The following is a 72,089-nucleotide window of genomic DNA, read 5'->3' as shown; positions in this document are numbered from 1 at the left end:
TCTTCCATTGGCATCTTTTATAAATCTGTGTTGATGGTATGTCCCTCCTTTAAAACTTTTCACTTTTCTATAAAGTTCTTTATATCTGTTTCCATGAAAGTCTTGTTCAGCTTCCTCCATGATACTTTTAACATATTTTCTCTTTGCTCTCCTCAATGTGGCTTCAAACTTCGATTTTTGCTTTGTATCCACAGTAGTTTGGCCCATTGTCTCTCCCTGATAGCTCCCTCACACTCCTCATTGAACCACACTTTTTTTCCCCTAGTTCGCTTTGGGATTACTTCTTGGGCTGTTTCTGTAATGGTCTCTGCAATCGCCTTCCAGTTCTGATCTACCACAGTATCTCCTTCATTCGAAGCCTCAAAACGGTTTGTTAGTGCTATCTTGAAAGTTCTTTTTATATTATCTTCAGTCAGACTCTCATGGTCATATCGAGTGACTCTTTGCATTCTTTTGTGCTTCCTGGCTCTCCATATTGTTTTCATTTCCTCTGACAAGGAAGTGGTCTGATCCACATTCCGCACCTCTTGCCGTTCTAACATTTTGTATCCACTTCTTTATTCTCTTTTCTACAATTAGATGGTCAATTTGGTTCACTGTTTTCCCATCTGGAGACACCCAGGTTCCTTTATATATTCTCTTCCTGTCGAAATCAGTACTACTTATAAACAAGCCTTTTGCAGTCACAAAGCTAACCATCCTAGTGCCGTTATCACTGCTCACATCATGTAAACTGTGCTTTCCGATGGTCCCCATGAAGGCTGCTTCATTCCCTATTTTCGCATTAAAATCTCCAAAGATAATTTTGTAATGTTCACTTGGTACATTGTCTAAAACCGTTTCTAATTCCTCGTAGAAAATATCTTTTTTTGATGTCATTGCTTTCTTCGGTTGGGGCATGACAATTTATATATGTGAGTTTGTGTTTTCCCGTGTCTATGGTTAGGAGTGAGATTCTGGGGTTGATTGATTTAAAATCTATGAGAGTGGTACAGAGTGATTTCTTCACTGCAAAACCAGTTCCTTGTGAGTGGTTTGTTTCTGAGGCTCCATGGAATATGACATAGTTTTCCATTTCTGTAGCTCCGGTTTCTGTCCACCTTGTTTCTTGCAGGGCCAATAGATCAATTTGATACTTATCTGCCTCCCTTACTACACATTTTGCTGCCCCAGGTTGGTATAGGCTTCTGACATTCCAGGTCCCTAGTTGTATTTCCTTCCGTAGTCCTTGTTCTTGCTTAGGTCGTTTTACAGAGGTCAGTCCTATCCGAGGCTCTTCTGTGATGCTAGTACCGGTGATTATTTTTTCCAGGACGGGTTGGTAGCCCGTCGCCAACCCCCAACCTGGAGGACCAGGATTTTTCATTCGGGGTTTTCTCACGTAGAAAGATTGGCTTCTCCACGCCTATAGAGGTCTTTCTGCCCTTTTGTACATACACTCCTGGAAATGGAAAAAAGAACACACTGACACCAGTGTGTCAGACCCACCATACTTGCTCCGAACACTGCGAGAGGGCTGTACAAGCAATGATCACACGCACGGCACAGCGGACACACCAGGAACCGCGGTGTTGGCCGTCGAATGGCGCTAGCTGCGCAGCATTTGTGCACCGCCGCCGTCAGTGTCAGCCAGTTTGCCGTGGCATACGGAGCTCCATCGCAGTCTTTAACACTGGTAGCATGCCGCGACAGCGTGGACGTGAACCGTATGTGCAGTTGACGGACTTTGAGCGAGGGTGTATAGTGGGCATGCGGGAGGCCGGGTGGACGTACCGCCGAATTGCTCAACACGTGAGGCGTGAGGTCTCCACAGTACATCGATGTTGTCGCGAGTGGTCGGCGGAAGGTGCACGTGCCCGTCGACCTGGGACCGGACCGCAGCGACGCACGGATGCACGCCAAGACCGTAGGATCGTACGCAGTGCCGTAGGGGACCGCACCGCCACTTCCCAGCAAATTAGGGACACTGTTGCTCCTGGGGTATCGGCGAGGACCATTCGCAACCGTCTCCATGAAGCTGGGCTACGGTCCCGCACACCGTTAGGCCGTCTTCCGCTCACGCCCCAACATCGTGCAGCCCGCCTCCAGTGGTGTCGCGACAGGCGTGAATGGAGGGACGAATGGAGACGTGTCGTCTTCAGCGATGAGAGTCGCTTCTGCCTTGGTGCCAATGATGGTCGTATGCGTGTTTGGCGCCGTGAAGGTGAGCGCCACAATCAGGACTGCATACGACCGAGGCACACAGGGCCAACACCCGGCATCATGGTGTGGGGAGCGATCTCCTACACTGGCCGTACACCACTGGTGATCGTCGAGGGGACACTGAATAGTGCACGGTACATCCAAACCGTCATCGAACCCATCGTTCGACCATTCCTAGACCGGCAAGGGAACTTGCTGTTCCAACAGGACAATGCACGTCCGCATGTATCCCGTGCCACCCAACGTGCTCTAGAAGGTGTAAGTCAACTACCCTGGCCAGCAAGATCTCCGGATCTGTCCCCCATTGAGCATGTTTGGGACTGGATGAAGCGTCGTCTCACGCGGTCTGCACGTCCAGCACGAACGCTGGTCCAACTGAGGCGCCAGGTGGAAATGGCATGGCAAGCCGTTCCACAGGACTACATCCAGCATCTCTACGATCGTCTCCATGGGAGAATAGCAGCCTGCATTGCTGCGAAAGGTGGATATACACTGTACTAGTGCCGACATTGTGCATGCTCTGTTGCCTGTGTCTATGTGCCTGTGGTTCTGTCAGTGTGATCATGTGATGTATCTGACCCCAGGAATGTGTCAATAAAGTTTCCCTTTCCTGGGACAATGAATTCACGGTGTTCTTATTTCAATTTCCAGGAGTGTATACCAGGGAATGACAGGAAAAAGAAATGGTGAGGACAGGTTTGGGATAGGAAAGGGGAGCGATAGATCGTTGTGGGACACACTTTGTCTGGCTCCTCCCCTTTGGCCTGTCCGGCATGGGTGACCCTGCTGGTAGCTACGCTACCGCCGGCATAGCCCTCCGGATCCGGAGCATGCAAACCTCCTCGCCCGCACGGACAGTGCTACGTTAAGGCGGTGTCCCCTGAGGAGGGTTCAGGTAAGGTAAGGTAAGTACTTTATTAGCACAAGTGTAATATCTTTCATTCATGCCATGAGCACTGTAAACATCATTCCTGTGATCCCTACTGGCAGCATCTTGAAGTGTCTCAAGTGATGCCCATACTACAGGAAGCGTTTCTGCAAATCTTTCGACGGTCACATGCTTTTCGGTCCACCGCGTCTCACATAGTGAGATAAGAATCGAATGGGAATAGTTAATTTGTCCCGCAATTTTCTGCAAAAGGTTGTCCCGACGAGGAGATTGTCGAAAAAAGTTTGATACGCTCTTTATAGTTCCGATACAGTTAAGTATTATAGACATCTGGCGTGAATGCGCCAGAACTAAATTAAGAACGTGCGCCACACAGTGTACGAATTGCGCTCTTGGGTATCGTTCGGCAGTGGTTTATCTTACGCCTCACAATCGGCTGCTCTTCACTGCAGCACCATCAAAGCCTCGACCAATAAATTTATCCATATCCAAGTTATAAGATACGCGATGCGATACAATCGTCGTTGAGCTGTAACATCTTCTACGTAGATAAATTCAAGGAAATTCTCCCTGATGGTCGAACCCCGAAAGAGATTTCTGACTTGTCTGTTTCACAGTATTTACAAACTATCATCGTTAATTGTTGACTGCCCAGAGTGAAGCTACACATCCGACTGGCTTCAGTCTGTGGAGCGCATAGCGTTGGGTGTGGGCGGGGGAGAGGTGCTGGAGAGGTGAGCGGAGGACAAACTCGTATCGTTTATTGCATCGCAACTCCATGTATTGTTGCTATCTCAACCAACTGCGTTGCGTAACTACTAAATTGTGGCATGGGATTTCACAAATCGGATATCTGGGTAATATTGGCGTTTTCTGCGTAAGATAGGGGGGTGGTGGTGGTCCGGAGCCCCTGAACCCCCAACTCCCCTTACATACATCCATGGTACGGTCGTATGGAGTATCAATTGAAATTTGTGACTGGAATGAGAATTTTTTGTAGGAGGGACACAGTTTGTTATCTTGGATGGAGAGCCATCGTCGTATGTAGAAGAAACTTTGCTCGTGCCCCAGTGAAGTGTGTTGGGATCCTTGCTGTTCATATTGTACACACATCAAAAAAAGTTTTGCATCACCCCAGTTCCCAGAACTTCTGAAGATAGATGTTGACTGTGAATATTATATCACAGACACAGTCCCTTTGACTATTAGAGATACACTACACCCGCCCAAAGATGTAAACAACCATGCATGAGCAGCGCCTATTAGACAGAGGGGGTCCGACAGCCGATCAGTTCCAGTCATCCCACCAGGAAGGAGGTACACGGCCCATGTTGTCTGTAGTTCAACCATGCCTAGACATTGAATAGTGCGGTTCGATCGCGTCCGAATTGTTACTTTGTGCCAGGAAGGGCTCTCAACAAGGGAAGTGTCCAGGCGTCTGGGCGTGAACTAAAGCGATGTTTTTCGGACATGGAGAAGATACAGAGGGACAGGAACTGTCGATGACATGTCTCTCTCAGGGCGCTCAGAGGCTACAACTGCAGTGGATGGCCGCTACCTACGGATTATGGCTCGGAGGAACCCTGACAGCGACGCCACCATGTTAAATAATGCTTTTCGTGCAGCCACAGGATGTCGTGTTACCACTCAAAACTATGGTTAATAGGCTGCATGATGCTCAACTTCACTCCTGACGTCTATGGCCAGGTCCATCTTTGCAACCATGACACCATGCAGCGCGGTACAGATGGGCCAACAACATGCCGAATGGACCGCTTAGGACTGGCATCACGTTCTCTTCCCCGATGAGTGTCGCATATGCCTTCAACCAGACAATGATCAGTGACGTGTTTGGAGGCACCCCAGTCAGGCTGAACGCCAAAGACACACTATCCAGCGAGTGCAGCAAGGTGGGGTGGCATTATGTGCCGCTGGTGGTCACGGAAGGCGCCGTAATGGCTGTACGGTATGTGAATGCCATCCTGCAACCATAACGGCTGCATACTGAAGAGGCATTCGTCTTCATGGACGATAATTCGCGCCCCATCGTGCACATATTGTGAATGACTTCCTTCAGGATAACGACATAGCTCGCCTACAGTGGCCAGCGTGTTCTCCAGACATGAACCCTATTGAACATGCCTGGGATATATTGAAAAGGGCTGTTTATAGTCAATGTGACCCACCACCCGCCAGCCTCTGTGGCCGAGGGGTTCTAGGCGCTCTAGTCGGGAACCGCGCTACTGTTACGGTCGCAGGTTCGAATCCTGCCTCGGGCATGGGTGTGTGTGATGTCCTTAGGTTAGTTAGGTTTAAGTACTTCTAAGTGTAGGGGACTTATGACCTCAGATGTTACGTCCGATAGTGCTTAGAGTCATTTGAACCATTTTCTGACCCACAAACCACTCTGAGGGATCTACGCCGAATCGCCGTTGAGGAGTGGGGGAGTGGGACAATCTGGACCAACAGTGCCTTGATGAACTTGTGGATATTATGCCACGACGAATACAGGCACGCATCAGTGCAAGAGGACGTGCTACTGGCTATTAGAGGTACCGGTGTGTACAGCAATCTGGACCACCACCTCTGAAGGTCTCGTTGTATGGTGGTACAACATGCTATGTGTGGTTTTCATGAGCAATAAAAAGTTTGGAAATGGTGTTTATGTTATCTCTAATGTCTAGTCAAGTTTTCTGTACAGATTACGGAACTCTCGGAACCGGGGTGACGCAAAACTTTTTCTGATGTGTGTATGTTAATGTCCTTGCAGACAATATTAATAATAACAGCAAGCTTTTTGCTGATGAGACAGTTATTTATAATGAAGTACTATCTGGAAGAAGCTGCATAAATATTCAGTCAGATCGTGATAAGATTTCAAACGGGTGGAGAGACTGACAACTTGCTCTAAATTTTCAGAACTGTGAAATTTTGCACTTCAAAAACAACGGAAAAACATAGTATCCTATGACTGAAATATCAGTGAGTCGTTGTTGGACTCGAACAAATCGTAGAAATACCTGGGTGTAACACTCTGTAAGGATATGAAATGGAATGATCCCACAGGTTCAGTAGTGGGTAAAGTAGGTGGTAGACTTCGGTTTATTGGTAGGATACTGCGGAAGTGCAATCAGTCTGGAAAGGAGATTGCTTGCAAATCACTCGTGCGACTGATTCTAGAATATTGCTCAAGTGTGTGGGACCCGCACCAGATAGGACTAACAGAGAATATTGAACGTAAGCAGAGTACGGCAGCGCGAATGGTCACAGGTTTGTTTAATCCATGGGGGAGTGTCACAAAGATACTGAATGAACTCAAGTGGAAGACTGTTGAAAATAGACGTAAACTATCCCGAGAAATCTATTAATAAAATTTAAATAACCGGATTTAAATGATGACTCCAGGAATACACTACAATCAGGCAATCATTCTTCCCGCGCTCCATACGTGAGTGGAACGGGAAGAACCCTAATAACTGGTACAATGGGACGTTCCCTCTGCCATGCAGCTCACGGTGGTTTGGAGATGTAGATGTAGAATTGTGTTTACTCATGGCAGAACCATGTTTTCCATGCTACATGTTAGGAAGCAAATCCTGGCAAAAAGAAAGAGCTTCAACCACAAGATGATTAGCTGCCACTTTAAAAGAACACATTAATCACTTTGGAGGCATGTAGGTAGTGTGCAACTGATAACAGGCGGTCAAGTGATTTTCTACTGACCTGAGTCACGACAGGAGACTTGTGTAACTAGCATGAACGTTTCTCCCTCACCTAATCGCGTCTTATCAAATAAACAGAAATAACTGTCAACTCTGTACTAACTCTTCACAATATCTCACTGAATCAATAACCGCCGTTCCGTGTTGTTTGTCCGACTCCCACAAAAAACTCTTTATCGCTTTCCTTATGTTTGTTCTACTGATAGCCACATGCACTGATAATGCAAACTTTACTGTTACTGCGCTGTGTCATGTGATCCTTTTGACAGCCATTAGTATTATATAACAAAACCATAAATACAAAAAATAAACTACAGTAACAATATTTATATGAGTAAGTGCCGAAATTTATGATAATTACTGGACAGTGTCTGTGATTAATTTAAGATAGAAGCACAAAACATTGATGTTACTATGTGAATAACCTAACATGAAGTTTCTGCGCCTTATTTGTTATTAATTTTCTAAAATTTTCGTAAGTAACCTGAGCTTAACTAATTGTATATGCTCAGGAGTTGCATGTTCAATAACAGTGAAACTGCTATGACGGACTACACAATGACAAGTTATGTTGTTTACTAATAACTTGAATCTATTTCCTGCACCTTCAGAATGGAAGTTGGAGTAATATTTGTTATTTAAGTTCGCCTTATAAAGAATTGTATCTGATGTTTTATTAGGTCACTGAACTCTACAGAAGTATTAGAGTTTGAATCATACGATATTGAGGTAAATACATATTCTTATTATTTTTTATAATGTGAGAAAATGTAAACCTGGAACTCTCCTCCTGGACACTGTGCATCAATATCTGTAGTCGAAAGTGTGCTCATTGAGTAACGTTCACAACGTCAAAAGGAAGTGCAAAATGGCTCTGAGCACTATGCGACTTAACTTCTGAGGCCATCAGTCGCCTAGAACTTAGAACTAATTAAACTTAACTAACCTAAGGACATCACACACATCCATGCTCGAGGCAGGATTCGAACCTGCGACCGTAGTGGTCGCTCGGTTCCAGACTGGAGCGCCTAGAACCGCACGGTCACAACGGCCGGCTCTAAAGGAAGGCATCTGAGTTTGTAACGAATGTGGTCAGGTGACATTAGTCCATAACTTGTCGTTTGACACAAGTGACGTGACTCACCTGTCAGCGTAAGCTTTGTAAACAGTTAGAAGAACTATCAGTAATCAATAGTGTGCAGCATGGAGCTTCGGCTATATGTAACTAAAATATGTTAAAAAGAAGGTACAAGTGTGATAACCTCAAATGCGGTCACAGGCTGATACACTGTGCAGTTATAAATTTGACTGGATGGTAAAAGTCTCAAGCATATGAATGTAACTATGAATTATTAGATGAATGATGCGGTGATTTGTTGCATGTACCATGGTCTAGGTCATTAGGTTAATCAGAAAACTCATGAGCAAACTGTCTTTATCTCCATTTCCTCAGAGATCAGAGTGACTTATGAATACTTTGTTTTAGAAAAGTGCCTAGTTATCATCATACTATATTGGTTTAGGCACACATTCTTTAGAATCTGTTAACTGGTAATATGGACAATACATGGTCAGATGATCATTAAAATTAGCTCTATGCTGTTATGCTTTAATTATACACTGTCTCCACCTGTCTGGCTAACACAGTTGTACAAATTATACTCACAAGTTCTTCCATCGGTTTTTAATCGGACATAAGTTACAAAATTGAAGAATCTCATTCCTGAGAGAGCATACCATTACACAAATAAAACGAGTATTGTAGAAATAATTAAAATAATAGTGATTCTAGTGCTGCATTGTGGGCTGTATACAATGCAGGATGCTGAAACATCATAGGTTTGGTCACTTCTTGATGCACTCGCGGAGTGTGCTTAAGAAATAATAGTTCCACTTTCTGCCACCAGGTGAACATATGGCGCTGTAGGCAGTCAGAATGTGGTGTGGGTGCAGGAAGAGAGGAGGAACAATGAAATACATGGCAATGGTGGTTCTGGCACATTTATTAGGATAAGGTCACAAGCTATAACATGTGTTCAATATGGTCTACCTTTGATATCAGGAAGAGTCTGGATACATACCTGAAAGACACGATATTTTGTACAAAATGACAATTATTGAACTATATGAAATAAAATCGCGATAACTTGTGAACAGTTTGCGTTAGGACGTTCAAACTGCACAGTTGACTGCGGGGTGAGGTGCGTGCAAGTACACGCACCTTGTTGTTATCAGCCATTTGCACGTGAAAATGTCACGGTACAGCGTGTCTGAGTGAGTAGCGTTTGTGATGGCCTACTATGCGAGCAGCACCAGCCCAACTGGAGCTCAAAGGAAGTTTGCGAGCGAATTCAAGCTGAAGACAACCGGTGCTAACAATCAAGAATTTGATTTGAAAGTTTTAGAAATTGGGTAGCGTTTGTGATGACAGTCTCGGTCATCCAAAAAGGGTGAAAACATACGAAAACATCGAGGAGACACGCGCTGTGTTTCAAACCAGTCCAAGGAAATCGGTCAGACGAGCTGCACAACATGTGGGAATCAACCAGGAGACTTTTTGACAAATTGTTGTTGAAGATCTGCATCTCTTCCCATACATAATTCAAACCGATCAGCCATTAAGACCCAGGGACATGCAACAGCGGTTGTGTTCTGCTAACACTATTGTCCACAGAATTGACGAACAGAACTTTCATGTGAATAAGGCTTGGTTTAGCGACCAACCCCAATTTCATTTGGATGAGTTCGTCAATAAGCAAAATTGGCACTTTTTTTTTGGGGGGGGGGGGGGACTGAGAATCCGCATTTCGCGATCAAGAAGTTTCTTCACCCTCAATGGGTGACAGTGTGGTGTGCAACGTCCATTCACAGAATAATCAGTGCGATATTCCTTAATAATGACTATCAAATGGCACGTGAAGGTTTTGGAAGAGGATTTCGTTCCCATTACCCAAATTGACCCTGATTTCGGCAAGACGTGGTTCATGCAAGACGGAGCTCGACCCCACCGAAGCAGGGGAGGGTTTGATGTGCTGGAGGAGCACTTTGGGCACTAAATTCTGGTCCTGGAGTGCCCAGAGGGCACAAGCTCTACAGAAATAACCCCAAAACCATCGCTGGGCTGAAAACAACCATTCCTGGGGTCATCGACAGCATCGAGGTTCCGATACTTCAGCGGGTCATACAGAATTTCGCTATTCGTCTGCGCCACGTTATCGACAAGGATGGCAGGCGTGCCGGCCGAAGTGGCCGTGCGGTTAAAGGCGCTGCAGTCTGGAACCGCAAGACCGCTACGGTCGCAGGTTCGAATCCTGCCTCGATCATGGATGTTTGTGATGTCGTAAGGTTAGTTAGGTTTAAGTAGTTCTAAGTTATAGGGGACTAATGACCTCATCAGTTGAGTCCCATAGTCCTCAGAGCCATTTGAACCATTTTTGATGGCAGGCGTATTGAACATGTCATAACCTAAATCCGAATATCTGCAGTGTCGTCTATATGTTGAATACACCGTGAGCACGCTGTAGTTTGTAAATAATTTGCGTTTTTTCATATAGTTCAATGACTCACCCTTTCAATCCCCACAATCAAAAGTTACATGGATTTAGGTCGGATGATCTGGAAGGCCACACATCTTGAAGTTGCCTCGAGATGATTTGGTTGCTACCGAAGATCTCTGAAACCAAATCTTTCACCTGTTAAGTTACATGTGGTGTCACCCCACCTCGCATGGAAATAGTGGTGTGGACATAGTTGTGTTCTTGCATAGCTGGAATCAAGTGTTACACAAGAAGGATCTTATAATGTGCAGATGTCACTGTACACCTGACAGAGCCGTGAAGTATCATCCCAAAGAAAAATGGACTGAGAAGGAAGGAGCTTGTGAAACCACACCATACACTCGCATGATCTGAGTGCAGTGGATGTTCCTGCACAATATGTGATGGAGTACAACCCTTCACGCGACAGTTCTGTGCATTCACAGCACCATGCAGAGTAAAATGCGGGTCTAGCGTCCTAAGAATATTCCCTGGCCACATGTCATCTATTTCCATGAGTGCCAAAAAATAAAGGACAAAGTAACGCATTGTAGCTTATCTTGGTGCTTCATTTGGTGCACATGCTGAATGTAGTGTGTATGCTAGTGTAAAATGCGCCACAAAATCTTTTGAACTGTTTACCAGGAGAGAGAGACAATTCCCGTGTCATAGCTTGACTGCTGGCTGCAAAATTTGATGATGTGCTGCAAGGTTAGTTCCAGGAACGGCAGCTACATCATCAACAACTGCACATGAATGGTCTGTCTCCGTCTCTCTGCTACACCGTCTAATTCATCTGCTTTCTCAAATTTCTTGTTCATGTAATTTATCCCATTTATTGACAATAGCCCCCTTTGCAGCCATTTCTGTCGGCAATATTCCCACAGTGGCAAGCAGCTGCTTTTACCCAACACACTGGTGTCAAATCTAGAAAGATTTCACGTTCTGATTGCTTACAGCGCCATATTTTCAGCTGGTGGCAGGAAGTGGAACTATTGTTTTTTTCTTCATGCTTCGCTAACGCAGCGATTAATGAACATACCTATGATGTTTCAGTGCTCTATGATGTATACAACCCACACTGCCGAGCATAATGCCGTCAGTTTAATTTTAAACACCCAGTACTTCTACTACATTAATAAGGAAGTTCTAGAATCTGTCATATATATATATATATATATATAGCAAGACTCTAACCTATTTCCTTCAGCCATCTAACTTGATATCTCTTACCAGAAGACCACACTGAACACATGCTACCTTGTACAATATTACTATCCATTTTAGGATTTCTGAAGGCTTTCACCACCATAACGTCATTAACTGAGATTTAATAATAAGAAATCGTACCAATGGTGACATGTTTGTGGTGAATTTTCAATGTCCCGTTGTCTTGAAATGGCATACTGCCATGACAGGAAAGTTACAAAGCAAAATATACATAATGGATGTAAGAGTGGAGGTTGAAGACATATGGTTCACGACATACAGAAGTTTGGATCTGGCTGGGGGTCCTACTTGGATAGTCAAATGGTAAGGTGAAATCTGGGTTCGAGTCCCAGTCTAGCACAAATTTTCATTTTTATCATTCCATTATACAGTTCATGATTGTCATTATTCGCGACTACGAATATATTTTATGCATTTTATAATGGCTGTAGTCGTTGCAGACCCTGTTTACAGTCCCTGTTTGCAGTCCCTGTTCCTTCGGTTTTGCACTCATGTCAGAAGGAACATTGCATCATACTTGCGAATAACTCACGCACTGCAGTATCATATTTATTTGCCGACACCAGGCTAGTGACTTTTACATAAAATGTCTCCTCTGTACAGAAGTACACATAACGAATCTACGAGTGCAGGTTGTAGACACACGGTTAATGACATAAGAAAATTTGAGTTTGGTCGTGGAGCATGCTCGCATAGCCTAATTGTAAGATGACCACTCTCATAAGTGGGTAATCCAGGTTCAAGTCCTGATCTGGCACAAATTTTCATTGCCATCATTCAATTATGCAGCTGATGGTTGTCCACATTCGCAACAGCATATACATTTCATGTATTTAATGACAGCTGCAGTCACTGCAGCGCCTCTTCCTTCGGACAGGCATGCATGTCCGAGGAACGTTGGATTGTACTTCTGAACAACACAGGCATTGCAATATCTTATCATAATGTGAGCTCTAGTCTAGGCGTTAGCCTATGAGACACGATAAAATGCTCATATCTACTCCTACTATCCTGCTTGTTTTTCGAAAGTGTCTCAACTCTTCCCACGTTTTTGGGAAACACCTTTGGTGTCAGTACGTATGTGAGAGGTGTAAATTCCTACTTAATCAGTACTGGTGCCAGTATGTCTCCTGGGTGCGTAAATGGTCATCAGTTTCTCAGCTATCGTTTTTGGTTCAAATGGCTCTGAGCACTATGGGACTTAACATCTGTGGTCATCAGTCCCCTAGAACTTAGCACTACTTAAACCTAACTAACCTAAGGACATCACACACATCCATGCCCGAGGCAGGATTCGAACCTGCGACCGTAGCAGACGCGCGGTTCCGGACTGCGCGCCTAGAACCGCTAGACCACCGCGGCCGGCTATCGTTTTTGGGCTGAAGCCATCGAGTCAAAATTTTTAAAAATTCGATTTTTCAAAAATATGCCTATTTTGTAGTGAACATGTTCCTGAATAGTTTGATGTATAAAACATATATTTTGAGAGAGTATAAGGCACGTTATTTGGTCTTACATGTACCAAGATGCAGCGCCACACCCCTTTGTACAGCATCCTTCTGTCATAATACGTAAGTGTATTTCGCTGTGTAGAATTTGAATGTTTATATCTGCACCAGAGATTTTCCCACGTGAAATGAAGGACTATTGATATCGATACTTTCTCTGCTCCATTGTTTTGATCGCTGATTTGGTTTGCTCTCTGTTTTGAAGGCCTTGCAATGTGGTGTTGCGAATCTCGAAACCATTTTCATTTGGCTGTGTTGTTTTGTGTTCGTTTATGGCTCCATGGCAGTAAGCCAATAAACCCAAATGAAAGTTTCAACCAATGTGTATGGGAAAGATTGCCAAAAACCATTTTTGTGGGAAGAAACACACTTGATATTGGTGTTTACGATGCAGTTTCATGTTTTAATGATGGCGTGGAAGGAAGGAAATACATTTTAGAGAAAATGGGGATTAAGTCCGGAGTGAACTGTATCAAAGGTTTGTATGTGATAAATAGAGAGCATGTAGTGAAAGCAGATGAATCATTTTTGGAGGTGATAAAATCAAGAAGAGTGCATCAAAGGAATGTGAAAAGGAAGAAAACTGATTTAGAAGATGAAGAAGAACCTGTTTATGGTGCTGGACGGTTCTATAGGAATGCCAAATACAAGTAGAAACTTTAACAGCCGTTTTACACAAAACACAAATTTCTGTACTTCATTACATATAACATCCAAAATAAATATCCTGTTATTTTCAAACTTGGTATGATTATTAAACACAAAGTCCTTAATGCAAAACTCTAGAATTTTCCAGATCTATTAAAAACTGTGGTAAAAATTAAGATAATTAACTATAAAATTTGAGTTTTTTTTAAACATGAAGTTTAAAATGTAACAGCTCATTCAGTTTTTCATAAATTAAACATGTTGTAGAGTTTTATGCATCTGTAAGTATGTTTTGTGTGCTGTACAAAATTCATCGAAAAATCACTCTTACTTATGCAGGAAAGTGTACCTAAAGCAACAAATGCAGCCACTAGTAAGTGAAAAAATGATGAAACTTCACATTTAAAAAAATTATTTTGTTATGTTTTTGAACTTCCACTGCTATGAGTGTGAATCCCGAATCCTTCCTGGTCATGCTGAAAAAAGTTTTATGAATTTATTTGTAAAAGCATAGACAGTGGAAATTAAAATGTCCTGTGGTGCCTCTCCTGCTTGAAGTCAGCAAGTCAGCCCATTTGACACCCCCCCCCCCCCCTTAAACAGAGAACAGACCACAAAGAACCCCTACAGGACTTGTAAAGTGACTGCTGTGGGCAAGTCTCCACCGAATGCATTATGCAAAGGTTCTGGATTGTCTGAGGACACAAAGAGGGCCATCCTGCCCTAAGTGGCTCACGACTCATATGCGACATTTGGCTATCGAAACATCACCACATTCACATGAAAAACTACGAGGGGTGTTCAATAAGTAATGCAACACATTTTTTCCTAAAAGCAGGTTGGTTTTATTCAAGATTCCAATACACCATATTATTCCCCGCTCGTTTGGCTGCAAAACAATATTTTTCAATGTAATTTTACGCCACCTTACCGGGGGGGGGGGGGGGGGGGGGCTGTATGCCCACATGGAACCACTGTTCTGGTCGGCGTCAGAACCAACGTCTTGCTGCGTCAGTAACCTCCTCATCCACGAACTGATTCTCGTGGTGTGTGTCCTTGATGAAGGTTAGAAGGTACGTGATCCATGCTGTAGGGTTGATGTGGAAGAACTGTGCAACAAAGTTATGTGAGCTCCTCTAAGATGTGGAGACTTGTCTGACACCTTGCGTTGTCATGAAGAAGGAAAAGTTCATCTGCATTTTTGTGTTGACAAACAGAGTGAAGTAGTTTCTTCGATTTCCTGACGGTAGCACAGTACACTCCAGAGTTGATCTTTGCACCATGAGGGAGGAAATCAAATAGAACAACCCCATTCACAGTTACAGGAGACTATCACTGTGACTTTACCAGCTGAGGGCGCGGCTTTGAACTTTTTCTTCGGAGGAGAGGTGGTGTGGCAACATTCCAGGACTGCCGTTTTGTTTCCAATTCAAAGTAATGGACCTGTGTTTCATCACCCGTCACAATGTTCGACAAAAAATTGTCACGATCAGCTTCGTGACGTGCAAACAATTACTGACAGGTGGTCGTTCGTTGTTCTTTATGGTCTTCTGGCAGGCGGCGACGGACGCATTTGGCACACACTTCTGAGTAGCCCAACTGGTGGATGAGCGATGATGATGATAGGTTTCTGGGGCACTCAACTGCACAGTCATCAGCACCTGTACAAAGTCTCAATTTTTACACTGTCCAATTTTTACCCAGTCCAATCTAGCCAATGTCGCGAATGATGATGATGGTGATGAAGAGGACAACACAAACAACCACTCCCCGGGCAGAGAAAATCTGCAATCAAACCCGGGCCCCCGTGATCCAGAGGCAGCAATGCTAGCCACTAGCCCACAGACTGCGGACATGGACGAGAGTGTCAGTACTACCGATAAAGACGTCCAGCTGTGCAGTAAACGGTTTGATTGTGATCGCTCGATCACCGCGAATGAGAGTGTCCGCACGTTCCAACACTGCAGGAGTCACAGCTCTGTGCGGACTGCTGGCACGCTGAAGACCGGACAGGTTCGGGTGCCCTATTCTCGCGCAGTTTGTCTGCTACTGATGTGCGGATTAGCCGCGACAGCAGCTAAAACACCTACTTGGGCATCATAATTTGTTGCAGGTCGTGGTTGACGTTTCACATCTGGCTGCACACTTCCTGTTTCCTTAAATAACGTAACTGTCCGGCGAACGGTCCGGACACTTGGATGATGTCGTCCAGGATACCGAGCAGCATACATAGCACACGCCCGTTGGGCATTTTGATCACAATGGCCATACATCAACACGATATCGGCCTTTTCCGCAGTTGGTAAACCGACCATTTTAACAGGGGTAATGTATCACGAAGCAAATGCCGTCCGCACTGGCGGAATGTTACGTGATACCACGTACTTATACGTTTGTGACTATTACAGCGCCATCTATCACAAAGCGAAAAAAGTGGTCCAGCTAAAACATTCATATTTCTTTACGTACTACACGAATAAGTAATAAAAGATGGGGGCTCCTATTTAAAAAAAAAACGCAGTTGATACCCGTTTGAGCAATGGCAGCGCCATCTAGTGGGCCAACCATAGCGCCATCTGGTTTTCCCCTTCAAGCTAGACAACTTTCGTTCTTTGTCGTTTTTTCGTTTGACGCTTATTTCATATTTGGCCCGGTCACGATAAATGGACCACCCTGTATAAAGCAAAAATAGCTATGGTGGAATATCGAGAAGACGTGCTTTTGACTTTGATTTATGGCTCAAAACAAGCAGTTTCGGAAGCACTTTCCTTTATTGTACCGAAAAGAAACAATTAAATGCCAAAGTTGTTGAAACGCCAAAGAAACTAGTATAGGTATGTGTATTGAAATACAGAGATATGTATACAGGCAGAATACGGCGCTGCGGTCGACAACGCCTATATAAGACAAGTATCTGGCGCAGTTGTTAGATCGGTTACTGCTGCTACAATGGCAGCTTCTCAAGATTTAAATGAGTCTGAACGTGGTCTTACAGTCGGCGCACGAGCAATGGGACACAGTATCTCAGAGGTAGCGAAGAAGTGGGGATTTTCCCATACCACCATTTCACGAGTGTACCTTGAATATCCGGAATCCGGTAAAACATCAAATTTCCGACTTCGCTGCGGGCGGGAAAAGATCCTGCAAGAACGGGTCCACGACGACTGAAGAGAATCGTTCAACATGACAGAAGTGCAGCCCTTCCGCAAATTGCTGCAGCTGTCAATGCTGGACCATCAAAAAGTGTCAGCGTGCGAAGCATTCAACGAAACATCATCGATATGGTCTTTCGGAGGTGAAGGCCCACTTGTGTATCCTTGATGACTGCACGACACAAAGCTTTACGCTTCGCCTGGGCCCGTCAACACCGAAATCGGACTGTTGATGAGTGGAAACATGTTGCCTGGTGGGACGAGTCACGTTTCAAATTGTATCGAGCGGATGGACATGTACAGGTATGGAGACAACCTCATGGTCCCCGCATGTAAACAGGGGACTGTTCAAGGTGGTGAAGGCTTTGTAATGGTGTGGGGCTTGTGCAGTTTGAGTGATATGGGACCCCTAACACGTCTAGATATGACACTGAGAGGCGACACGTAAGTAAGCATCCTGTCTGATCACCTGTATTCATGTCCATTGTGCATTCCGACGCATTTAGGCAATTCCAGCAGGACAATGCGACACCTCACATGTCCAGAATTGCTATAAAGTGGCCCTAGGAACACTCTTCTGAGCTTAAGAACTTCCACTGACTACCAAATTCCCCAGACATGAACATTATTAAGCATATCTGGGACGCCTTGCAGCGTGCTGTTCAGGAGAGATCTCCACCCGCTCGTATTCTTACGGATTTGTGGACAGCCCTGAAGGATTCACGGTGTCAGTTCCCCCCACCACTACTTTAGACATTACTCGAGTCCATGCCACGTCGTGTTGCGGCACTTCTGCGCATTCGCGGGAGCCCTACACCATGTTAGGCAGGTGTACCAGTTTCTTTGGCTCTTCAGTGTAGGTACTGAAGGAATCCAGTTCTGTGGGGGCCTTCAGGCTGACTTGGTTAGGCCTACAGTTCAAGTGTTGCGGAGGCACATGGTAGAAACAGAGCTCTCAACACTGCCAGTGGCGATCTTTGCTATTTTGAAAGACGCAACCAAGGCGACCAATTCCAAAAGCTTCTCTTGTTATCTGTTTCACAATACCGTAGTTTGCAGTGAGGCGCTAGATTTGATGAGTAATATGTATTTACAACTTTTTCTCACACTTCTTCATGTATACGAAACTTTCATTGTCTTTTTTCATTCGTTATTTTGGATCCATGTTGAAATTCAAGAATTTGTCAGCCGCAACGCATCCTGCCCTGAGCGATAGCACAATTGGTCGGTCCCCCGGCCGGTAGAGAGCTAGTCCTGGTTGATATCCTGGAGACGTTATCGTTACTAATACCAGTCTACAGCGTCGGTTGTTTTTTTTATTTCTGTCAGTAGACGGTAGAAACGAGTTTTAGAGTTGCGTATTTCACTGCTGTCCTTGTTAATACACAAGTGCGTATCATTCTTCCTTCAGCTCTTAATAGGGTTTGAAACATTACGATACCTAATTCAGTGTCCTTATCTCAAAAAGGTGGGTAGATCACGTAACTAATGAGGAGATATTGAATAGGATTGGGGAGAAGAGAAGTTTGTGGCACAACTTGACTAGAAGAAGGGATCGGTTGGTAGGACATGTCCTGAGGCATCAAGGGATCACAAATTTAGCATTGGAGGGCAGCGTGGAGGGTAAAAATCGTAGAGGGAGACCAAGAGATGAACAAACTAAGCAGATTCAGAAGGATGTAGGTTGCAGTAGGTACTGGGAGATGAAGGAACTTGCACAGGATAGATTAGCATGGAGAGCTGCATCAAACCAGTCACAGGACTGAAGACCACAACAACAACAACATCTCAAAAAGCATGTCAGAAAAAATTGGTATTTTTGAGACAACCTGACATATGGCTCAACATATTACTTCTTTTCAAATGTTCTCTTACGAAATCCATCGCTGCATCGACTTCACCATAATATTAAAAAAAGCTACAGTGACAAAAAATTGACCTTTACTGGATAATCTGCGTGCAAGCTCTCTCCATCGTTCAGCTGACTGACATGACGGTTTCTGTGTAGTGACGTCATCGTTGGTCTGTCTCATCTGTGGTAACACAACCACTTCGCAAACAGTGTGCGCATTCATGCACACTTACACATTCAAAGGATGTGTGTCGGTAGTTTCCAAAGAACGAACATTTGCATTTGAAGAAGAGTGTTCCACATTAAATAACAACAATGCTTTATTGTATTACTAGCTATATTCTCAGAGTTGCCCAGGTATGTATTCATTCCACTCTTCTACTAGTCTATCTCCTACTTCCCTCTCTCATTGTCCATCTCTTCTCCCTTCTCTCTGTCCATCCCCTCGGCTTCTCTTTCTCTGTTCATTTTCTCCTCTCCATATCTCTGTTCAATTCCTCTTTTCTCCTCTCTCTGTCAATCTTTTCCTCCTCCCTGTCTATGTCCGTCTCTTCGTTTCTCTGTCCATGCCTCCCCCCCCCCCCCCCCCGTCACTCCTCGCTCTGTCCATTTGCCACTTCCCCTCTCTCTTCTCCTCTCTCCTATCTGTGTCCATCTCCCCCTGTCCCCTCGCTGTTTGTCAACTCCTTCAACCCTCTTCTCTCACCGTGTTAGCACCTCAATAGGAAGTTGGTGGCTCTTACCCACACACAATTTCTTTAATATCGAAAGGAATATGTGTTCCAAATTTGGAACACATATCACTAACGATCTGAAAGAAATTTGGATGAAATCATTCCAGGGATTTAGGATGAGTTTTTTAGAATTGGCTTTGCCTATGTACACAAATATCAAACATATTTCACACATATTTAATATATTTTAGACGCATTTATACAAATATTTCACCTTTATATTCAGCCAATTTCGCCCTGCAGTTTCATTTTCAGGCAGCTGAATGTTTATGAACTATGTCCTGTACTATGTCCTGTACGTAATTTTGCAGGTACGTAAGGTGGCGTTGCTACTACTGCCTGCGAAATGCGTTGTGAACTGAGTTGGTAGCAATAAGGGAATAAAATAAAAAGTCATGAATGATGCGGCAGTTTTTCACGGATCTCAGTTTTCATGACGTCGTATTTCCTGAATTCGTAAAATGAAATATTTTTTACCTCGTACATTGAGTGGTATATGCGAGTAGTCTGAAAACTTTGTCGTGAGTACAGTTAGTAGTAAAGAAGAAATAAGTTAAAAAGTGATGCTTCATGCCGCAATTTTACTGCATAAACGGGGAAAATATAGTAAGCTATTAACTTTTTTCCTTTCATCATTTTGTGGGGGTTGCGAACGATGAAAGGTTTCATAAGTATTTGAAATTATGTGTAAAATTTGTTGCAGCTCGGTAAGTGCTCTCATTCTCAAATATTGGATGGTAAAGTCTGGCTATACGCTCGTCATAGGCTGCACTTATTCTCCACCGAGCGAGGTGGCGCAGTGGTTAGGCACTGGACTCTCATTCGGGAGGACGACGGTTCAATCCCTCGTCCGGCCATCCTGATTTAGGTTTTCCGTGATTTCCCTAAATCGCTCCAGGCAAATGCCGGGATGGTTCCTTTCAAAGGGCACGGCCGACTTCCGTCCCCGTTCTTCCCTAATCCGATGAGACCGATGACCTCGCTGTCTGGTCTCCTTCCCCAAAAACAACCAACCAACCAACTTATTCTCCCCCCCCATTTGATAGGAAGGTGGTTCTTACCACAACAGCGATGATTTTCAACAGTAAGTGATATGTGTACCAAGTTTGGTTCAAATAGGTCCAGTGGCTTAGGGGAACATGTGGAAGATAGATACATACTTATGTTCAAATAGTTCAAATGGCTCTGAGCACTATGGGACTTAACTGCTGAGGTCATCAGTCCCCGCCGGTCGGAGTGGCCGTGCGGTTCTAGGCGCTTCAGTCTGGAGCCGAGCGACCGGTAAGGTCGCAGGTTCGAATCCTGCCTCGGGCATGGATGTGTGTGATGTCCTTAGGTTAGTTAGGTTTAATTAGTTCTAAGTTCTAGGCGAATGATGACCTCAGAAGTTAAGTCGCATAGTGGTCAGAGCCATTTGAACCATTTTGAACCATCAGGCCCCTAGAACTTAGAACTACTTAAACCTAACTAACCTAAGGACATCACACACATCCATGCCTGAGGCAGGATTCGAACCTGCGACCGTAGCGGTTGTGCGGTTCCAGACTGTAGCGTCTAGAACCGCTCGGCCACTCCGGCCGGCCATGCTTATGTACATACATACAGTGTGGTAACAAAAATCATGCAATAGAGATCTGCACAAACACTGGTGCCAGTAGTATCGCAAACTCAAGATATAAAAGGGAAGTGCATCGTCGGATCTGTCGTTTGTACTAAGGCGATTTATGTGAAAAGATTCCAACTTTGGTCAAACGGCGGGAATTAAAAGACTTTGGACGCGGAATGGTACCTGTAGCTAGAGCACAGGGCATTCCATTTCGGAAATCGTTAAGGAGTTCCTTATTCCGAGACCCACAGTGTCAAGAGTGTGCTGAGAATACCTCTCGCCACGGACAATGCAGTGGCCTTCGGCCTTCACTTAACAGACGAGTAATGTGGCGCAGAGGTTAGCACACTGGACTCGCATTCGGGAGGACGACGGTTCAATCCCGCGTCCAGCCATCCTGATTTAGGTTTTCCGTGGTTTCCCTAAATCGCTTCAGGCAAATGCCGGGATGGTTTCTTTGAAGGGACACGGGCGACTTCACTTCCCCATCCTTTCCTAATCTGGTGAGACCTATGACTTCGCAGTTTGTGTAGAGTTGTCAGTGCTAACAAAAATGGCTCTGAGTACTATGGGACATAACTTCTTGGTCATCAGTCCCCTAGAACTTAGAACTACTTAAACCTAACTAACCTAAGGACATCACACACATCCATGCCCGAGGCAGGATTCGAACCAGCGGCCGTAGCGGTCACGCGGTTCCAGAGTGTAGCGACTAGAACCGCACGGCCACTCCGGCCGGCTCAGTGCTAACAGACAAGCAACACTGCGTGAAACATTCGCTAGAACAGTGGGGGGAAATTAGGCGTTAATGGGCGATGGCAGCAGACGACCGACGTGAATGTCTTCGCAGGAGGTCGCCTGCAAGAGAAATATTAATTTCACTGCGTTTCGTCTGTATCAGTTGGCGAACCGTTTTATTTCCTCGTCTTATCTAGCGGGATTTGTCTGGAATATTTGAGAGAGCAGGGTGTGGTCTCTAAAGGAGATAAGCGGAAACGATAAGATTAGGCCATCTTGAATAAAATAGGCCGAACTTGCGCTGTGATGACTGAATCTAGCATCTCGACGTGAACAGGTGAACAGTAGCAGGTTGAGTATGGGGTACGTATATTATGCTAATCTTGCGTGTCCAATTTGTTGTCTTAATCGTACTGCAATTTGAGAGAGTTTTACATCACATGCAGTTCACCTTCATTTATAAGAACATGTTGCGTGCCTCTGTAGCTGAGGTTGATAACGCACATCTGTGGGCTGGCTCCTAACTCCCCGGTAGGAAAGTCCGAATCCTTGTTGTGAATAAAATTTTCACTGTCAGTATTTGGCCAGCAAGGGCAGGAGTAGTGTCGTAAGGTTTCTCATCACCGGTCCTTGCGCCAATATGTTGTTGTTGTGGTCTTCAGTCCTGAGACTGCTTTGATGCAGCTCTCCATGCTACTCTATCTTCTGCAAGCTTCTTCATCTCCCAGTACTTACTGCAACCTACATCCTTCTGAATCTGTTTAGTGTATTCATCTCTTGGTCTCCCTCTACGACTTTTACCCTCCACGCTGCCTTCCAATACTAAACTTGAGATCCCTTGATGCTTCAGAATATGCTCTACCAGCCGATCCCTTCTTCTAGTCAAGTTGTGCCACAAATTTCTCTAATCTCCAATTCTATTCAGTACCTCCTCATTAGTTACGTGATCTACCCATCTAATCTTCAGCATTCTTCTGTAGCACCACATTTCGAAAGCTTCTATTCTCTTCTTGTCCAAACTATTTATCATTCACGTTTCACTTCCATACATGCCTACACTCCATACAAATACTTTCAGAAACGACTTCCTGGCAATTGAATCTATACTCGATGTTAACAAATTTCTCTTCTTTCAGAAACGCTTTCCTTGCCATTGCCAGTCTACATTTTATATCCTCTCTACTTCGACCATCATCAGTTATTTTGCTCTCCAAATAGCAAAACTAATTTACTACTTTAAGCGTCTCATATCCTAATCTAATTCCCTCAGCGTCACCCGATTTAATTCGACTACATTCCATTATCCTCGTTTTGCTTTTGTTGATGTTCATCTTATATCCCCCTTTCACTCTTCCAAGTCCTTTGCTGTCTCTGACAGAATTACAATGTCATCGGCGAACCTCAAAGTTTTTACATCTTCTCCATGGATTTTAATACCTACTCCGAATTTTTCTTTTATTTCTTTTACTGTTTGCTCAATATACAGATTGAATAACATCGAGGATAGGCCACAACCCTGTCTCACTCCCTTCCCAACCACTGCTTCCCTTTCATGCCCCACGACTCTTATAACTGCCATCTGGTTTCTGTATAAATTGTAAATAGCGTTTCGCTCCCTGTATTTTACTCCAGCCAACTTCAGAATTTGAAAGAGAGTACTCCAGTCAATATTGTCAAAAGCTTTCTCAAAGTCTACAAATGCTAGAAACGTAGGTTTGCCTTTCCTTAATCTATTTTCTAAGATAAGCCGTAGGGTCAGTATTGGCTCACGTGTTCCAACATTTCTACGGAATCCAAACTGGTCTTCCCCGAGGTCGGCTTCTACCAGTTTTTCCATTCGTCTGTAAAGAATTCGTGTTAGTATTTTGCAGCTGTGACTTATTAAACTGATAGTTCGGTAATTTTCACATCTGTCAACACCTGCTTTCTTTGGGATTGGAATTATTATATTCTTGTTGAAGTCTGAGTGTATTTCGCCTGTCTCACACATCTTGCTCACCAGATGGTAGAGTTTTGTCAGGACTGGCTCTCCCAAGGCTGTCAGTAGTTCCAATGGAATGTTGTCTACTCCTGGGGCCTTGTTTCGACTCAGGTCTTTCAGCGCTCTGTCAAACTCTTCACGCAGTATTATATTTCCTGTTTCATCTTCATGTACATTCTCCTCCATTTCTATAATATTGTCCTCAAGAACATCGCCCTTGTATAGACCCTCTATATACTAATTCCACCTTTCTGCTTTCCCTTCTTTGCTTAGAACTGAATTTCCATCTGAGCTCTTGATATTGATGCAAGTGGTTCTCTTTTCTCCAAAGGTCTCTTTAATTTTACTGTAGGCAGTATATCTTAATCCTAGTGATATGGGCCTCTACATCCTTACACTTGTCCTCTAGCCATCCCTGCTTAGCCATTTTGCAGTTCCTGTCGAGCTCATTTTTGTGACGTTTGTATTCCTTTTTGTCTGCTTCATTTACTGCATTTTAATATTTTCCCCTTTTACCAATTAAATTCAATATCTCCTCTGTTACGCAACGATTTCTATTTGCCCTCTTCTTTTAACCTACTTGATCCTCTGCTACCCTCACTATTTCATCTCTCAAAGCTACCCATTCTTCTTCTACTGTATTTCTTTCCCCTATTCTTGTCAATCGTTCCCTAATACTCTCCCTGAAGCTCTCTACAACCTCCGGTTCTTTCAGTTTATCGAGGTCCCATATCCTCAAATTCCAATATATTTGATTAAATTCCAAAAACTCGGAGCAGCGTGTCACGAAGTGAGGGCATGTGATGGTCATCCGTCCATTGGATGGGGACGTTAAGCTCAGTGGCGCCCTTGATGATTTACAAGCAGGCCAGGAGCACACTGTGTGCCAGCACAAGATTTCACCCTCTCCCATCTCTCATCATTTCCAACACGAACCTTAGACGATCAGAGTTGTAAAACTACTGTAGGTTTCCATAGACTACTGTAGCGTTACTAGTAGCTCCAGTCAGTTAAGGTAGTACTTACATTACCTGTATGTCGGGTGTGTTGCATACCTATTGGGCGCTAAGCTCATAATGATCACTTTCTTTATGTATGCAATCAGAGTCTTATTAGATTCCGGCAAAGAACAAAAGCAGTGAACCAACCTACAGAACAATTACATTCTACATAGTTGTCGCCCTGTCTGTTACAAAACAAGAAACAGTAGTTACATAAAAACTGAAATAGTCAATGTTCAGTTAAGGTTTTATTCTAAAATTGTTCATTTGTAATATGAAGCAGTGATGTCGTAGTAAAACCAAAGAAAAGAATACGATTTATCATTTAACGCTAGAAAACGTAATTTCGTCAACAAAAAGGTACAATAAAAAAAAAACACACACAAAAGAAAAATCGCTTCAATTCCTCGTCGAATGTGAATGAAACATGTTTTTGTTACTCATAAAGAACTTTGGCATTTATCGATAATAACTCTTGCCCTTGATCATGGTGGAGAATTTGCTACTGAGTACAAAATAACAAGCAATAATAACACATATTTTTTGTGTCTATGGATGTGAACTGTACTTGCATCGAAAGAAATTGCTTTGGTTACACAAAATCGCAGAATTTACGTTGTCAACTAATTTGCATTACGTATAAAAGGCAATTTTTAGCCTTTAAGGATATGAAATACGCAACAAAAAGAGCGTACGGCATTGTTGGCCGGGAGGCCCCATTCGGGAAAGTTCAGCCGCGAAGTGATAGTCTTATTTCAGTCGACGCCACATTGGGCGACTTGCGCGCCGGTGATGAGGATGAAATGATGATGAGGACAGCACAACATCCAGTCCACGAGCGGAGAAAATGTCCAACCCGGCCGGGAATCGAACCCGGACCCACTGCACGGGAGGCAAGCACATTACCACCTTTTTTTTTTTTTTTTAAAAAAAATCATTTTGTTCTCTATATTGTTCGTTGAATTTGTTCAGGGCAGACGTCCGATGGCACCCGTTCAGTTTGTTCGTTGATTCGTTCGCTCAGTTTTTTTATTACAAAGTACCCAGCTAAGCAGGCGGACGAGAAATACACAATGGACTGACACTGAGTAATGTGCGGTATCAATTATCTTCAAGACAAACAACCAAGCAAACAACAACACAAAGAGAAGCATTGTCTTCCATTTTCTCTCTTACACATTCATTTGTATTTCTTTCCCTGCTAATTCTAACATTTATTACGTCATCTATGTATTGTACGAAAATGACCGAACCATGGTTTTGGCAGAGCCCAACTTTAGACGCAACACTAAACACCCACACATTACAGTCACCTACAAGTAACAGATACACTTACTCACACAACTGTCTCACTTCGCGTCCGAGAGGCGCCAGCGGGAATAACGAAAACCTTTCTGCCGGCCGGAGTGGCCGAACGGTTCTAGGCGCTGCAGTCTGGAACCGCGCGACCACTACGGTGATGCCTCTGGCATGGATGTGTGTGGTGTCCTTAGCTTAGTTAGGTTTAAGTAGTTCTAAGTTCTAGGGGACTGATGACCTCAGAAGTCCCATAGTGCTCAGAATCATTTGAACCATTTTTGAAAAACTTTCCAATTAGGCGGCTGAACCTACACTTCGAGGTCTCCCAGCCATTCGTGCCATACGACTTTACGTACTTCACCAGAAAATGTCGAGTTGAGGCGAAGATGCGCTGGCTTTACCGGCCGTTTTGCTTGTATTACGAAAAACGATGAAACGCGATACATGGAGTAAAGAGTCGTTAAAGAAACGGAAATATCAGTCGCATATTAAGTATTCACAGTAAACACGTTACGGAACCTGTTTCACACTATCCCTATTTTTCTTCTTTGTTTCCCTATATAATATTGTTTTCTTTGACTTTTCCTGCATTACACTGCAACCTTTGTACATAATGCAATCTAACCGGACAAAATAAAAATTAAATCGGGTCAGATCTCTGGCGAAAGCTTGCTCAAGCCTCCTTACTCTTGGTATACACGCTGAATCATGCACACTCCGAAAGTTGTCTTTAAATAATAAAAATATGACTGAACTACTCTGTTTCTGATTGCAAGCCAGTGCTGTGATAGTAATTGAACTGTCGTAATGAAACTTGTACTGTCGCAATGTGAAAGACAAGTTGCACTGTAAAACTAATTAACTGTCGTAATGGAAAAGGAAGTCTTTCATACTGTAAAAATTAGCACTCTGACTATAAGAATTTTCTTTATTTTTATTTTATTTATTTTCGAGTTCCGTGGATCCTTGACGCGAATGTATCGCTAGGATGTAGAACGTGTCTGGTTATTACGGAAATAGCCACATGTAGATGATCATGAAGCAACCAATTTAACATATATAAGCAGATACATGAAAAAGGACATCCACGTGTCAAATAATTACACACAAAAATTCAGATAACAACACAAATAATAGTACAGTAATGACATAGATGATTGCATAAGTAATAGTGCAGTAATGACATAGATGATTGCATAAACAAATTTAAAGTAATTCATCTAAAAAAATATTCTGCCAACAAGTGAAATGCTAATCTACATAATCAGTTCTATTAGAAATGCATGAAAATAAACACAAATTCGAGAAGTATTACACATTATCAAAGAATTCCTGTAAAGAATAGAAAGAATTATCCAAAAGATAAAGTTTTAGCTCTGTTTTGAATTTAGTAAGATCCCCAATGACTGATTTGACATGAACAGGAAGTTTATTGAACACTTTTGTACTTGAATAATGAATTCTTTTCTGTATCATGCTGAGATTTTTTAAATCTTTGTGAAGATCATGTTTTCTTCTTGTATTGTGATCGTGGTACGCACTATTCATCTTGTAAATTGCATAACTTTTGTTCACGAAGCACATTAGTGACGAGATGTGTTGACAAGGCATGGTGAGGATCCCCAGCTGTTTGAATAAAGTTCTGCAAGAAGATCTAGGATGCACTCTACTCATAATTCTGATAACTCTCTTCTCTGCAACAAAGACTTTATTTGCTTGTGGTTGATTTCTCCAGAATATGATGCCATATGTCATACGTGAATAGAAATAACTAAAATATGTAGTTTTGATTGTTTCCATGTCACAAACAAATGCAATTGAGCGAATGGCAAATGCTGCTGAAATCAGTCTTTTACATAGGTCAGTGATGTGGACAGACCAGTTTAGTTTGTTATAAATATGAAAACCCAGAAATTTGGAAGATACAACTTTCACTATTTCTTTGTCACCACATTGTATTGCAACATTTTCCATTTTTTTGTTTACTGTTTGAAACCGAATGAAATGAGTCTTATTAACATTGAGGGACAGACCATTTGCAGTGAACCAATATAGAACTTCTTGGAATATAGTGGTCGCAGTGTTCTCTAGATTGCAGTTGGGTACCTTGTCAATCATTATGGTTGTGTCATCTGCAAATAGGGTGAAATGTGCTTTTTGGGTCAACACTATGAGAGGTCATTTACAAAGATTAAGAAAAGTAAAGTACCAATCACCGAGCCCTGCGGCACTCCACATTTTAATGCACCCCAATCAGAGCTGGCAGGCGCCTTTGCACAATTTTTTAATACTACCTTCTGATTTCTGTCATCTAGATACGACTCAAGCCACTTTCCTACTTTATCTTTTAAGCCATAATGTTCAGCCTTTCTTAGTAGATTCTTGTGACCTACACAGTCAAATGCTTTGACAGATCACAAAAGGATCCAACTGGTGAAATTTTCTTGTTTATTGATCAATGGTATAAACTGCCTGAATAATTAACTTCGACATGAAACCTAGAGTAATTGGCATTGCAAATATTGATCACAAAAATTGTCACTAAATAACGTAAGTTGGCCCTGGTTGAATAAATAAAAAAATTAATAATCTTTTCTCTGCGCAAATCTGGATAAAGCGTTGCAATACTGCTCTATCTTGCGCGCCGCAATGCTTAAGCTGCGAATTACTTTATCTACACAGAGACACTCGGGAGGTGCAATGAGTTCTTTGTTAATTGCAAATCGGACGGTTTATCGAACATACTTGGTTGGATGAGCCATTAAAAAGAATTGTAAGAGAAAGATTGGTAAGAAAATGAAATATGCGCAAAGATGACAACACCATGTTTCTTTGTATATTGCGAAAAAGTGCTCAAGGCAGATTTTTTTCCTATCTCTCAAATCTAACAACTTTCAGTACAGTAAACAAGTTAGTTCAATGGGGCAGCAATAGTGAAATAAATGTAATATCATTATTGTATTTACCTGACATTCAATTAGATTTCTTCCTTCACAAATTAGTTTCATAATTATCTTGATTTAACAAAATGATAAATTGAGACCTTAAATTTGAATGATAATATTGCCATAGCTTCCTTACTCTAACAGTGTTTTACGTTATCAATCTAACACAGTAGAACTTCGACTGCTTTAACAACGCTAAAAATTGACCGCTCCACACTACCCTCGCGCATCTCAAAGATACTCACTTAACTTTTGAATTCAGCTTACAACATCGCTGCTTGCTCACAATCGATTCAGATACCAAATACACTACTGGCCATTAAAATTTCTACACCAAGAAGAAATGCAGATGATAGACAGGTATTCATTGGACAAATATATTATACTAGAACTGACATGTGATTACATTTGCACGCAATTTGGGTGCATAGATCCTGAGAAATCAGTACCCAGAACAACCACCTCTGGCCGTAATAACGGCCTTGATACGCCTGGGCATTGAGTCAAACAGAGCTTGGATGGCGTGTACATGTACAGTTGCCCATGCAGCTTCAACACGATACCACAGTTCATCGAGAGTAGTGACTGGCGTATTGTGACAAGCCAGTTGCTCGGCCACCATTGACCAGCTCTTTTCAATTGGTGAGAGATTTAGAGAATGTGCTGGCCAGGGCAGCAGTCGAACATTTTCCGTATCCAGAAAGGCCCATACAGGACCTGCAACATGCAATCGTGCATTATCCTGCTGAAATGTAGGGTTTCGCATGGATCGAATGAAGGGTAGAGCCACGGGTCGTAATACATGTGAAATGTAACGTCCACTGTTCAAAGTGCCGTCAATGCGAACAAGAGGTGACCGAGACGTGTAACCAATGGCACCCCATACCATCACGCCGGGTGATGACGAATACACGCTTCCAATGTGCGTTCACCGCGATGTCGCCAAACGCGGATGCGACCATCATGATGCTGTAAATAGAACCTGGATTCATCCGAAAAAATGACGTTTTGCCATTCGTAAACCCAGGTTCGTCGTTGAGTACACCATCGTAGGCGCTTCTGTCTGTGATGCAGCGTCAAGGGTGACCGCAGCCATGGTCTCCAAGCTGATAGTCCATGATGCTGCATACGTCGTCCAACTGTTCGTGCAGATGGTTGTTGTCTTGCAAACGTCCCCATCTGTTCACTCAGGGGTCGAGACGTGGCTGCACGATCCGTTACAGCCATGTGGATAAGATGCCTGTCATCTCGACTGCTAGTGATACGAGGCCGTTGGGATCCAGTACGGCGTTCCGCACTACCCTACTGAACCCACCGATTTCATATTCTGCTAACAGTTATTGGATCTCGACCAACGCGAGCAGCAGTATCGCGATACGATAAACCGTAATCGCGATAGGCTACAATCCGACCTTTATCAGTCGGAAACGTGATGGTACGCATTTCTCCTCCTTACACGAGGCAGCACAACAACGTTTCACCAGGCAACGCCGGTCAACTGCTGTTTGTGTATGACAAATCGGTTGGAAACTTTCCCCATGTCAGCACGTTGTAGGTGTCGCCACCGGCGCCAACTTTGTGTGAATGCTCTGAAAAGCTAATCATTTGGATATCACAGCATCTTCTTCCTGTCGGTTAAATTTCGCGTCTGTAGCCTGTCATCTTCATGGTGTAGCAATTTTAATGGCTAGTAGTGTATTTAGATACAAAAATTATGCATGACAGCTAGCAACTCTTATGCAAGCAAGCATAATTGAAATTTGATCAATCATCAAGCTACTTGTACAGTTCTTACACTTGTGCAAATTTATCCCACACACGGTCAAGCAAGCTTGTGCAAGCACAGTCGTCAAGCACGCAGTTACGTGTGTGGACACCTTCACACAGATGGCAGTAGAGTCGACGCACAAGAGGGGGTGGGGGGTGGGGGTGGGGAGGGCGTTATTTACCACAGAGAAGATTACTGTGGAAATTTCGAGAGATACGTTCGAAGAAGAGTCGGATAACGTATTACTTTGTCCCACATACCTCTTGTGAAATGTCCACGACAAAAAAATCAGAGAAATGAGAGATCATGTCAAAGTCGTACTTCCTATGCGCCATCTTTGAACAGAACCGACAAGGGGAAAAATGATAGTGATACACGAAGTACCCTCTGCCACATACTGCAAGGTGGCTAGTAGAGTACGGATGCAGATGTCTATCTGTACTATGTGGGATGTGACAGGTGTAAGTGCAGTCTTTTTTAAAAGTGGTACCTCACTATGTGTTTTCTCTGCGTCGAAGTCTTCCCACAAACATGCTGCAAACTGTACGACATGAAGTTTTCTGCATGGTCATAACAGCAACACAAAGTGGATCGCAGCTGTCGGTGTAGACAACATGTTTCGCATCTGTGCCTCCACACTTCAACAGCTGACATATTGCCCAGAGAAAAATAACCATTAATGGCCTGCTCTTGCCACCCAGAAGTACTAACCAACCTAGAAACATACGACTTGTAACAACTATAATTCTTAGTCTGCAAATAACTCGAACACTGATATTGTGTTGTTCAGTTCACTGACCTCTCACCGACAGATGTAAATTCACACTGTATTTACAAACCAGCCACTTAAGATGCTTTTTAAAATAAAAAGCCAGCGAATCTTCGTCTCAAAACGAAAGGAAAAAGATTTATAGCTTACTGCATTTTCGCTGATCGTGGAGTAAAACTGCTGCACGCTGCATGACACTGAAATTTATTACTTCTATGCTACTAACTCCATTCGCAATATATTTTCCACTCAGTATCCATATATGCCACTGAATATACTGAATTTCCGAAACAGCTAAGTTTGCAAACTATTTGCATGCCGTCATTTTTAAGGTACGGGGTGTTCAAAAAATCTCTCTGCAGGGTCGTATGATTGTTAGCTGCGCGTGCCGTATGCCGCAGTGAATATACCGAAATGAAACTCAATGAAATACAAGTTATTAATTTATTGAATATTCATCTTTACTTACAAATTTTCACATTAAATGTTGAAAGTGTCCCCCCTGTTGTTGAACACATAATTCGTCTAATTATGTTTCCAAACACAAGCTGTAACATTACTTCTGTAACAGAAGCAGTGAAAGTGGATTTTGGACGGTTTTTGTAGACAGTTGCTCTCGCTGCAGCCCAGAAGAAAAAGTCGAGTGGTGTTAGGTCAGGCGATCGTGGAGGCCCAAGTCCCTGTGAAATTATGCGAGCCGGCCGGGGTGGCCGAGCGGTTCTAGGCGCTACAGTCTGGAACCGTGCGACCTCTACGGTCGCAGGTTCGAATCCTGCCTCGGGCATGGATGTGTGTGATGTCCTTAGGTTAGTTAGGTTTAAGTTCTAGGGGACTGATGACCTCAGCAGTTAAGTCCCATAGTGCTCAGAGCCATTTGAACCATTTTTTGAAACGTTCACGTTAACATGTAACAACACACACCAACGATACTACTGACGCTGGCTGAGATCAACGAAACAGTAGAATGTTGGGAGAGTCCACTTGAAGGGAAGTAACCCAGGCAGGCGAACAATCATTCGGCATTGTGGAGAGAATTTCTGAACACCCTGTACCTCTCAATGAGTCGATTATGATAGCATTTTAAAGTTTTAGATTAGGTCGGAAATTGTATGAAGTGCCGTGCTGAAAATAAAATTTTTTGTTGCCCTGGATGGTCTTACATAGTAAACCTTCCTATCTGGCACACAGAGTCTCTCTCAAACCAAAATGCCTACGGTAGCTCATACATATGTAAATAAATCTGGAAAAGGCACAGATTTTGTGATAGCTTCTACACGAGTGTGCCAGAGATGGTCACTGCAGTGTCATAATGCTTCCGCGGCTCAATGATTTATCCATTAGATTCCGGTCGTACAGCCTCAGAAACTCCGATTTTATCCATACTGGATGAGAGGTCGTGGTTGTGAGTGCCAATGTTAAAAAATATATCGGCTCAACCACTTGTTTACAGTGTAAAACACTAAGATTGACGCGTTTCGGAAGTCACGCTTCCGTCTTCAGAATAATAAAAAGTAAAACAACCTGTTAAAACTCGCTAAAATGGAACATGCACCAGGCACAATAAAAATGATGATAAAATTAAAACATCGTGGCTACTTCCCTTGTTGCAGCCGTGTCTTCCAAGGTGCATCTCCACATAGTCGTCAAAATATAAAAAACTCTAAAATGGTGTCGCCTATGGTGTTCAACATCTAACCAAATGGCTCTCTCCCCTATCGTCGTAAACCGCCCGTGCGTCTTCGTTGATACCACACACCACGTAGCCAAACACGACACTGAAACGCGAGTGAGCTCACGCGCAAGTAAACAAGGAAGTCACAGAGATGTCTGTACAAACAGATAACGTATACATGTTCAAAGGACCTCATGAAATGATGGTGTCCTGCCAATTGCTAAAAATGTAGTTACTAAAAGAAACCAGTGAAATGTTTGAAAAAGTTATTTGTATCACCAGTTAGCTGTTCATTCAGTGTGTTCTGATTATCCACGCTATGTATCGTAATTTCCAGCTGTTCTAGTAGATCCAGCTTTTTGCCTTTGTCCTGTCTATGTAAAGTAACGAGATCCTGATCTATTCCCAACACAGGGTGTCCCGTTTCCCAAATATGCGTGGCTACAGCTGACTTTTCGAAATTATTAAGCCGGAAAGCATCGCTATGTTCTTTGTAACGTACTTTAAAGGACCTACCAGTTTGGCCTACATAGCTTGCCTTGCACGTGTTACGCTTCAAAAGGTTTGGACATTACGATACATAGCGTGGATAATCAGAACACACTGAATGAACAGCTAACTGGTGATACAAATAACTTTTTCAAACATTTCACTGGTTTCTTTTAGTAACTATATTTTTAGCAATTGGCAGGATACCATCATTTCATGAGGTCCTTGGAACATGTATACGTTATCTGTTTGTATAGACATCTCTGTGACTTCCTTGTTTACTTGCGCGTGAGCTCACTCGGGTTTCAGTGTCGTGTTTGGCTACGTGGTGTGTGGTATCAACGAAGACGCACGGGCGGTTTACGACGATAGAGGAGAGAGCCATGTGGTTAGATGTTGAACACCATAGGCGACACCATTTTAAAGTTTTTGTATTTTGACGACTATGTAGAGATGCACCTTGGAAGACACGGCTGCAACAAGGGAAGTAGCCACGATGTTTTAATTTTATTATCATTTTTATTGTGCCTGGTGCATGTTCCATTTTAGCGAGTTTTAACAGGTTGTTTTACTTTTTATTATTCTGAAGACGGAAGCGTGACTTCCGAAACGCGTCAATCTTAGTGTTTTACACTATAAACAAGTGGTTGAGCCGATATATATGTTTTAACACTCAGAAACTCTGTTTCTTCAACTTGGTTCACAGATCACATACGGGGTCCGTTCAAAAAATTCCGGAACTTTGTCCACAAAATTTTTCTACACTTACCTTTTACTTACTGTACATGGTCTCCTTAGAAATACTATACACCGCTCCCAGCGGCGTTCCCACTACCAGAAGCAGACTAGATACGCCTGTTGCTGGATAGCTCGAAGCGCCGTCTGCGAAGTTTCTTTTATCTCGTCTATCTTTGCAATCTTCGTCCTTTCAGCGGGGTTTTCAACTCTGGAAATAGAGAGTCCGCAGTGGCTAGGTATGGAGAGTACGGAAGCTGAGGTAGCATAGTGATTTCGTTGTGCAATAATCACGCACCAACAGGGATGAATGAACGGGTTGCGTCATTGTGATGCAAGTCCCATAATTGTCTCGCCTCATTTCAGGACGTTTTCTTCTCACATTTTCTCGCGCGCGTCGTCACTTCCCGACAGTACCATCGATTAACCGTTTGTCCCTGTGGCACGCATTAATGATGAACTAATCTATCGAAGTCAAATAAAACTACTAACATGGCTTTGATATTTGACCTGACCTGACGAGTTTGGTCTTGGAGCAGCCTTGTCGACCCGTTATGAGGACCGAACCTTGGTCTCGACATCATAACCATAGACTCACATCTCGTTACCGGTTGCGATTCATACATACATACATACATACATATATTTATCCTTGTTCCATAAATCATGAATAAGAAATTTCGTAATGATGTGGAACTTGAACGTAAGTTTTCTTTACACAAAATAATTAATTACTTAATTATTTTTTCTTTACAGTTATGAAGTAGTAACTGCAAATTCATCTATTGAGTAGGAGGAGTTATTATTAAGAAATTCTTTTAATTTGCTTTTAAATGTTGGTTGGCTATCTGTAAGATTTTTAATACTATCTGGCAAATGACCGAAGATTTTTGTGGCAGCATAATTCACCCCTTTCTGTGCCAAAGTGAGTTTTAATCCAGAATAGTGAATATCATCCTTTCTTGTAGTGTTTGTAGCTATACACTTCGCTTTTATTTTTGAATTGGGATGGGTTATTAATGACAAATTACATAAGTGGATATACCGGGTGATCAAAAAGTCAGTATAAATTTGAAAACTGAATAAATCACGGAATAATGTAGATAGAGAGGTACAAATTGACACACATGCTTGGAATGACATGGCGTTTTATTAGAACCAAAAAAATACAAACGTTCAAAAAATGTCCGACAGATGGCGCTTCATCTGATCAGAATAGCAATAATTAGCATAACAAAGTAAGACAAAGCAAAGATGATATCTTTACAGGGAATGCTCAATATGTCCACCATCATTCCTCAACAATAGCTGTAGTCAAAAATGGTTCAAATGGCTCTGAGCGCTATGGGACTCAACATCTTAGGTCATAAGTCCCCTAGAACTTAGAACTACTTAAACCTAACTAACCTAAGGACATCACACACACCCATGCCCGAGGCAGGATTCGAACCTGCGACCGTAGCAGTCCCGCGGTTCTGGACTGCAGCGCCAGAACCGCTAGACCACCGCGGCCGGCCAATAGCTGTAGTCGAGGAATAATGTTGTGAACAGCACTGTGAAGCATGTCCGGAGATATGGTGAGGCATTGGCGTCGGATGTTGTCTTTCAGCATCCCTAGAGATGTCGGTCGATCACGATACACTTGCGACTTCAGGTAACCCCAAACCCAGTAATCGCACGGTCTGAGGTCTGGGGACCTGGGAGGCCAAGCATGACTTAAGTGGCGGCTGAGCACACGATCAGCACCAAACGACGCGCGCAAGAGATCTTTCACGCGTCTAGCAATATGGGGTGTTTTCTTTTTTTTTTTTTTTTTTTTTTTTTGTTCTAATAAAAACCCCATGTCATTCCAAGCATGTGTGTCAATTTTTACCTCTCTATCTACATTATTCCGTGGTTTATTAAATTTTCAAATTTATACTGACTTTTTGATCACCCGGTATGTATTGCGAAGGTACTGTGAATATCCCGAGTTCCTCAAATAAATGTCTGCAAGGTGATCTCGGGTGGGCACCAGCTATTATTCTGATTACACGCTTTTGTGCAATTAATACTTTCTCTCTTAATGACGAATTGCCCCAAAATATGATGCCGTATGAAAGCATCTGATATGTTTATCACCAAAATTTCTCTTCAAGAACATGTCGTCCTCATTTGCGCGATGCAAAATCTCTTCACAGATTGCAAGATGAAGATGTTTCTGGTCTTGACCCATGAGCCGTGGGACGAACTTGGCTGCATCACGATGCATTCCGAGACGCTGTGTCACGATTTCATGACATGATCCAACTGAAATATCACATTCTTCTGCAATATCTCGGACAGTCTGTCTTCGATTGGCAAGCACAATTTCGTGGACGATGCTGCTTGAGCGTCGTCGGTAGGCGTCCTGGACGAGGGTCATTTTTAACTTCCATCCGGTCATTTTAAAACCGCATGAACCAAATAACACCGAGCACGGCTTAAAAAGTACTCGTCACCGTAGGCTTCATGCATTATTTGATGTGTTTCTGTAAAGGTTTTCTCGAGTTTCACTCTAAATTTAATGAGAAAGCATTGCTCCTCTAACTCCGCCATCTCGAAATTCGTAAACTGTGCGACACAACGTTCTATTCCATACAGCACTGAACAATAACTGACAGACATACAACAATGAAACTTCTGGCAGTTACACATTAAACACAGGCATGTGGAGGGATGGCAACCGCATTTCGCTCCAACACATCACTGGCGCCAAATTACTAATGTTTCGGAATTTTTTAAAGAGACCTCAGTCGCTGTCACTCGGACCATACAACGATGAACCAAAACATTATTGTCACCTGCTTAAGGGGGGGGGGGGTGTTAGGATGTCAAACGGGCCGACTTGGAGCAGGAGAGGCACCACAGGACATTTTAATTTACACTGTCTATACTTTTACAAATAAATTCATAAAACTTTAACAGCATGACCGGGAAGGATTCAGGATTCATACTCATAGCAGTGGAAGCTCAAAAATGTAACAAAACACATTTTTTTACATGTGAAATTCCATCATTTTTTCACTTACTGCTGGCTGCATTTGTTGCTATAGGTACACTTTTTTTCCTAAGTAAGAGAGATTCTTCGATGACTTTTGCACAGCATACAAACCATAGTTACAGGTGTATGAAACGCTAGAAGTTATTTAACTTATGAAAAAATGAATGAACTGTTACATTCTAAACTTCATTTTTAGAAAAAACTCATGTTTTATAGTTAATTATGTCCATTTTTTCCACAGTTTTTAATAGATTTGGAAAATTGTAGAGTTTCATACATCCGTAACTACTGTTTGTATGCTATGAAAAATTCATCGGAGAATCTCTCTTACTTAGGAAGAAAAGTGTACCTATAGCAACAAATGCAGCCAGTAATCAGTGAAAAAATGATGAAATTTCACATGTAAAAAAAGGTATTTTGCTACGTTTTTGAACTTCCACTGTGATGAATGTGAGTCCTCAATCCTTCCTGGCCACGGTGACAAAGTTTTATGAATTTATTTGTAAAAGTATAGACAGTAGAAATTAAAATCTCCTATGGTGACTCTCCTGCTCCAAGTCGGCCCGTTTGATGTCCTACCCCCCTTAACACTTTGTTGCTCCAGTTTTGGAACGAAATACAGCAGAGGTTCTGCGTGCCATGGATTCGAAAAGCACTCGGTAGTTTTCGGAGATTCGTGGCCCCAGATGCCACGCAGTCCCTGTAAATGTCGGACTGGCGGTTTGCGGGAGCTGACTCCATTGTGTCCCAGGAGCGTTCCATCGAGTCCAGGCTACGCCACCTAGAGAGAAGGCCTGTGCGCTGAGCAGCTCGCCTGCCAAGAGTAGTCATACAGTTCCGTCCATCCAAGAGCAGCTTCTACTGGCAGGCACTTCTAGAAACGCTTTTCTCTGGCTACATATTATCATTTCTAGTGTCGCACATCACTATTTCAACAAAATTTCTCTTATATCAATTATTTCACACGCTAATACATTAAAACTTACCTGTTTGTACACTGCAAATCCAGAACTTATAACGGGATTGATGGTTTCATTAGCCCTTTACACTTGTTTTTAACTACACACAAATCAGCAGTTTTAATAATGAAAACATCAGGATCTTTCCGTGTGAAATCCACCAGTACAAAATTTAATTTAATGTTGATGATTTTGAATTTTGCATATTTCATTTTATTGTATTAAAATGATGAAAAATCCAAAATTGAATATTTTTTGTGCTTTATATTTTAGAGTTCTTACATTTTAAAATGACGAAAATTCTGCAAATTATGTCTTGCTTTGAAACCTTAAAAAGGCCACAATGCCAAAAGCATTTAACTTACAGACCTGAAATTTGTACCACTTTATTCAGTTTCTTCTAAGATTTAAAGATGTGTGCTACTTTACTAGATTCACAAAAACTCTGAATTCTTCCAAACCCATTTTTTTAATTCTTAAAATTTCAAAATTAAAGTTCCTTTAAAACGCTTACTTGCACACTATTTTTAATGTATGCGCTAAATCTCATGATGGTATTCCAGTGGGAACATATTGAAATATATTTTATTTTACTGTAATTTGCTTTGCCAACTATATTACAACTCTTGCAGACCGGTTCATGAGAGTTACGACAAAATGAAATAAACAAGTTACTTGTGGTAGCAGTTTTTGCAGAGGCTGTATATAAATTGCAGTAGTTTAAAAGAAAAAGGCCTTTTTCAAGCTACACATTAAGTGTTTTTTTATTTAACTTGTGCACACAGACCCATTTACAAGGCGTCTTCAGTGGGTGTCAGATTAGCGTCTAAAGCTGTTTGGCTTAAAATTGCAACTAACAGAAAATAAATACTACGAAATAAATAATAATAAAACAAAACCATTCAATTTTATTGACACAATAGTGAACTTCAGGAGAAATCAATTGTTGAAAGGAAGAAGGTGCTCAGACAGGATGCTTACGTACGTGTCACCAGTCAGAGTCGTATCTAGAGATATCAGGGGTTTCGTATCACTCCAACTGCACGTGCCCCACACCATTACAGAGCCTGCACCAGCTTGAACAGTCCCCTGCTGACTTGCAAGATCCACCGATTCATTAGGCTGTCCCCATATCCGATGCAATTTGAAACTAGACTCGTCCGACCAGGCAACATGTTTCCAGTCATCAACAGTCCAGTGTCGGTGTTGACGGGCCTAGGCCAAGCGTAAAGTTTTGTGTCGTGCAGTCATCAAGGGTACATGAGTGGGCCTTCGGCTCCAGAAGCCCATATCAATGATGTTTCATCTACATCTACATTGATACTCCGCAAGCCACCCAACGGTGTGTGGCGGAGGGCACTTTACGTGCCACTGTCATTACCTCCCTTTCCTGTTCCAGTCGCGTATGGTTCGCGGGAAGAACGACTGTCTGAAAGCCTCCGTGCGCGCTCTAATCTCTCTAATTTTACATTCGTGATCTCCTCGGGAGGTATAAGTAGGGGGAAGCAATATATTCGATACCTCATCCAGAAACGTACCCTCTCGAAACCTGGTGAGCAAGCTACACCGCGATGCAGAGCGCCTCTCTTGCAGAGTCTGCCACTTGAGTTTATTAAATATCTCCGTAACGCTATCACGGTTACCAAATAACCCTGTGACGAAACGCGCCGCTCTTCTTTGGATCTTCTCTATCTCCTCCGTCAGACCGATCTGGACGGATCCCACACTGACGAGCAATACTCAAGTATAGGTCGAACGAGTGTTTTGTAAGCCACCTCCTTTGTTGATGGACTACATTTTCTAAGCACTCTCCCAATGAATCTCAACCTGGTACCCGCCTTACCAACAATTAATTTTATATGATCATTCCACTTCAAATCGTTCCACACGCATACTCCCAGATATTTTACAGAAGTAACTGCTACCAGTGTTTGTTCCGCTATCATGTAATCATACAATAAAGGATCCTTTCTATGTATTCGCAATACATTACATTTGTCTATGTTAAGGGTCAGTTGCCACTCCCTGCACCAAGTGCCTATCCGCTGCAGATCTTCCTGCATTTCGCTACAATTTTCTAATGCTGCAACTTCTCTGTATACTACAGCATCATCCGCGAAAAGCCGCATGGAACTTCTGACACTATCTACTAGGTCATTTATATATATTGTGAAAAGCAATGGTCCCATAACACTCCCCTGTGGCACGCCAGAGGTTACTTTAACGTCTGTAGACGTCTCTCCATTGATAACAACATGCTGTGTTCTGTTTGCTAAAAACTCTTCAATCCAGCCACACAGCTGTTTCGTTGAATGGTTCGCAAACTGATACTTATTGATATCTTTGTCATTAAAATCTGCAACAATTTGCAGAAGGGTTGCACTTCTGTCACGTTGAATAATTCTCTTCAGTCGTCATTGCTCCCGTTCTTGCAGGATCTTTTTGCGGCAGCTGCGATGTCAGAGATTTGATGTTTTACCGGATTCGGGATATTCACGGTACATTTGTGAATCTAACTACTCCGCCAGACACTTGTTGTCTTACGAGGGGGGACCCAAAAGAAACCGGATTGTTGTCATAAAAATTTATTGATGAACCTTTTTACAAAATTACTTCAGTCACCTTGAGACTTGTCAAGTCTCTTTTCCCACTGTTTGAAGCATGTTTGGAACTCTTCAAGTTTGATACTGTCCAGTGCCCTTTGCGAAGCTGTTTTTACCGCCTCCACATCGTCATAACGCTCCCCATTTAGCGTTTTTTTCATTCGTGGAAATAGGAAAAAGTCGGACGGGGCTAGGTCCGGCGAATACGAAGCGTGGGGAACGACAGACCGCCTCTGAGATGCCAAATAGTGGGTGACTCGTGAGGCCGTGTGTGCTGGAGCGTTGTCGTGATGCAGAAACCAGTCAGCTGATCGCCAAAGTTCCGGGCGTTTCCTCCTCACATCCTCTCGCAGACGCCTTAAAACATCCAAGTAAAAGTGCTGGTTAACAGTCTGGCCAGGGGGTACGAATTCCCGATGCACAATTCCACGAACATCAAAAAAGACAATGATGATCGTCTTCACATTTGACCTCACCTGCCTTGCTTTTTTTGGTCTGGGAGAGTTGGGAGTCCTCCACTGGCTTGACGCTTGCTTGGTTTCTGGGTCATACCTGTAACACCAACTCTCATCCCCTGTAATGACTTTGTTCAAGAAGTTTGGATCACGTGCAATCTCTGTTTTCAAGTCCTGACACACACTCGTGCGGATGGTTCTTTGCTCCTGAGTGAGAAGGCGCAGAACAAATATAGCAGCAACACGTCTCATGTGCAAATCCTCACTCAAAATCCGCTGGCACGAGCTCCAACTGATTCCTGCCTCACTGAAATTTGGTCGATCGTTTGGTGACGATCCTCGTTGATCTTTTGGCGGACCTTTTCAATGTTCTCCTCATTTCGCGATGTTGAAGGGCGTCCAGAACGAGCTTGGTCTTCAACACACATCTCACCACGTTTAAAGCGCCCAAACCACTCGAAAACCTGTGTGCGGCTCATAGAGTCCTCCTGGAAAGCTTCCTGAAGCATTTCGTGTGTCTCCATTGCAGTTTTTTTCAGCAGGAAACAAAATTTCGCACACACTCTTTGTTCTTTTAAAGTTGCCATAATGACTTCGCAGAGGTAATCCGCCAACAGTCAGAGAAACACAATACCACACTTGCACGTTCAGCTCTACACTGACGCCGTCTGCACAGCTGTTTCATGAAGGTCTCTACTAACACCATCTAGCGTGAGAACCCTGCACTACGTCTACTAGTGGCAGCGCCCTCAGAGTCCGGTTTCTTTTGGGTCTCCCATTGTATATAGGCGGTGCCGAGTGCAGCGCCGTATTCTGCCTGTTTACGTATTTCTTTATTTGCATACGCGTCCCGACACCAGTCTCTGTGTGTTAACCAATTACAAAGTACTTGCATGAGCATTGAATGGGAAACAGTTATTTCCTGACAACAACTTGCAAGATAGGCAAGCAGAGGGATGCCTACCGTACCCTATCTGCACATTAAATCGTTAATCCATTACAACCCAACAATTAATTTAGAAACTCCAGTTGTCGATTGAACAGCACATCAAACTGTTCTAAGGCATCAAGCTCGTTCAGCGGAGCTGTGGGGCAGTAAGCTTCCTATATAAACATCACACTCCCCCCCCCTCCCCCCATCTAGTGAGCCGCGCAGCCGTAACCTCTCTCCAGTCTGCTGTGGTGATAGGTCGGACGGCCGTGTTGTAGTGGAAAATCAGAATATCGCTCGTCAGGACTCGTACACCTCCAAATGCAGTGATGACTCGAAGCAGCGACCTGCCCCCATCCACCACCAAACCAAGTGTGTCAAATGGTACAAATGGCTCTGAGCACTATGGGACTTAACATCTGTGGTCATCAGTCCCCTAGAACTTAGAACCACTTAAACCTAACTAACCTAAGGACATCACACACATCCATGCCCGAGGCAGGATTCGAACCTGCGACCGTAGCAGTCGCGCGGTTCCGGACTGCGCGCCTAGAACCGCACGGCCACCGCGGCCGGCTCCAAGTGTGTCCCTTTTTCTTCCACCAGTTTGCGACAATCTGGCCACAGACGCCAATCGGGAAAATGTTACTCTTTTCTGCCAGTAGCGTCTTAATGCCACGTTTAACAAATTCCCACTCCGGAATGTCGTCAGTCACGGTCCAGTCAGAGCACACCTTCCTTGCTGGTTTGTCCAAGAAAGTTCCCTTCTGACGTCAGCAGGCGATGGGTGAATGAGAGCATAGTTTAACACTTCAAACCTCATTCCCAGACTTGTACTTTCCGATATAAATCGTGATGTCCCAGCAGGCACTTGAAACTTTTGCCCTCGGCCATCTCAAGAAATGAGTCGTGCCACAGGCCACTAACCGCAACTTCGACTTCGTGAAAAGGACTGGTAGGTTCCCCGAGTTTCCGTCGATGGCCACTCGACGAGTGCAAGCTAGCACAAAGCTCTCAGCTCCCACGATACAACTACCGCATTCAGAGCATGGTGCGGGCTGTGCAAGTCTCACGTATTCACAGACTGGAACCATTAGCCCCTTTACCGACGACCACCGAAATTTTATAAAATGCATTTCCTCATCATAAATCAATGTAATGCGACTAAAGTGTGCTGCATATCGACAGTCGTGACCAGTGGCAGATAAATGTAGCATAAATGGAAGGAGGCAAGGCAGGCGGCTTGTAACCTTCCAACACCACCTCAAGGGTCGCCCAGCCAAACAGTGTGGCTAATGAGGAGCTGCCTGGTCATTGCATCCCATTCATTTTAACTCCCTACGCACAGTCACTAGGTGAACTGCTGGTAGAACTCATGAGTGATTTGTTCTGCTGATTTCATTTTATACTTTGCACCTACGCTCCACGAGTTCTGCGTCATTATGATGATTGGAATGGTCTTGGTTTAGCTGCGGTTGTTCCTTCGCATTTCCACATCACAATTGCATCACCAACAGTTGGCTTTACATGTCCCTGACGGATTTGTGACTCAAGTGGCCTCTAATTACTATTCCACATTCAAAGTCATTCAGCCCTCCTGCCACACCACTGTCACCGCTTCTTTATAGATAATCCATTTATGATGACGCATCCGTCACTCATGACATCTAGTGGTCAATTCCGCATTACGTAGGGTGTGTGGGTACTTCTGATCTTGTACTGTGCTGAAGACTATCTACAGGATCACTGCTTCCGTTCAGTACACGAATACATGAACTTCAATATATGAATCATGATTTGTTAAAAGGGCTTAAGCGCAGTTTCGCCTTTTTTAGTGAAGTACACTACTGGCCATTAAAATTGCTACACCACGAAGATGACGTGCTACAGATGCGAAATTTAAGCGACAGGAAGAAGATGCTGTGATATGCAAATGATTAGCTTTTCTGAACATTCACACAAGGTTGGCGCCGGTGGCGACACCTACAACGTGCTGACATGAGGAAAGTTTCCAACCGATTTCTGATTCACAAACAGCAGTTGACCGGCGTTGCCTGGTGAAACGTTGTTGTGATGCCTCGTGTAAGGAGGAGAAATGCGTACCATCACGTTTCCAACTTTGATAAAGGTCGTATCGCGACATTGCTGCTCGCGTTGGTCGAGATCCAATGACTGTTAGCAGAATATGGAATCGGTGGGTTCAGGAGGGTAATACGGAACGCCGTGCTGGATCCGAACGGCCTCGTATCACTAGCAGTCGAGATGACAGGCATCTCATCCACATGGCTGTAATGGATCGTGCAGCCACGTCTCGATCCCTGAGTCTACAGATGGGGACGTTTGTAAGACAACCACCATCTGCACGAACAGGTCGACGACTTTTGTAGCAGCATGGACTATCAGCTCGGAGACCGTGGCTGCGGTTACCCTTGACGCTGCATCACAGACACGAGCGCCTTCGATGGTGTACTCGACGACGAACCAGGGTGTACGAATGGCAAAACGTCATTTTTTCGGATGAATCCAGGTTCCGTTTACAGCGTCATGATGGACGCATCCGTGTTTGGCGACATCGCGGTGAATGCACATTGGAAGCGTGTATTCGTCATCGCCATACTGGCGTAGCACCTGGCGTGATGGTATGGGGTGCCATTGGTTACACGTCTGGGTCACCTCTTGTTCGCATTGACGGCACTTTGAACAGTGGACGTTACATTTCAGATGTGTTACGACCCGTGGCTCTACCCTTCATTTGATCCCTGCAAAACCCTACATTTCAGCAGGATAATGCACGACCGCAAGTTGCAAGTCCTGTACGGGCCTTTCTGGATACAGAAAATGTTCGACTGCTGCCCTGGCCAGCACATTCTCCAGATCTCTCACCAATTGAAAACGTCTGGTCAATGGTGGCGAGCAACTGGCTCGTCACAATACGCCAGTCACCACTCTTGATGAACTGTGGTATCGTATTGAAGCTGCATGGGCAGCTGTACCTGTACACGCCATCCAAGCTCTGTTTGACTCAATGCCCAGGCGTATCAAGGACGTTATTAGAGCCAGAGGTAGTTGTTCTGGGTACTGATTTCTCAGGATCTATGCACCCAAATTGCGTGAAAATCTAATCACATATCAGTTCTAGTGTAATATATTTGTCCAATGAAAAGCCGTTTATCATCTGTATTTGTTCTTGGTATAGCAATTTTAATGGCGAGTAGTGTATATTATCTGGTTTTTGACACACAAATACATACATTAGAGTTAAAAGGATTTTACTCCTATTATCTGGATCTTGACACATAAATATATACATTAGTGTTAAAAGGATTTTACTCCTACCAAGCCTTGCCCAAACAGTGAGGTTTCAGGTTTTCATGTAGTGTCAGTAGAACTTATGTCCACGATATAAGTCCTTTTAACACTAACCTCTGTATGTGAACAGAATGAACGGCGTTGCACATGGAAATAATAGAGCAATCTGTGACCACAAAGATAATAGAGAAGAAGCTGCGAATTTCTTGTTTTTTATTTATCATGATTGTTTTAGAATTTGAAGATGGGCGAATTGGCGTAACAGTCAGTGAAACAACAAAAAATGTTAAAAAGAGGAAGGGTGTGGGGTACAACACTTTATTTTCAAGGGACATAATAAAATTAGCTGATGTAAAAGGATTATAGTATGTAAACAGTCGCAAGAAACTGTGAAAATCGTCGAATCATGTGCTATTATCTGTAAAATCACTGACTTCGTGCCAGTGTTATAAACCATAGTTTATGTTTTGTTTATTATCTGTTTGGATGTTCTGAAAGTATTGAGTAATATTACTTCTGGAATATGGCTAGATAGCTCCAAAAATGTAAGAGGTAAACTGTTTTACTTGATTTTAGCGGTGATTCAGGAAAATTTATTAACCCACTATTGAGTTTTTTAAAAAATAATGCTTTCAGAGCATAACATATAATTTTAGTTGAGAATAACGATATAAAAAAATAGGAAACACTATTTCTGGAATATTTTCACAAACGAATTTTCTGCCTTTCTCTCTTGTTTTGACTCATCAGTCATCTGACTGGTTTGATGCAACCCGCCACGAATTCCTCTCCTGTGCAAACCTCTTCATCTCAGAGTAGCACTTGCAAACTACGTCCTCAATTATTTGCTGGATGTATTCCAATTTCTGTCGTCCTCTACAGATATTGCCCTGTACAGATCCATATAGTACCATGAAAGTCATTCCCAGATGTCTTAACAGATGTGCTATCATTCTTTCCCTTCTCCTTGTCAGTGTTTTCCACATATTTCCTCCTTCTCCAATTCTGTACAGATCCTCTTCATTCCTTACCTTGTCACTCCACCTAATTTTCAACATTTGTCTATAGCACCACATTTCAAACGCTTCGATTCTCCTGTGGTCCGGTTTTCCCATAATCCATATTTCACTACCATACAATGCTATGCTCCAAAGGTACATTCTCAGAAATTTCTTCCCCAAATTAAGGCCTACGTTTCATACTAGTAGACTTCTCTCGGTCCGGAAGCCCTTTCTGCCAGAGCTAATCTGATTTTTATGACCTCCTTTATCCATTCATCAGATGTTAAGTTTCTCAAATTTCTCATTCCTGCTACTTCTCATTACTTTTGCCTTTCTTCAATTTACTTTCAGTCCACATTCTGTGTTCACTAGACAGTTCTTCAATTTCACTAAGGCTGGCCATGTCATCAGCGAATCTTATCACTGATATCCTTTCACCTTGGATTTTGTTTCTGCTCTTGAACCTTTATTTGTTTCCTTCATTACTTCTTTGATGTAAAGATTGAACAGCAGGGGCTAAGGACTATATCATAGTCTTACATACTTTTTAATCTGAGCACTTCGTTCTGGGTCTTTCACTCCTTGTAATCGCTCTTGGCTCTTGTATGCGTTGTATGTTACTCGTCTCTCCCTATAGCGTACCCCCATTTTTCTCAGAATTTCGAACATCTTGCATCATTTGACACTGTCGAAGGATTCTTACAAGTCATCAAATACTATGAATGTGTCCTGTTTTTTCTTTAGTGTTGCTTCCATTATCAACTGTAATGTCAGAACTGCCTCTCTGCAGTATTTACCTTTGCTGAAGCCAAACTGACTGTCATCTAATGCATCCTCAATTTTGTTTTCCATTGTTCTGTATATTATTCTTGCCAGCATCTTGGATGCATAAGCTGTTAAGCTGATTGTGTGATATTTCTTGTACATGTCAGCTCTTGTAGCCTTCAGAACAGTGTGGATGACATTTTTTCCAAAAGTCATATGGTATATCCCCAGACTCATACATTCTACACACCAAAAATCGTTTTGTTACCACTTGCCCAATGATTTTAGGAACTGTGAGAGAATTTTATCTATCCCTTCAGCCTTATTTCATCTTACGTCTTCCAAAACTCTTTTAAATTTTGATTTTAAAACTGGATCCCCTATCTGTTTTATAGCGATTCCTGTTTCTTCTTCTGTCATATCATGTTGCTGAAGGTTGTTTTGGCTTTTATATACACTCCTGGAAATTGAAATAAGAACACCGTGAATTCATTGTCCCAGGAAGGGGAAACTTTATTGACACATTCCTGGGGTCAGATACATCACATGATCACACTGACAGAACCACAGGCACATAGACACAGGCAACAGAGCATGCACAATGTCGGCACTAGTACAGTGTATATCCACCTTTCGCAGCAATGCAGGCTGCTATTCTCCCATGGAGACGATCGTAGAGATGCTGGATGTAGTCCTGTGGAATGGCTTGCCATGCCATTTCCACCTGGCGCCTCAGTTGGACCAGCGTTCGTGTTGGACGTGCAGACCGCGTGAGACAACGCTTCATCCAGTCCCAAACATGCTCAATGGGGGACAGATCCGGAGATCTTGCTGGCCAGGGTAGTTGACTTACACCTTCTAGAGCACGTTGGGTGGCACGGGATACATGCGGACGTGCATTGTCCTGTTGGAACAGCAAGTTCCCTTGCCGGTCTAGGAATGGTAGAACGATGGGTTCGATGACGGTTTGGATGTACCGTGCACTATTCAGTGTCCCCTCGACGATCACCAGTGGTGTACAGCCAGTGTAGGAGATCGCTCCTCACACCATGATGCCAGGTGTTGGCCCTGTGTGCCTCGGTCATATGCAGTCCTGATTGTGGCGCTCACCTGCACGGCGCCAAACACGCATACAACCATCATTGGCACCAAGGCAGAAGCGACTCTCATCGCTGAAGATGACATGTCTCCATTTGTCCCTCCATTCACGCCTGTCGCGACACCACTGGAGGCGGGCTGCACGATGTTGGGGCGTGAGCGGAAGACAGCCTAATGGTGTGCGGGACCATAGCCCAGCTTCATGGAGACGGTTGCGAATGGTCCTCGCCGATACCCCAGGAGCAACAGTGTCCCTAATTTGCTGGGAAGTGGCGGTGCGGTCCCCTACGGCACTGCGTAGGATCCTACGGCCTTGGCGTGCATCCGTGCGTCGCTGCGGTCCGGCCCCAGGTCGACGGGCACGTGCACCTTCCGCCAACCACTGGCGACAACATCGATGTACTGTGGAGACCTCACGCCCCACGTATTGAGCAATTCGGCGGTACGTCCACCCGGCCTCCCGCATGCCCACTATACGCCCTCGCTCAAAGTCCTTCAACTGCACATACGGTTCATGTACACGCTGTCGCGGCATGCTACCAGTGTTAAAGACTGCGATGGAGCTCCGTATGCCACGGCAAACTGGCTGACACTGACGGCGGCGGTGCACAAATGCTGCGCAGCTAGCGCCATTCGACGGCCAACACCGCGGTTCCTGGTGTGTCCGCTGTGCCGTGCGTGTGATCATTGCTTGTACAGCCCTCTCGCAGTGTCCGGAGCAAGTATGGTGGGTCTGACACACCGGTGTCAATGTGTTCTTTTTTCCATTTCCAGGACTGTATATGCTGAGTCAGTCCTTCCGACAATCATTTCTCTTTAGATTTCTTTACATTTTACATGCAGCTGTTTCGTCTTAGGTTCCTTGCACTTCCTATTTATTTCATTCCTCCATGGACTATAATCACTTTAAAATACACCTAAATTGCTTCTGAAATGAAAATTGTTGTAGTAATCATATCCAAGCATGTATCAGAAGCTACAGTAGTTTGAATGGAAGCCACAACATTGAACCATATGGCAAACACTTTTTTTCTGGTATATCAAAAGTAGAGCACATTTATTAAATCTCGTTTCATCTGTAATTTTTAGTTTTTATAATTTGTAATCAGAATACACCAGATTTAAGCCAAGCCTGACTTCATCTGATAGATTGTGCTGTGTATGATCAATGGACTAAATACAGGCTTATTCTAAATGGTTGACCAACTTTCAAAACTTCGCATTTATTGAAGTACAAATCCGAAACGAGCAAGCTTTATACCAACGAAAAGTGGAAGTTTCAAAGCTTTTTCCAGAATGTTTGATATCAATTTAATAAATTTAATAATTTGTAATTTTAATAATTATTTAATGATTAGAAATGTGACAAGTGTTATAAATCTTCAATGTGGCCACCATTGGCTGTATGGAAAACATTGATGTGGTAGCCAAATTCGTCCCACACAATCGAAAGCATATATGCTGTTACTGAGTGCACGGCAGCAGTGGTCCGGTTCTGCAGATTGTTCAGAGTGGTTTGTAGAGGCGGCATGTAAACAACATCCTTTACATAACCCAATAAGAAATAGATGCAAGGTGTGAGGTGAGGAGATCTCGGTGGCCTCAAGTGCAGAGCCAGGTCCTCAAGTCCCCTGCGACTGATCCAGCGCTGAGGAAGGGAATCGTTAAAAAAGCCTCGTACATTACGGTGCGGAGCTCCAGACTGTTGGAAAATTAAGTTCTGGGAATCTTCCATAACTTGAGGGAATAGCCTTTGTTCCAACATGTGCAAGTACGTGATTTCCGTTGCAGTTCTTTCCACAAAGAAAAATGGTCTGTAAACCTTTGTACAGCATATGGCACAGAACGCAATGATCTTCGGTGAGTCTCTTTTGTGTTGCAATGGTGAATGTGGATTATCCAAACACCATATGTGAACACAGTGTCTGTTGACTTTTCCACTAATGTGGAATGCCACTTCATTAATTGATGAAAGGAGAAAATACAAAAATACAGTAAATGAAGCAGGCAAAAAGGAATACAAATGTCTCAAAAATGAGATCGACAGGAAGTGCAAAATGGCTATACAGGGATGGCTAGAGGACAAACGTAAGGATGTAGAGGCTTATCTCACTAGGGGTAATATAGATACTGCCTAGGGGAAAATTAAAGAGACCTTTGGAGAAAAGAGAACCACTTGCATGAATATCAAGAGCTTTGATGGAAACCCAGTTCTAAGCAAAGAAGGGAAAGAAGAAAGGTGGAAGGAGTATATAGAGGGTCTATACAAGGGCGATCTGCATCTACATCTACATCTACATCCATACTCCGTAAGCCACCTGACGGTGTGTGGCGGAGGGTACCCTGAGTACCTCTATCGGTTCTCCCTTCTATTCCAGTCTCGTATTGTTCGTGGACAGAACGATTGTCGGTATGCCTCTGTGGGGCTCTAATCTCTCTGATTTTATCCTCATGGTCTCTTCGCGAGATATACGTAGGAGGGAGAAATATACTGCTTGACTCTTCGGTGAGGGTATGTTCTCGAAACTTTAACAAAAGCCCGTACCGAGCTACTGAGCGTCTCTCCTGCAGAGTCTTCCACTGGAGTTTATCTATCATCTCCGTAATGCTTTCACAATTACTAAATGATCCTGTAACGAAGCGCGCTGCTCTCCGTTGGATCTTCTCTGTCTCTTCTATCAACCCTATCTGGTACGGATCCCACACTGCTGAGCAGTATTCAAGCAGTGGGCGAACAAGTGTACTGTAACCTACTTCCTTTGTTTTCGGATTGCATTTCCTTAGGATTCTTCCAATGAAACTCAGTCTGGCATCTGCTTTACCGACGATCAACTTTATATGATCATTCCATTTTAAATCACTCCTAATGCATACTCCCAGATAATTTATGGAATTGACTGCTTCCAGTTGCTGACCTTCTATTTTGTAGCTAAATGATAAGGGATGTATCTATCTATGTATTCGCAGCACATTACACTTGTCTACATTGAGATTCAATTGCCATTCCCTGCACCATGCGTCAATTCGCTGCAGATCCTCCTGCATTTCAGTACAATTTTCCATTGTTACAACCTCTCGATACACCACAGCATCATCTGCAAAAAGCCTCAGTGAACTTCCAATGTCATCCACCAGGTCATTTATGTATATTGTGAATAGTAACGGTCCTATGACAATGTCCTATGTTTTTGAGGACAATATTATGGAAATGGAAAAGGATATAGATGAAGATGAAATGGGAGATATGATACTGCGTGAAGAGTTTGACAGAGCACTGGAAGACCTGAGTCGAAACAAGGCCCCCAGAGGAGACAACATTCCATTAGAACTACTGACAGCCTTCGGAGAGCCAGTCCTGACAAAACTCTACCATCTGGTGAGCAAGATGTATGAGACAGGCGAAATACCCTCAGACTTCAAGAAGAATATAATAATTCCAATCCCAAAGAAAGCAGGTGTTGACAGATGTGAAAATTACCGAACTATCAGTTTAATCAGTCACAGCTGCAAAACACTAACATGAATTCTTTACAGACGAATGAAAAAACTGGTAGAAGCCAACCTTGGGGAAGATGAGTTGGATTCTGTAGAAATGTTGGAACACGTGGGTCTATACTGACCCTACAACTTATCTTAGAAGAAAGATTAAGGAAAGGCAAACCTACGTTTGTAGCATTCGTAGACTTAGAGAAAGCTTTTGATAATGTTGATTGGCATACTGTCTTTCAAATTCTGAAGGTGGTAGGTGTAAAATACAGGGAGCGAAAGGTTATTTACAATTTGTACATAAACCAGATGGCAGTTATAAGAGTCGAGGGGCATGAAAGGGAAGCAGTGGTTGGGAAGGGAGTGAGACAGGGTTGTAGCCTATCCTCGATGTTATTCAATCTGTATATTGAGCAAGCAGTAAAAGAAATAAAAGAAAAATTCGGAGTAGGCATTAAAATCCATGGAGAAGAAATAAAAACTTTGAGGTTCGCCGATGACATTGTAATTCTGTCAGAGACAGCAAAGGACTTGGAAGAGCAGTTGAACGGAATGGACAGTGTCTGGAAAGAAGGATATAAGATGAACATCAACAAAGGCAAAATGAGGATAATGAGTCGAATTAAGTTGAGTGATTCTGAGGGAATTAGATAAAGTAGTAAATGAGTTTTGCTATTTGAGGAGCAAAATAACTTATGATGGTCGAAGTAGAGAGGATATAAAATATAGACTGGCAATGGCAAGGAAAGCATTTCTGAAGAAGAGAAATTTGTTAACATCCAGTATTGATTTAAGTGTCAGGAAGTCATTTCTGAAAGTATTTGTATGGAGTGTAGCCATATATGGAAGTGAAACATGGACGATAAATAGTTTAGACAAGAAGAGAATAGAAGCTTTTGAAATGTGGTGCCACAGAAGAATGCTGAAGATTAGATGGGTAGATCACATAACTAATGAGGATGTATTAAATAGAATTGAGGGGAAGTAGAGTTTGTAGCACAACTTGAGCAGAAGAAGGGATCGGTTGATAGGACATGTCCTGAGGCATCAAGGGATCACCAATATAGTACTGGAGGGCAGCGTGGATGGTAAAAATCGTAGAGGCAGACCAAGAGATGAATACACTAAGCAGATTCAGAAGGATGTAGGCTGCAGTAGGTACTGGGAGATGAAGAAGCTTGCACAGGATAGAGTATCTCGCGTCCGTCGGCCGTCGTAATTTAATATATTATTATTGTTAATTTGATTTTTTGATTGTTGCCGACTTACGTGGTGGGCCTTAATAAAAATGATATTTCATTCATTTTTTATTTACAGTTAAATGCTTTTGTGAAGTTCTCCTTTCTAACAATATTAATCTTAAATTATTTGTTACGTTAATGAATGTTAGACTCGCTGAATCTTAAAACATGAGCATACAAGTTGAACATTGGAATAAACTTTTCATATTAATTTCCTCGGCTAGTCAGTTCACTTTAAAGCAAAAGATCTTTAGTTATTAATTACAATTGCGGCCCACACACGTGCGAGAGTATTTTTTTTTCTTACCTCCGTTAACCATTGTATTGTAGTTGGAGTCCTGGCTCTGGCTCTTGGCTATGGTACTGGAAATAAGAATCTTAAAGCTACGTATTTCTGCAACTTCGTGCGGCTGTGGAGAAAAATTAATATTATGTTAATAGCGGGCGAGTATTTCGCTTCCGCTAATTTTTCATAAGTTAATATCGCCATGTAACGGCGTCGTTGGCTGCATCGGCCGCTGCGATTGTTGAACTGTAAATTACTTGAATGCAGGTTAATTCAAGGAAGGCGGACATGAAATCAGGATCACCTCTTACAAATTAAAAGCGCACAATAATATTAAATCAATATATTATCTGCTTAACTCATACAAATATGCTTACATTTGCCAGCACTCGAAAGATGTCCGTCTACACGCAGCAAGACAAGAGAAGAAGTGAAGACGACTAAAAAATTAACATAAGAGTGTATCTTGTCGTCTCTTTAGATCACTTTGTTATGTTTCTTTGCATTCGAAACTTAGACAGAGAAATTATTGTTTTACGGCTACATGATAAAAATATATTTTCAATTTTTAAATGTCTCTTCTTTATAAATACTGTTTTTTAAGTCTTTTCGTAATATAGCACTGGGGATGCTATAAGTAGCATGGAGAGCTGCATCAAAGCAGTCTCAGGACTGAAGACTACAACAACAATAACAATGAATGTGTCACCCTCCATCTTTGCTAGCACATAACCAGAAAATGCGAGACACTTCTCTTTGTCATTGGGGTTAAGAGTCTGCACAAGTTGTAATCGGTAGGGCTTGTACAGCAAACGCTGTCTCAGAACTTTCCATAAAGTTGTTTGGGGTATTTCAAGTTCTCAACTGGCTCTATTACTAGACTTACTGGGACTGTGCACAAAACTTTCTTGAATCCGCCGGACATCATCCTCTGCCACTCGCGGTCGGCCTGTGCTTTTCTTCTGCACGCACTCCCAGTATGTTTAAATTGCTTAAACCAACGACTAATGTTTTTGCGAGTTGGTTGTTGAATACCGAATTTGGTAAGAAATGCCCGCTGTACCGCGATTTGCGTCTCACTTTTCGCGAACGCAGGAACGCAGGAAACCTTGTGCGACACAGTCGCCAACTTACTCACAACTGACAGTGAAACGGGATGACCTGCCCTATTGCCGCACGAACTCTACCGGCCGCGTCGGAAACCATCACCGCCCGCGCGCCGCCACCCGCCAAACACTTTGAAACTTCCTCTTTTCATTGGTACAAAGCTTCTTCATTTCGGATTTGAACTTGAATACATACGAATTTTTGAAAATGGGTCCATCATTTAGAAGAACCGTGTATATAAAATAAAGTGACAATGAGCTAAAGAGCGAGACCTTCCGAGTAAAATTAACCCATTAGCGCCGGAATTGTTTTTTCATGATGTTTAAAAAAAATTGCGTTATTATCTGTAAAAGGCATAAATTACACAATTTTGTTTCGACAAAAGTCATTACCGCCATTAGCGAGATATTTGATGTTGCCATATGGCAACGCTAGGCGCTTTCACTACCTAAATTTGTAACTAAAATAAGTAGGTTATTGAAATTTATTATTACATATACAAGTTTTGTGGAAATTTATTATTCAGTCTTCATCATACAATTGATACTTTATAACACAGTCCAATTAATAATCAAAAATCAAATCTTGAATTCAGCATTATTTTACATGAAATGGAATAAAACAGTCAATACACAATCCCACATTACACTTTGAACACATTGTTCTCACAATAGATTTACAGTCCTCTTATGCACACCTTTTCTTCTTCTTTCCTTCTGTGTGCTGGACGAGGTGGTCAGTCTCATCAAACCTAATTGAATCTGATATGCGGCTGCCGGAACATGCCCTTGGTGCAGGTCTCCTGGCTCCTTTTGGTAAAGCTTGGTGTCTTTTCAAGTACACTGTTGCTAATTCTATCTTGAAATCAAGCTGAGAAATAGTTTGGTTTCTTGCTTTATTATACAAAATCCAACTGTTTTGTATGGCGACATCTAACATCCATGTAAAGAGACACCAGTACCATTTCTTGCTTCTTATTGCAATGCGATAACATGCTAGATTCTGATCCATCTGATCAGTACCTCCCATATATGTATTATATTGGTTACCAGTTTTGGTCTGGGAATCATTATGTTTCGCTTTTTTAGTTGCGAGAATGTCTTGACTTAACCATCTTCTTGTGCACCACATGAAAAACAGATCATTGTGACAACTGAGTTGTCCAGCCAGCGCACATACATTAATTCATCGTTCTTCTCTATTGCTGTTTCAAAATATCCCCGATCTTTCTTGGAAAATAATTTTGGGGCTCAACAAACACATCACCCTCAATATCGTCGTTATAAAGAATCTCCAGCGCCTAAGCAAGCGAGAAACCTCTTCTAAAACAAAAAAGAGAAAATTCGTCCTTTTACTGAGTAAAAGTGCCTAGTGTTGCCATATGGCAACACCGACGTTCAAACGGCCTAAATGAACGTAATTTATTTCACAGCAAGCAGTAACCTCCAAAGAATATATATTTCGGTATTTAAAGCACAGACATACTAAAAAACCAAATTATATATCGTAAGTTACTGTGTAAAACATACTTACTCGACCTTATACTCCATGTTTCTTCGTCATTCAGCAAACGACTTCCAACACTGCTTACGCCGCAGAATTTAAATGTATTGTTAAAACTGTTGCATTGTAGTGATCTTCAGTCTTGCGAAACGGAATCCAGTGCTGCCAACACTCTCGCTTCGTTGATGTCGTGGAATCAACGATTTTAAAGAAACTGTTACAAACGTTGCCATATGGCAACACATGGCGCTAATGGGTTCTCTTTCTTCTTTACAGGGACTCAGAGAAAGGGTCACGAAAGGCAGGCGACGAGTTCGACTACGAAGTGCTGGTGACTGTGCTGGTCTTTCTTCGGTGCCTCAGAAAACAGCTACCCGAATTCAAGGTCACGTGCAATGCCTACGAAACGAGCATGTTTAACGACGTCGGCGTGATCTGGAGCGGCAGTCGCTGCAAATACGCCCTGTTCGTGCAGCTGAAGCACATTGCGTCGAAGGAATCTGAACCGATAAAAAAAGTTGACCTGTTTTCGTCGAGTAGTAATAATAAATCCGATTTCAATATCAACAAGTACCAAGATTATTACAAAAGAGTCGAGAAGCGTTTAAGAGACACCGGTATTCAGTACTCACTGGTGGTCTCAACAAACGTGTCCATGCACGAAAACGCCTGGGACTACTTCGACGAACGAGAGACAGATGCTCTCGTGGGTGCAGAACTTCTGCACACCGGCGGCTGTATTTTCGAGCTCGACCCCGTGGAAGTTAAAAATAATTTTGATCCCGGTTTTATGGAACGCTTCTTCATGTTCTGTGGACAGAAGGGCGTGAAAGAAATTAGGGTTGAAATCTGCAAGGAACTCGAGCAGCTGTTAGGATCTAAAGCTGCGGAAACCAACAATGCGTGCAAAGAATTGTGCGAGTGTGTGAAGAAATGGAAGAAAAGACTATGTACAAACCCTGAAAGCCTAACATGTAGCTGGTCTGAGTGGAAAGACATTGAAAACAAATACAAATCTAGTTCTTGTACTATTTCGTGAGGCTGTTGGTAATTTTTTCCATTATCTTTACTATTAAACAGTTAACGCTTTAGATATCTTATTTGACATTGGTGGAAGGCAAACTCAAATATTCTTTCTGTCCGTAACTGGAATGTAAAAACATCGTATTTCAAGTATTATTGTGACTGTAGATACAGATAAGAACATATATTAAACACTGTATTGCTGCCTATATGTGTGATATAGCCTAGAGCCAATAAATCTATATAAAAAAAGCTTACTTTTCTTTGTCTTTCTATCAGTCTGAGAAATCTTTAGGGTTCATGACATGACACCTACAGTGGTGGGTGAATCGGTTGCTGGCGGATTGGGATGGAACCTTGTTTCCCTGATGAGGCAGAAGCTATGGAGGTGTTGGTAAGTGGAATCGCGCGGCTCTAACAACCCTACCACAACAAAGGTCAAAAATTAATTATGATTGTAGTGTTGCTGACGCTGCTAAATATTGCATTTTCGGGCAACAACAAAGTTATATTATGTGACAGGTGTCATTAGAGCACAATTAATAGTCATTTCATGAAATAATGGATAAACTAGGCACTCATCTTTTCGTGTTTCCCACGCTGGTCTCGTTGTGAACTCATGGCTCAATCGTCGAAAATCTAGGTAATGATGATTCCAAGCTCGGATCCAAAGAGGCCTAGATGTTATTCTGCGATATTCAAAAGTTTTATAGATGTGTTTTATAAACCATTCTTGAAGATTAAACTTTTGCAAGTTAGGACAATGGTGATGTAAAAAAGTAATCAGAACTTCGAATTTAAGTTACACTTCTTTTTTATTACTTTTGTTGCAATATCACGTAAATCGTTCCGGAACATCACTTTACAATATAAAAAATACTTAAAAATATCTTCCTCACTGTTGAAGTTCACATTTCATAAACTGACTACAATTTGCGTCTTTTTAACATGACGACCAAAGCTTGACTCTCTAATAACCGCTTACGCGTCCAAAGATCACACTTACAGGTACGTCAAAGATCATAGTGACAAAAGAAAGAATACACATAAGAATAATATCATTGCAATATATACATATAGATGTTTCGAAGTACCTCTACATTAATGAAATCAAATCTGAATGTTGTCACAGAAATATGTTAACTATTTTACAGAAACACAGTAGAATATTGCTGGTATCGAGAGGCTGAAATGAGGTGCCGTAATAGTTACGTAATTAAAGTACCATTACACGGCGAACCGTCGGTAAAAGATCTATGGTTATAATAGTTCTTTATTTGTGTCAGCTACGAGGATAGAAGCTCTGCTGGAGTGACGGGTTGCCGGTCTGGGTGACGTAGGTGGTCATGGTGCACAGAGAGTTACTATTGAAATTTCGGGACAGCACTTTTCAGAAGGGGTCGGACAACATATTACTTCCCCCCCACCTACATCTCACGTATTGACCACGAGGAGAAAATTCGAGAAATTAGAGCCAGTACAGTGACCGGGTTGTTCTAATCAGAATCGACAGCAGACCAACACCGACAACGATAGTTCAGGTATACATACCGACGTCGTAAGCTGAAGATGAACAGATAGAGAAAGCGTATGAGGATATTGAAAGGGTAATGCAGTATTTAAAGGGGGACGAAAATCTAATAGTCATGGGCGACTGGAATGCAGTTGTAGGGGAAGGAGTAGAAGAGAAGGTTACAGGAGAATATGGGCTTGGGACAAGGAATGAAAGAGGAGAAAGACTAATTGAGTTCTGTAAAAAGTTTCAGCTAGTAATAGCGAATACCCTGTTCAAGAATCACAAGAGAGGTATACTTGGAAAAGGCCGGGAGACACGGGAAGATTTCAATTAGATTACATCATGGTCAGACAGAGATTCCGAAATCAGATACTGGATTGTAAGGCGTACCCAGGAGCAGATATAGACTCAGATCACAATATAGTAGTGATGAAGAGTAGGCTGAAGTTCAAGACATTAGTCAGGAAGAATCAATACGCAAAGAAGTGGGATACGGAAGTACTAAGGAATGACGAGATACGTTTGAAGTTCTCTAACGCTATAGATAAAGCAATAAGGAATAGCGCAGTAGGCAGTACAGTTGAAGAGGAATGGACATCTCTAAAAAGGGCCATCACAGAAGTTGGGAAGGAAAGCATAGGTACAAAGAAGGTAGCTGCGAAGAAACCATGGGTAACAGAAGAAATACTTCAGTGGATTGATGAAAGGAGGAAGTACAAACATGTTCCGGGAAAATCAGGAATACAGAAATACAAGTCGCTGAGGAATGAAATAAATAGGAAGTGCAGGGAAGCTAAGACGAAATGGCTGCAGGAAAAATGTGAAGACATCGAAAAAGATATGATTGTCGGAAGGACAGACTCGGCATACAGGAAAGTCAAAACAACCTTTGGTGACATTAAAAGCAACGGTGGTAACATTAAGAGTGCAACGAGAATTCCACTGTTAAATGCAGAGGAGAGAGCAGATAGGTGGAAAGAATACATTGAAAGCCTCTATGAGGGTGAAGATTTGTCTGATGTTATAGAAGAAGAAACAGGAGTCGATTTAGAAGAGATAGGGGATCCAGTATTAGAATCGGAATTTAAAAGAGCTTTGGAGGACTTACGATCAAATAAGGCAGAAGGGATAGATAACATTCCATCAGAATTTCTTAAATCATTGGGGGAAGTGGCAACAAAACGACTATTCACGTTGGTGTGTAGAATTTATGAGTCTGGTGATGTACCATCTAGCTTTCGGAAAAGCATCATCCACATAATTCCGAAGACGGCAAGAGCTGACAAGTGCGAGAATTATCGCACAATCAGCTTAACAGCTCATGCATCGAAACTGCTTACAAGAATAATATACAGAAGAATGGAAAAGAAAATTGAGAATGCGTTAGGTGACGATTAGTTTGGCTTTAGGAAAAGTAAAGGGACGAGAGAGGCAATTCTGACGTTACGGCTAATAATGGAAGCAAGGCTAAAGAAAAATCAAGACACTTTCATAGGATTTGTCGACCTGGAAAAAGCGTTCGACAATATAAAATGGTGCAAGCTGCTCGAGATTCTGAAAAAAGTAGGGGTAAACTATAGGGAGAGACGGGTCATATACAATATGTACAACAACCAAGAGGGAATAATAAGAGTGGACGATCAAGAACGAAGTGCTCGTATTAAGAAGGGTGTAAGACAAGGCTGTAGCCTTTCGCCCCTACTCTTCAATCTGTACATCGAGGAAGCAATGATGGAAATAAAAGAAAGGTTTAGGAGTGGAATTAAAATACAAGGTGAAAGGATACCAATGATACGATTCGCTGATGACATTACTATCCTGAGTGAAAGTGAAGAAGAATTAAATGATCTGCTGAACGGAATGAACAGTCTAATGAGTACACAGTATGGTTTGAGAGTAAATCGGAGAAAGACGAAGGTAATGAGAAGTAGTAGAAATGAGAACAGCGAGAAACTTAACATCAGGATTGACGGTCACGAAGTCAATAAAGTTAAGGAATTCTGATACCTAGGCAGTAAAATAACCAATGACGGAAGGAGCAAGGAGGACATCAAAAGCAGACTCGCTATGGCAGAAAAGTCATTTCTGGCCAAGAGAAGTCTACTAATATCAAATACCGGCCTTAATTTGAGGAAGAAATTTCTGAGGATGTACGTCTGGAGACCAGCATTGTATGGTAGTGAAACATGGACTGTGGGAAAACCGGAACAGAAGAGAATCGAAGCATTTGAGATGTGGTGCTATAGACGAATGTTGAAAATTAGGTGGACTGATAAGGTAAGGAATGAGGAGGTTCTACGCAGAATCGGAGAGGAAAGGAATATGTGGAAAACACTGATATGGAGAAGGGACAGGATGATAGGACATCTGCTAAGACATAAATGACTTCCATGGTACTAGAGGGAGCTGTAGAGGGCAAAAACTGTAGAGGAAGACAGAGATTGGAATACGTCAAGCAAATAACTGAGGACGTAGGTTGCAAGTGCTACTCTGAGATGAAGAGGTTAGCACAGGAAAGGAATTCGTGGCGGGCCGCATCAAACCAGTCAGTAGACTGATGACAAAAAAAAAAAAAACCCATAGGCTTACCGACAATCATTCTTCCCACGCACTATTCGCGAAAGTACCCTCCACCACACACCATTAGGTGGCTTGCGCATGTAGATGTGCTGGCATCAGCAATTCACGAGACAGCAGGCAAGGCTGCCATCAGCGTGTCGTCAGCGATGTATGACAGAAGAAACTTCTTATGCCTTGGCAGACGGTGTTTAAATCACGGTGATCAGCATGACCAAAGCGCTGACCATGGGTGATGGTCAGCAACAGTGTAGGCCCACACAGGTTGGAACTACAGCACCATCTACATGGCTACTCTGCAAATGTCACTTAAGTAACTGATACAGGGTTCATTGAACCACCTTGACAACAGTTCTATTTTAATCCACTCTCGAACAGAAGGCAGAAGAAACGTACATCTACATCTTTCCGTACGAGCTCTGATGTCTCTTGTTTTATTATGATGATCCTTTCTCCATGTGTAGGTCGGTGTCAACAAAATAGTTTTACATTCAGAGGAGAAAGTTGGTGTTTGAAATTTCGGGAGAAGCTCCCGGCGCAACGAGAAACGCCCGTCTATTAATGACGTCCGTCCCAAATCTTGTATCACGTCCGTGACACTCTCTCCTCTGTTTCTCGACAATACAAAACAAGCTGCTCTTCTTTGAACTTTCTGGATATACTCCGTTTATCCTATGTGGTAAGGATGCCACACCAGGCATCAATACTCCAAAAGATGATGGACAAGCGTAGTGTAGGCAGTCATTTTAGCAGCTCTGTTGCGTCTTCTGTGTATTCCGCCAATAAAACACAGTCTTTGATCCGCCTTATCCACAACATTTTCTGTGTGTTCTTTCCAAATTAAGTTTTTCATGATTGTAATTCCTAAGTATTTATTTGAATTTATGGCCTTTAGATTTGATGGATTTATCATGTAACCAAAGTTCAACGGATTCGTTTTTCAACTCATGTGGATGACCTCACACTTTTCATTACTCAGAGTAAATTGCCAATTTTCTAACCATACAGATATCTTTTACAAATCATTTTGCAATTTGTCTCTATCTTCTGAAGTCTTTACTAGACGATAAACAAGAGCATTATCTGCAAACAGCCTAAGAGGGCTGCTCAGATTGTCTCCTAAATAATTTATACAGGTAAGGACCAGGAGAGCCTATAACAGTACCTTGGGGAACGCCAGAAATCACTTCTGTATTACTCTATGACTTTCTGTCAGTTACTGCTAGCTGTGACCCCTCTGACAAGAAATCATGAACCCAGTCTCATAACTGAGACGATATTACATAAGCACGCAATTTGATTACAAGCAGCTTGTCAGGTATACTGTCAAAAACCTTCGGGAAATTTAGAAATATGGAATCATTTTGAAATCCTTTGTCGGTAGCGCTCAACGCTTATCGGGAGTAAAGAGCTAGTTGCGTTTCACAAGAACGACGTTTTCTAAATCTGTGTTGCATATTTATAATAGACCGTTCTCTCAGCGGTAATTCATAATGTTCGAACACAATACATGTTCCAGAATCGTGCGGCATATCGAAATTAATGATATGGGATTGTAATTTAGTAGATTTTGCTCCCTTGAATATTGGAGTGACGTATGCAGCTTTTCAATACTGGGAATGGATCTTTCGTCGAGCGAGCGGTTACATACACTACTGGCCATTAAAATTGCTACACCACGAAGATGACGTGCTACAGACGCGAAATGTAACCGTCAGGAAGAAGATGCTGTGATATGCAAATGATTAGGTTTTCAGAGCATTCACACAAGGTTGGCGACGGTGGCGACACCTACAACGTGCTGATATGAGGAAAGTCTCCAACCGATTTCTCATACACAAACAGCAGTTGACCGGCGTTGCCTGGTGAAACGTTGTTGTGATGCCTCGTGTAAGGAGCAGAAATGCGTACCATCACGTTCCCGACTTTGATAAAGGTCGGATTGTAGCCTATGGCGATTGCGGTTTATCGTATCGCGACATTGCTTCTCGCGTTGGTCGAGATTCAATGACTGACAGCAGAATATGGAATCGGTGGGCTCAGGAGGGTAATACGGAACGCCGTGCTGGGTCCCAACGGCCTCGTATCAGCAGCAGTCGACAGGCGTCTTATCCGCACGGCTGTAACGGATCGTGCAGCCACGTCTCGATCCCTGAGTCAACAGATGCGGACGTTTGCAAGACAACAACCATCTGCACGTAGAGTTTGACGACGTATGCAGCAGCATTGACTATCAGCTCGGAGACCGTGGCTGCGGTTACCCTTGACGCAGCATCACACACAGACAGGAGCGCCTGCGATGGTGTACTCAATGACGATCATGGGTGCACGAATGGCAAAACGTCATTTTTTCGGATGAATCCAGGTTCTGTTTACAGCATCATGATGGTCGCATCCGTGTTTGGCGACATCGCGGTGAACGCATATTGGAAGCAAGTATTCGTCATCGCCATACTGGCTGGTTCAAATGGCTCTGAGCACTATGGGACTTAACATCTATGGTCATCAGTCCCCTAGAACTTAGACCTACTTAAACCTAACTAACCTAAGGACAGCACACAACACGCCATACTGGCGCCGGCCGGAGTGGCCGAGCGGTTCTAGGCGCTACAGTCTGGAATTGCGCGATCGCTACGTTCTCAGGTTCGAATCCTGCCTCGGGCATGGATGTGTGTGGTGTCCTTAGGTTAGTTAGGTTTAAGTAGTTCTAAGTTCTAGGGGACTGATGACCTCAGAAGTTTAGTCCCATAGTGCTCAGAGCCATTTGAGCCATACTGGCGTATCACCTGGCGTGATGGTATGAGATGCCATTGGTTACACGTCTCGGTCACCTCTTGTTCGCAATGACGGCACTTTGAACAGTGGACGTTACATTTCAGATGTGTTACGACCCGTGGCTCTACCCTTCATTCGAGCCTTGCGAAACCCTACATTTCAGCAGGATAATGCACGACGACATTTTGCAGGTCCTGTACGGGCCTTTCTGGATACAGAAAATGTTCAAATCATGCCCTGGCCAGCACATTCTCCAGATCTCTCACCAGTTGAAAACGTCTGGTCAATGGTGGCCGAGCAACTGGCTCATCACAATACGCCAGTCACTACTCTTGATGAACTGTGGTATCGTGTTCAAGCTGCATGGGCAGCTGAACCTGTAGACGCCATCCAAGCTCTGTTTGACTCAATGCCCAGGCATATCAAGGCCGTTATTACGGCCAGAGGTGGCTGTTCTGGGTACTGATTTCTCAGGATCTATGCACCCAAATTGAGTGAAAATGTAATCACATGTCAGTTCTCGTACGATATATTTGTCCCATGCATACCCGTTTGTCATCTGCATTTCTTCTTGGTGTAGCAATTTTAATGGCCAGTAGTGTATGACGGTTAAGCATGGCGCTATTGCACCAGCATTCTCTGAATGGAACCTAGTTGGTATACAGTCTGGACAGGAAGACATGCTTCTATTAAGTGATTTAAGTTGCACCACTACCCCGAGGATATCTACTTATAATTTACTGGAATATTTACTTCGTCTTCTTAAGTTAAGGAAACTTGTAAGCCAGAATGAGATTTTCACTCTGCAGCGGAGTGTGCGCTGATATGAAACTTCCTGGCAGATTAAAACTGTGTGCCCGGCCGAGACTCGAACTCGGGACCTTTGCCTTTCGCGGGAAAATGTTCTACCATCTGAGCTACCGAAGCACGACTCAAGCCCGTTACTCACAGCTTTAGTTCTGCCAGTATCTCGTCTCCTACCTTCCAAACTTTACAGAAGCTCTCCTGCGAACCTTGCAGAACTAGCACTCCTGAAAGAAAGGATATTGCGGAGACACGGCTTAGCCACAGCCACAGCCAATATCCTTTCTTTCAGGAGTGCTAGTTCTGCAAGGTTCGCAGGAGAGCTTCTGTAAAGTTTGGAAGGTAGGAGACGAGATACTGGCAGAAGTAAAGCTGTGAGTACCGGGCGTGAGTCGTGCTTCGGTAGCTCAGATGGTAGAGCACTTGCCCGCGAAAGGCAAAGGTCCCGAGTTCGAGTCTCGGTCGGGCACACAGACACTTGTAAGGCTGTGTTTAGTAACCGTGCTTTAGCAGCACTGTCATCAATAGTATTTCCAGTGCTATCATGCGGAGAGGGCATTGATTCTGCTTACACAGGACCAGGAGTTCTTTGGAGTCTCTGCCAGGTTTCGAGACAAATTTTCATTGTGAAAACTGCTGTAAGCATCGCACATTGAAATCCGCGCTAAATTTCAGCTATGGTGTAGCTGGAAATTTCTTTTATTTATTTATTTCACGAACAGTACAGAGTGGCCCACTGCCTTGAAATGTAAGGTGGGTCGGGTGCTTCTAAATCTAACACCAAACACTTCTCATTATTACAGTCTTACTGGTATACAGTTGTTAATGCTTTTTTAAATAATATAAAGGACAAAAAATATAAAAATTCCTCCAAGGTTACAGCGAATTGAGTGCTTAATAATTGTTAAAATGGTAGCTGGACAGCAAGCACATCCAGACTTGAACTCGCAGTGCACCAGGGAGGTGGTCGACAAATGAAGGCTTTCACCCAGTTGATAACCCAGTGGAGTGGAGGCTCCGAGTTCACCACATGCAGAGTTAGCTGCGAGCAAAGTCCACGAATGGCAGGTGGCTGCTTCATCTTGTGCGGCATGTGGTCTCTGCCCCGTAGTCACCAGCTGGCTGGGATACCATTGCAGGATATACTACACACACCTCGGTATCGCTGGATAAAGCCAGCCCAGCTAGCCGCAAGCTCTAACACGCTGCTTCCCAAGCGGGTCCCTGGCACATAACCGCTGACGGATTAGTGTCGAGGGCCAATGTGCTGGCCAGCCTGTGGATGGTTTTTGAGGCGGCTTTCCATCTGCCTCAGTGAATGTGTGCCGGTTCCCCTTATTCCGCCTCAGTTACACTCTGTCGGCGATTGCTGCGCAAACACTGTCTCCACATACGCGTGCACCATCATTACTCTACCACGTAAACATTTGGGCTACACTCGTGTGGTTCAAGAAGGGTCGTCGAGCAGATGCGCAAAACTATAGGCCTATGTGTCTGACATCGATCTGTTGTAGAATTTTAGAACATGTTGTTTTGCTCGCGTATCATGTCATTTCTGGAAACCCAGAATCTGCTCTGTAGGAATCAACATGGATTCCGGAAACGGCGATCGTGCGAGACGCAACTCGCTTTATTTGTTCACGAGACCCAGAAAATATCAGATACAGGTTCCCAGGCAGATGCCATTTCCCTTGACTTCCGGAAGGCTTTCGATACAGTTCCGCACTGTCGCCTAATAAACAAAGTAAGAGCCTACGGAATATCAGACCAGCTGTGTGACTGTTTTAGCAAACAGAACACAGCATGTTGTTCTCAATGGAGAGACGTCTACAGACGTTAAAGTAACCTCTGGCGTGCCACAGGGGAGTGTTATGGGACCATTGCTTTTCACAATACGAGGTGTGGCTAGAAAAAAAACTGGACTAGTACTGGTGAAACAATAAAACGAATGCAATAAGGCTGAAAGCCGCGTGGCCTGTCACGTGACTCTCGCTCCGCCTACTGCTCGAGTTTCATCTACCTCCTGCACTCAGTCTGCCCGTGGCGTCTGTTTTAAGTAGTTGACGTTTTGTCTGTGCATCGGAAAACGTTGAGTGTACAGAAAGAACAGCGTGTTAACATCAAATTTTGTTTCAAACTAGGAAAATCTGCAAGTGAAACGTTTGTAATGTTACAACAAGTGTATGGCGATGATTGTTTATCGCGAACACAAGTGTTTGAGTGGTTTAAACGATTTAAAGATGGCCGCGAAGACACCAGTGATGACACTCGCACTGGCAGACCATTGTCAGCAAAAACTGATGTAAACATTGAAAAAATCGGTAAACTTGTTCGACAAGATCGCCGTTTAAGAATCAGAGCAGTGTCTGAGTTAACAGGAGTTGACAAGGAAAGTATTAGGCAGATTCTTCATGAAAGTTTCAACATGAACAAAGTGTGTTCAAAAATGGTTCCAAAGTGTCTCACAATTGAACAGAAGGAACGCCGAAGAATGATTTGTTCTGACATCCTTCTTACAAAATGTTATTACTTGCGATGAATCGTGGTTTTTTACTTACAATCCCGAAACTAAACGCCAATCGATGCATTGGAAAACTCCTGGTTCTCCACGACAAAAAAAAGCACGAATGTCAAAATCGAAATTCAAGGCAATGATGATTGTTTTTTTTTTTTACATCAAAGGGATTGTGCACATTGATTGGGTACCAGAGGGACAAACAGTGAATCAGCATTACTACATTAGCGTCCTGGCTACCCTACGTGAGCGAGTACGGAGAAAACGGAACGATTTGTGGAGAAAAAAGTCATGGATCCTTCACCAAGACAATGCCCCAGCTCACAGTGCGTTGTCAGTGAAGACGTTTTTGGCAAAACACAAAATTCCCATCTTAGATCATCCACCCTACTCACCTGATTTGGCCCCCTGTGACTTTTTTCTTTTCCCTAAAGTCAAGTCAGCTTTGAAAGGAACTAGATTTGAGACTGTTGAAGCAGTAAAAGAAAAAGCGACGGAAGTAATGTATGGACTTACCGAAAATGATCTGCAGCATTGCTATGAACACTGGAAAATTCGTATGGAGCGGTGTAGAGACCGAGGAGGAGAGTACATTGAGGGATATAACATGAAATTGTAAATAATTGTAAATAAATGTTTTTTCCAGCATCAGTCCGGTTTTTTATAGCCGCACCTCGTATATATAAATGACCTAGTAGATAGTGTCGGAAGTTCCATGCGGCTTTTCGCGGATGATGCTGTAGTATACAGAGAAGTTGCAGCATTAGAAAATTGCAGCGAAATGCAGGAAGATCTGCAGCGGATAGGTACTTGGTGCAGGGAGTGACAACTGACCATTAACATAGAGAAATGTAATGTATTGCGAATACATAGAAAGAAGGATCCTTTATTGTATGATTATATGATAGCGAAACAAACACTGGTAGCAGTTACTTCTGTAAAGTATCTGGGAGTATGCGTGCGGAACGATTTGAAGTGGAACGATCATATAAAATTAATTGTTGGTAAGGCGGGTACGAGGTTGAGATTCATTGGGAGAGTCCTTAGAAAATGTAGTCCATCAACAAAGGAGGTGACTTACAAAACACTCGTTCGACCTATAATTGAGTATTGCTCATCAGTGTGGGATCCGTACCAGGCCGGGTTGACGGAGGAGATAGAGAGGATCCAAAGAAGAGCGGCGCGTTTCGTCACAGGGTTATTTGGTAACCGTGATAGCGTTACGAAGATGTTTAGCAAACTCAAGTGGCAGACTCTGCAAGAGAGGCGCTTTGCATCGCGGTGTAGCTTGCTGTCCAGGTTTCGAGAGGGTGCGTTTCTGGATGAGATATCGAATATACTGCTTCCCCCTACTTATACCTCCCGAGGAGATCACGAATGTAAAATTAGAGAGATTCGAGATCGCACGGAGGCTTTCCGGCAGTCATTCTTCCCGCGAACCATAAGCGACTGGAACAGGAAAGGGAGGTAATGACAGTGGCACGTAAAGTGCCCTCCGCCACACAACGTTGGGTGGCTTGCCGATTATAAATGTAGATGTAGACGTTCCCGGTGGGGGAGAGGGGTCCAGTGGGGGCCGAACCGCACAATAACCCTGGGTTCGGTGTGGGACGGTGGTGAGGTGGGTGGACTACTGTGGGATTGTGAACCACTCTGGGCTACGGCGGGGCGATGCCACACCGTCGTTTCTAGGTCCCCAGTTTATTACACAATACACACACACCGCTAGATACAATGAACATATGAGAAAGATGGACTGATTTGTGGGTACATACACTGAGCACCCAGAACATTACGACCACCTATCTAATACTCGATATTTCCACCTTTGGCATGGATAAAAGCGGCAGTACATCAGGGCATGGAAGCAGTGAGGCCTTGGTAGGTCGTTGGAGACAGTTGGCACAACATATGCACTCACAAGTCACGTAATTCCAGTGACGGCTCGTAAGTATACATTTGAGTGTTAACAAATTTTTAGATTTAGATGAATTTGAGAGTGTGAAAGTAATAGTATCTGTTCTGCAACAGTTATGCATATCAACAAGTTTATACAACCACAGGCACTGCCAATAATAATAACAACAGGAAGAATAATGAGGTGCATAAATTACCTGACAAAGCCGGCCGGTGTGGCCGAGCGGTCCTAGGCGCTACAGTCTGGAACCACGCGACTGCTACGGTCGTAGGTTCGAATCCTGCCTCGGGCATGGATATGTGTGATGTCCTTAGATTAGTCAGGTTTAAGTAGTTCTAAGTTCTAGGGGACTGATGACCTCAGCAGTTAAGTCCCATAGTGCTCAGAGCCATTTTGAACCTTACCTGACAAAAGAAAGAATTGTTTCTGTGGAATTTTGTTGTTTCGTACATAATTAAGCACAGTTCAGGAAAATAACGAAATAATGTGTAAGCTTTCGCAACTCTACATTTCGCATTTTTGAGTAAGCGGTAGTTTTCGTGCTTTTACATTTGTTCAGACAAACGTACAAGAGTCCTAACAGATGTGTTAGTTCACGAATTTACGTCTGCCTGAAAATCAGATATTCTTACGCTGCACCCACACAACAACTTGTGCTAACTGTACACTTCCCTTGTAAAATGTTCACTTGTAGTCAAGCTTGTTTGATTTCGTCGCTCTCTTAATCAAAGGATCTGTTATCGGATTCCTGTGCGGCTAACTTTTCTTGATAATTTACTTTTATGTTCCCAGAAGGAGATTTTCACTCTGCAGCAGAATGTGCGCTGATATGAAACTTCCTGGCAGATTAAAGCTGTGTGCCGGACCGAGACTAGAAGTCGGAACATTTGCCTTTACGGGCAAGTGCTCTGTCGACTGAGCTATCCAAGCACGATTCACGACCTATCCACCCAGCTTCACTTTTCAGTTAATATTTATAAAAGATTCAACAAATTCATCTTTACAGTGCACACGAAAGCCAATTCGCGTACAGTAAACAACCAGCTCCAAACGCAAAATGTCATTTGTGGCAGTGATTAAACTCAAGTAGTAATGTGTACCAACATAGTCACACAACTAGAATACAAATGAGGCGCTGAGATCCATAAGGGCCAAAGCGCACTGCCGTCAATACCACATTTAAGTAAATACCAGAGAAACCAGTGATCAGCTAATTGTGAATTTTCATGGACACAACGTGGGCCTACAGCACAGATAAACATGATTCATCATAAGATCAACAGATTTCAGAGGCATGAATAAATGCTATAATCTCACAATAGACAGTGTTGTGCTTTAGGGCTTTACGATTCTCAGCGCCTCAAATGGATTACTGTATGATAAAATTCATAACTTAATACACTATACCTCACGTGGTTTCCGTTTTCAGTTACCAGTGGAATAGAGTGTGTCCCGACATGTCAGGCCAATAGATGTTCAATGTGGTGGCCATCATTTGCTGCACACAATTGCAATCTCTGGCGTAATGAATGTCGTACACGCCGCAGTACATCTGGTGTAATGTCGCCGCAGGCTCCACAATACGCTGTTTCATATCCTCTGGGGTTGTATTCACATCACGGTACACATTCTCCTTCAACGTACCCCACAGAAAGAAGTACACAGGTGCAAGATCAGTAGAACGGGCTGGCCAATTTATGCGTCCTCCACGTCCTATGAAACGCCCGTCGAACGTGTACCTCACCCCTCATGGTAATGTACATGTGCGTCAGTGAAAAAGACCAATAAAAAGGTGTTACCATGTGGACGTAATGTGCTGTTCCAGTCTCTTCTGTACCTAAGGTCCATCACCGTTCCCTTTGGATCCCTACGTAATTCGGTGCTCTCCGATACACACGATCGAACAGCGGAGGAGTGGTACTCAAGCGTCAACTTTAGGTTACAATATCTCCGGATGTAATTAACATTTTACAGTGCAACAAACGGCACTGATTACGTATTTGTTTATATGTTCAGATGTGCTAACAAAACTAACGGGGTTCTACTTAAAAAAAAGTAGGTTTGTGTTAAAAAACATACTTCCGTGCATTTTTTTTATGGTTTGTATTAACCAATTACGCTAGACCCTCTCCTCACGTTCGGTCTGTGGAATCGATTCGTCAGTATTTGATGTGGTTTACGAAATATATGCAGCGGTAATGTTAGGTGACTCACCCTGTATAGTGAGTGAATTAGCGTAATTGAGATGCGTGCTGTCATCTAGCACGATTTATGATGAGCGAATGGGGATAAAAGTCTGCCGCAATTAGGTACTACCTGGTGACATTGACGTAAACTTCTAGCTGAGTGGCAAGGGCTAGCTGTGAAAATCGTGAACCGTGAACGTTGTTTATCAAATTCATATGTAACTGGTCTGTAAGGCAGTTATGTCACACGAGCTGCACCTGCCCAAAAGCTCCTTAAAATGTTCACAAATAAAGGTGTGCTCGCGACTCTGTTGCCAAGCTTTATGGAGTCTAGAGCAGCAATAGTGTGGTAGATGTAAGCGCCGTATCTTTCATATTGCACCATCTATGTTATTTTTAACAGACTGCAAAGAAAAATAACCAATAAATCCGCAAGATGTCCAAACTTAGGGTGTCCACGTGCACTACGTGCACTTGTGCTCTCACACAACAGCCGCCACTACCTAATTCCCATAAATACTGGTGAGGGGGGG

Source organism: Schistocerca piceifrons, chromosome 9 (genome assembly GCF_021461385.2).
Source record: "Schistocerca piceifrons isolate TAMUIC-IGC-003096 chromosome 9, iqSchPice1.1, whole genome shotgun sequence".
NCBI lineage: Eukaryota > Metazoa > Arthropoda > Insecta > Orthoptera > Acrididae > Schistocerca > Schistocerca piceifrons.
This window is presented reverse-complemented; position numbering follows the sequence as displayed.